Source organism: Gopherus evgoodei, unplaced genomic scaffold (genome assembly GCF_007399415.2).
Source record: "Gopherus evgoodei ecotype Sinaloan lineage unplaced genomic scaffold, rGopEvg1_v1.p scaffold_31_arrow_ctg1, whole genome shotgun sequence".
NCBI lineage: Eukaryota > Metazoa > Chordata > Testudines > Testudinidae > Gopherus > Gopherus evgoodei.
In genome coordinates this window covers 3,145,393-3,198,403 of record NW_022059983.1, presented here as the reverse complement: position 1 = coordinate 3,198,403, position 53,011 = coordinate 3,145,393, and the positions used below count along the sequence as shown (strand labels likewise).

The 53,011-nt window shown below is 62.7% G+C and overlaps 3 protein-coding genes across 4 annotated transcripts; 2 read left to right on the top strand and 1 right to left on the bottom strand.

The window, feature by feature from the left end:
* Positions 1 to 3,079: 3,079 nt before the first annotated feature.
* Positions 3,080 to 12,302, bottom strand: LOC115640460 (leucine-rich glioma-inactivated protein 1-like). Of its 2 annotated transcripts, XM_030543215.1 has the most exons (9): positions 11,973 to 12,302; positions 9,304 to 9,375; positions 8,630 to 8,701; positions 8,436 to 8,507; positions 7,774 to 7,845; positions 7,401 to 7,570; positions 6,719 to 6,883; positions 4,680 to 5,191; positions 3,080 to 4,196 (listed from the first exon to the last, which is right to left on the bottom strand). In XM_030543215.1, the coding sequence occupies exons 1-9, from the start codon at positions 12,158 to 12,160 to the stop codon at positions 3,891 to 3,893; spliced, it is 1,629 nt and encodes a 542-aa protein (XP_030399075.1). In that variant the 5' UTR covers positions 12,161 to 12,302; the 3' UTR covers positions 3,080 to 3,890. The 2 variants fall into 2 exon arrangements, with proteins under 2 accessions (XP_030399075.1, XP_030399076.1); XM_030543216.1 differs by lacking the exon at positions 7,774 to 7,845.
* A 1,738-nt stretch (positions 12,303 to 14,040) lies between these two features.
* Positions 14,041 to 31,301, top strand: LOC115640395. Its single transcript, XM_030543136.1, has 10 exons — positions 14,041 to 14,082; positions 18,523 to 18,789; positions 20,440 to 20,558; positions 24,217 to 24,284; positions 27,059 to 27,091; positions 27,402 to 27,476; positions 27,876 to 27,912; positions 28,064 to 28,113; positions 29,926 to 29,964; positions 30,465 to 31,301. The coding sequence occupies exons 1-9, from the start codon at positions 14,041 to 14,043 to the stop codon at positions 29,946 to 29,948; spliced, it is 714 nt and encodes a 237-aa protein (XP_030398996.1). The 3' UTR covers positions 29,949 to 29,964; positions 30,465 to 31,301.
* Positions 31,302 to 32,225: 924 nt separating this feature from the next.
* Positions 32,226 to 52,215, top strand: FXYD7 (FXYD domain containing ion transport regulator 7). Its single transcript, XM_030543237.1, has 6 exons — positions 32,226 to 33,459; positions 48,815 to 48,847; positions 49,116 to 49,190; positions 50,592 to 50,625; positions 51,220 to 51,254; positions 51,612 to 52,215. Exons 1-6 carry the CDS (start codon positions 33,429 to 33,431, stop codon positions 51,629 to 51,631), a joined length of 228 nt encoding a protein of 75 aa, XP_030399097.1. The 5' UTR covers positions 32,226 to 33,428; the 3' UTR covers positions 51,632 to 52,215.
* Positions 52,216 to 53,011: the final 796 nt, after the last annotated feature.

Here is a 53,011-nt window from a genome sequence, read left to right as displayed (position 1 = left end):
GGTTTGGGGGCTGGGCATGGGATGAACCATGGGCATCCTGCTCCTACTCAGCTGCTCTGTGCTAACCCCTGCCTCAAGCTGGGTCCTTGCCTGCTCCTCACACAGGCAGTGCTGCTCCAGCACGCATTCCCCCAGCTAACCATGTATCCTTGGGAGGTGGGGCACTCTGCAGGCCCAGGGGAGCCTGGGTCCAATCCCCCTGTGCTGCAGGGAAAGACAGAGTTTGGAGAGAGGTTTCATAGAATATCAAGGCTGGAAGGGACCTCAGGAGGTATCTAGTCCAGCCCCCTGCTCAAAGGGTCAATCCCCCGACAGATTTTCACCCTACTTCCCTAATTGGCCCCCTCAAGGATTGAACTCACAGCCCTGGGTTTAGCAGGCCAATGCTCAAACCACTGAGTTATCCTCCCCCCTGAGTTTCCAGCTCTCCTCACTGCCCCCCCAGTGTCCTTTTCTCACAGCCCTGGCGAGCTTGCCTGGGTCCCACTAGATGGGGTGCCATGGGCTGGCCACCAGCGTTCTAGGGAGCCTAGCTCCCCACGCCACGCAGCAGCCTGGCCTAAACGGTGGCGGCCCTGTCTCTGGGGCTTCCGTAACCCGGGCTGCCTGGATTCAACTGCCCTGTCCTGCCGTCACAGCTTCCCTCGCAGCTGAGCGAGGCCTGCCCACGGAGGGGTACCCAGAGGGTAGCTGGGCAGCACCTATGCACAGCCTTTCTCCCTGGCTGCAGGGAACCTGCCCTACCCTGGCCCGGCTGCCTGCTGTAGCCACAGGGCTGAAAGGTGGGGTGGGGGGAGACCGGCCCTGTCCTTACCCATACTGCAGTGCAGCATTAGGCCAGCATGGCTGGGCTTCCAGCCCGAGTCCTGGTGGGGGGACTGCTGGCAGAGCCGCTGGGCCAAGGGGAATGTCCTGGAGCTGCAGGGAGTCTGCGTGCCTCAGTTTCTCTCTCTCTCTCCTTTGCATTGTTACCTCAGGGATGCAAAACGGTTAACCTTGTGCCAGGAGCCAGGAACCCCCCGTCTGTCCCCCAGAGCGTGGGGGTGGGGTCCTGAATGGGACTGGCTGAAACCAGGCCCCTCAAGGCCGACATCAGAAGGCCCATGGGAGCCTGAGGGTGCCATCAAGCACCCCCACCCCCACAGGGGAAGGTGATTTTGCCCCTCACCTCTCAGCAAGGGGAGCAGCGCTGGCGAACAAAGGGGGAGGGACTAAGGGCTGCCCTAGGAAGGGGCACAGGGTACTCAGCCAGCTCTCCCCGGGCACTGCTTTCCCTGCCAGCTGCACCCCTCTCCTCAGCACTTCCTATTGGATACTTCAGGCTCCTCTCCACTCAGCCTGCTGGCTCTTGTGGGGCTCAGCCAGTGCCTGATGTGCCCATGGTCATGGGCACCAAACGTGCGTTTGGGGACACTGTGGGGGGCAGGACTCTGGCAAGGTCAGTGCTGCTGCACTCAGCATCGCAACAGCTAAATCCCTTAGGCCCAGGAGTCCTGGCTCCCCCCTGCTCTAACCACTAGATGCTACTCCCTTGCCAGTGCCAGGGATAGATCCCAGAAGTCCTGGCTTTAACCTCTAGACCCCACCCCCTCCCAGAGCTGGAGGTAGAACCCAGGAGGCCTGGCTGTCTCCCACCTTTCTCGTCTTTACTCTGAACACCCCCCACCCCCCACAGTGGCATAGGGACAATATATGGTGTTATTTACAGAGCTCTTGCTGGGGAAATGGGGCAGGGGGCATGGGATGGATGTTCTGGAGGGGGGCAGCATCCCGTGTGAGCCCCCCCATCCCAACATGGGGACTAGCTCCGCAGGCACCTCTGAGGTCCCTACTGCCCCAGTGTGGGGGGGAATGGGGCGCCTGTCGCTGAGACTGCTGGTTATTGACCAGAGGGAAGCAAGGGTTAAAATTCACCAACCCATTGAGGTTGAGGTCTATCCACTGTCAGGTCCTGTTTACCCCCCACCCCACCTCCAGAGTGGGCCTAGCTAGCCCCCTTCCCCTAGAGCAGCCCCCGCAGCCCGGCATCCTATCCCCTCCCGTCTGCCCCATGGGCCCATCTAGCCTGGCATCCTGTTGCCCTGGTTCAGCCCTGGGGGGGCAGTAGCTAAGAATCCAGCCCATGAGCCACCTGGAGGGGGGGGGCCTTGATCCCAATTTTATTTTAAAAACAAAATTAAAAGCCGAGTCCCAATTAATTTGAAAAAAGTAAATAAAATTCCAACTTACCGGGGGGAAAAAGGCAAACAACCCCTCCCTTCGAATGCCAGGCCACGCCCCCCCCCGTTGAACTGACCCCCTTAGGCGGGAACGAAAACAAAGGGCAGTTGGGGGGGGGGCCTGAATTCTCCATTTACTGGTTTTTAAAAAGGAAGGAAACAATGGAATGAAAAGAGCAAATGTCGGCACAGAGAAAAGTGACAGACTCCAAGTAACAGGGGCATTATCTGGTCTGCGGGGGAGGTCAACAGAGTAAATAAAATTAAGTTGACTTTTAAAAAGGAGACCAAATGACTCAGTGACTGAACCCAAACATTTAATTTATGGGAGATGGAAAAAAAGGTTTAAAGGCTAAAAACAAAATGAAATAAACGTGAAATGAATAAAAAAGGGCAGCAAATGTTTTTCTTTAATGACCCTGTGATGTGATTCATGGTTTAAAAGCGGGACCTGGCTGAGAACTGAATTTGTTTTAGTGAAGGAGGATTGGAAATGAATAAAAATCCGAAAAAGACACAATGGAAATGGAAACTCCAAGGCTGAAAAAGCCACAGGCCGCTGGCTCTTAGCCAGAACCCTCTGTAAAGGGCTGGGGGACAAACAGGTCGATTAAATCCATTTTTTAAAATGTGACAGGGGAAAATGGCTCTTAACTGCTGCCAGAACTGCTTTGAAAAGGGGTGTGTGTGTGTGTGTGTGTGTGTGTGTGTGTGTGTGTGTGTGTGTGTGGGTGGGTGGGTGGTCTGGCATCAAAATAGGATTGAAAAGTTGGTCCCTGCTGCTGTCCCCCCCTGCTGGGCATTGCTGGCACAGTGCCCTTCTGCTCCCTTCCCCCTTGGCTGCATCCCGTTCTGCACCTCCATTGGCTGCATCTCCGGTAGCCGTGGCCGGTGCTGCACCCCCATTGGCTGTGTCTCCGGTGGCCGTGGCCGGTGCTGCACCCCCATTGGCTGCAGCTTTGGTGGCCGTGGCTGATGCTGCACCCTCATGGTCTGTATCTCCTGTGGCCGTGGCCGGTGCTGCACCCACATTGTCTGCGACTCCAGTGGCCATGGCCGGTGCTGCACCCCCCACTGTCTGCAGCTTTGGTGGCCGTGGCCGGTGCTGCACCCTCATTGTCTGCGCCCTTCGTGGCCGTGCCCATGGTGGACCCCCATTATCTGTGTCTCCAGTGGCCATGGCCAGTGCTGCACCCCCATTGTCTGCTTCTCTGGTGGCTGTGCCTGCACCCTCATTGTCTGTGCCCTTTGTGGCCATGCCGGTGCTGCACCCCCTCGTTGTCTGCAGCCCATTCTGCACCCCCCAGTAGCTACAGCCTATGCTGCACCCCCATTGTCCTTGTCCCATTCTGCACCCCTGCTGACCATGGCTGGTGCTGCACCCCCATTGTCTGAAGCCCGTTCTGTGCCTCCTCAGTGGCCATGCCCAGGGCTGCACGCCCCCCCCCCATTATCTGTGTTCCATTCTCTGCCCCCCTGGTGGCCATGTCCGGAGCTGCACCCCCCCATTGTCTGCGTTCCATTCTGTGCACCCCCCCCAAGTGGCCATGCCCGGAGCTGCACCCCCCCATTGTCTGAGTTCCATCCTCTGCCCCCCAGTGGCCATGCCTGGAGCTACACCTCTCATTGTCTGCATCCCATTCTGCGCCCCCCTCTGCCCTGGCGCGGGGCTCAGGCACTCAGGTCGATGGTGATGTGCCGGTAGATCTGCGTGTCTCCCTTGAAGCTGGCGGCAAAGACGAAGTCCCGCTGGTGGACGGCCAGGTGGGCGAAAGAGCGGGGCGCCTGGGTGTTCAGCTCCTGGAAACGGACGAAGAGGCCCGAGCGGGCATCGTAGCGGTACACCTGGCTGAAGGAGTAGTCATTGCCCAGCACAGCATAGCGGTGGCTCCCAATGCCCAGTGGCTGAAAGACCATGGAGCCACGTGATGGCATGTGCTGGACGTCCCGGAACATGGAGCCTTCCCAGCGCATCACCTTCAGGAGGTAGAGAGGATTGTGGGTTATGCCAGACCTGCCACCAGGGCAGAGAGGCTGGAGATTACTGTGGATGAGATGCCTGGCTGGGATGATTTAATTGGGGTTGGTCCTGCTTTGAGCAGGGGGTTGGACTAGATACCTCCTGAGATCTCCTCCAAACCTAACCTTCTGTGATTCTATGGGTAATAATGCTGGACTGGAGCCAGGGGGCATCACGGGGAACAGAGAGCATGCTGAGAGAAGAGCATGATGGGAATGGCTGAGTGGACACAGAGCATGATGGGAGCATATTGGGGGCAGAAGCAAAGGCAAGAGTACGCTGGGAGCAGCTGAGCAGAGAGAGCATGCTGGGAGCAGGGCATCCTGCGAGCACTGTTAGCAGGGTACACTGGGAGCATTTTGGGGGCACAAAGGGAGTATGCTGGGAACAGGGGGTGCATGCTGGGCACAGGGCACGCTGGAGGGACACCGGGCACTGACCTTGGAGTCACCAATGAAGCGGGTCAGGCAGACATAGACGTCCCCGCGCAGGCGGAAGTGCTTAACGGCGTAGACGTCGTCCATGTCGGGGATATCCGTGTGGCGCAGGAAGGCACGGCCGGGCCGGCTCCACTGGTAGACCACGGGGCGCTGGGAGCTGCTGGCCAGGATGAGGCTGGGCCGGCCAGCGAGCTCCAGGAACTCCACGTGGGTGTCGCGGTGCCAGGCGTGCAGGGCCTGGTGAGCGTAGAAGCCGCGCCCGCCCCAGCGGAAGAGCGTGGTGGCGCCCGCCTTGGAGCTGTCGGCCACAGCCAGGAACCAGTCGCCGTCCACCCGGAAGCTGGCCAGGGCGTTGGGCTTGCGGATACGCTGCGGGCCCAGCTCCTGCAGCCGCACGAAACGCCCCGAGGCCTCCTCCCGGCGCCACACATGGGAACCCCCGGCCAGCTGCGCCAGCACAACCAGCAGCCGCCCCTCCACCACCAGCGGCTTGCAGGCCACAGGCGATGAGCCTGTGGGGACAGGGGTGAGGGGGGGCTGCCCAAGGGGGACAGGGATCAGGGGGGCTGCCAAGGGGGACGGATCGGGGGGCTGCCAAGGGGGCAGGGCTTGAGAGGCTGTCCAAGGGGGACAGGAATCGGGGGGCTGTCAGGGGAGCAGGGGTCGAGGGGCTGTCCAAGAGGGCAGGGGTTGGTGGGCTGCCCAAGGGGTGCAGGGAGCAGAGGGCTTCCCAAGGGGGTCAGAGGTTAGAAAGAAAGGGGGAGGCAGGGAGAGGGGTTCAGGGAGGCTGCACGGGGGAGGGTTTTAGGGGGGAGGCTGTTCCTGAGGTGGGGAGATGGGTTAAGGAGTGTCAGGGGATCTGCTCAGTGGGGAGAAAAGGGGCAGCTGGGGGCTGGTCTGAAGGTAGGGGTGCCTGGGGGGGGTGATCTCGGTGGGGTGAGGGGGCTGTCTGGGGACATGGTCTCCAGGGTGTCTGATCTCTGGGCTGTGGGGGGCAGGGTATCTTGCAGTGTGTAGGGGAGGGGGTGGGGACATTCATCAATCACCACTGATGGAGATGTCAGTGTGGTCACTGGGGATATCCCCGTGGGTGGGGTGCAGGAGGCACTGTGGGGGGTCATGGTGGGGGGCAGAGCAGGGGACTGTGTGGGTATCACCGGGGCAGGGCACGGGGGCTGTGAGGGTATCCCCACAGGTGGGTTGCACGGGGCGCTGGGGGGCATGGTGGGGAACAGAGTAGGGGGGCTGTGAGGGTATCCCCGCAGGTGGGTTGCACGGGGCGCTGGGGGGCATGGTGGGAAACAGAGTAGGGGGACTGTGAGGGTATCCCCGCAGGTGGGGTGCAGGGGACGCTGGGGGGGCAGGGCACATGGTGGGGGGGCGGAGAACTGGGGGGCTCTGAGGTATCCCCGGGGGCAGGGCTTAGGGGGGCTGTGAGGGTATCCCTGCGGGTGGTGTGCAGGGGGCGCTGGGGTGCATGGTGGGGAACAGAGTAGGGGGACTGTGAGGGTATCCCCGCAGGTGGGGTGCAGGAGGCGCTGGGGGGGCGGAGCACATGGTGGGGGGGCGGAGCACTGGGGGGCTCTGGGGTATCCCCGGGGGCAGGGCTCAGGGGGGCTGTGAGGGTATTCCTGCAGGTGGGGTGCAGGGGGCGCTGGGGGGGCACAGCACATGGTGGTGGGACAGAGCACAGAGGGGCTCTGGGGTATCCCCGAGGGGAGGGCTCAGGGGGGCTGTGAGGGTATCCCCACAGGTGGGATGCAGGGGGAGCTGGGGGGCATGGCGGGGAGCAGAGTAGAGGGACTGTGAGGGTATCCCTGCGAGTGGTGTGCAGGGGACACTGGGGGGCATGGTGGGGGGGCGAAGCATAGGGGGACTCTGGGGTATCCCTGGGGACAGGGATCAGGGGGGCTGTAAGGGTATCCCACAGGTGGGGTGCAGGGGGCGCTGGGGGGGTGGAGCACATGGTCGGGGGGCAGAGCACAGGGGGCTCTGGGGTATCCCCAGGGGCATGCAGGGGGGCCGGGGCCCTCGCTCACCATTGATGGAGGCGTAGGCCCGGAAGGCCCCGTCCAGGTGGTCCCACTCAAGCAGGCTGCAGCACCCGGCGAAGGGCTGGGTGATGGCCACGTGCTGCTCCCCCTGGTACCAGAACGGCTCCACCGACAGCGCCTGGAAGGGCAGCGACTGGAACAGCGCCAGCGCTGGCGGGGGGCGAAGGTTAGACTGGGGCAGGGGGGCAGCTGGGTGCTTGGGTTCATCCCCAGCTCTGCCCTCACCTCTGCTTCCTGTGCCAGCCTTGAGACAATAGAACCCAGGAGTCCTGGCTCATAGCCTCCCGCCCTTTCTAACCACTAGACCGACCTCCCTCCCCTCTGGGTCTGGGGATAGAACCCAGGAGTCCTGAGGCTTCTCACACAGCCAGCTCCGGGGGCTGCATATGGAGCAGTTTGTGTCTCACCAGGAACTGGGTTGAGATGCAGTGAGGACCATGAGCTAAGAAGCATTTTCCCTTCCAAAGAGTTCACCCAGCACTGAGATGCAGCCACCTCTGGGGTGGGGTAGCTGGGGAACAGCCACACATAATGTCACACACAAACGGCTCATCCGGCGCTGAGATGCAGCCACCTCTGAGGTGGGGCAGCTGGGAAATAGCCACATATAACACTGCACGGGGCTGGCTACCCGGTGCTGGGTGCAGCTGGCTCAGGGGTCCCGTACCGGTGGTAATGCAGTCAAAGTCCTGGAGGTGCAGCTGGCTCAGCTGGGTGCCATTGACCTCGCCTGGGCCCTGGCACTCGCCCAGCTCCGCGCTGGCATTGGTGCTGCTCAGCCACTCCACCAGCCACTTGATCCGGCAGTCGCAGTGGAAGGGGTTCCCCCGCAGGTCCCTGGTGGGAGAATCGCCCCGTGTGGGGCCGTGTGGGGCCGGGGCCAGGCAGCAAGTCCCTTCCCTGCCCCTCCCCTGCTGTTGCCCCCTCCTCACATCTCATTTCTTCCCCCTCCTCTTTTCTGCCCATCTCCACCCTTCACCCCTCCTCCTCATCCCCTGCCCCACTCCTGACTCCCAGTCCCACCTCTGCCCCCCACTCACACATGGGTGAGGGCGTCCAGGCCCCGGAACAGGTGGCGCGGCAGCGTCTCCAGCTGGTTGTGTGCCAGGCTCCTGGGTGGGGGGGGAGATGTCAGGGATGGGGAGGGCGCCTGGGGGGGCGCTCGCTCCCATCCAGCCACAGGGCAGGGGGCAGGGCCCCATGGGGACAGAGGGGTCCCAGTGTGGGGGGCGATGGGCTGGGGGGTTCCATTGGAGGGGGGCTGTCAGTGGGTGGGTGGGGGATGGGTTCCCCTGGGGGTTGTCCCATTGGGAGGACTCATTTTAGGGGTGACAGGAGTGTCAGGGGGAAGGGTCCCCTGGGGGGGGTCACATCAGGCTGATGTTGGGGTCTCTGGGAGGGTGTTAGTGCCAAGGGATTGTGACGTCTGGTGTCAGGGATCACAGGGGATATCAGGGCTGGGTGTCAGGGGGGTCCTGGGGGGGAGTCTGTCAGTGTTGGGGTGGGGGTGTTGGGGGGCCGAGGGGGTCAGAGTCACAGGGGTCCCTGGGGTCTGGTGTTGGGGTGCTGGGGGTCACTGTCATCTGTCGGTGCTGGGGGGCTGGTGAGGTCCCCAGGGTCCATTGGTTTCCAGGGGCTACGGGGGTCACTGGGGCCTGTTGGTGCTGGGAGGCCAGTGGCCTCGGGCTGGGGGGCCACTCACAGACGCACGAGCCCCCTGAGGCCCCGCAGTGCGTTCTTGGAAATGGAGCCGACTTTGTTGTTCTCGATGAACCTGCAGGGGGCGGGAGGGGGGACTCTGTCAGTGGGTCACCACCTGTGTGCCCCCTGCTCCCCTCCCCCCACAAAGTCCCCTGTGCGGACTCCTCCCTGACCCCCCACCCCTCGCACACTCACAGATACTCCAGGTGCAGGAGTCCCACGAAGGCATCGTCCCTGATCAGCCCCAGGGTGCTGGACGTGAACAAGCTGGGAAGAGAGGGGGTGTCAGCGCCCGTCGGGAGCCCGAACTATTGACCCCCCTCAATCCCACCCCACAGCCTCTGCTCCCCACTGACAGCCTTGTCCTGGCTCCACAAGGGGAGTGGGGCCTTATGGTTAGAGCGGGCAGGGACTGGGAGCCAGGACTCCTGGGTTCCCTCGCTCGCTCCACCACAGATCTGCTGGGTAAATCTGGGCAAGTCATTTCACTGCTCTGTGCCTCAGTTTCCCCTTGCCCCCTGTGTCTGTGTAGATGGTGAGCTCTGTGGGGCAGGGCCCGTCTCTTGCTGTGTCTGGGCAGCACCCGGCCAATAGGGCCCCAATCCTAGATGGGGGCTGTGAGCATTCCTGGGATAATGGTGAGTGCCTCCCCACCCCCTGCTGCCCCCTCTGAGCTGCACACATCCATTTGCACACTCACCTCCATGTGCACTGGCCAGAACACACCCTTTTGCACACTCATCTCCCCGTGCACACTGACCAGTACACACCCATTTTCATGTATCTACTCTCCCTGCACCCATGGGCTGCCATGCACAGACGTGACTCCCCCTTGCACACTAGTGAATTGGGAGCGTTGGTCTCCTTACAGCAGCTGCAGGGACGGCGTCTGCAGGAAACTTCCCTCTCGGAGCTCAGTGAATCCAGATCGCACCAGGGACCTGGGGAGGGGAGACGGGGCGTGAGGGGGCTACGGGTCAGAACCAGCACCAGCACCGGTGCTGTACCCATCAGCAGGACTCCCACAGAGAGAGCACAGCACCACAGGCAGCTCCAGAGGCAGGAGAGGAACCAAGTCCAGAACCAGCACCAACATCAGACCAGCACCGGCAGTCTAGAACCAGCTCCATCAGACCAGGACTACCAGTCCAGAACCAGCACCAACATTAGCCCAGCAGTCCAGAACCAGCTCCATCAGACCAGCACCAGCATCACCAGTCCACAACTAGCTCCATCAGACCAGCACCAGCATCACCAGTCCAGAACCAGCTCCATCAGACCAGCACCAGCATCACCAGTCCACAACTAGCTCCATCAGACCGGCACCAGCACCACCAGTCCAGAACCAGCTCCATCAGACCAGCACCAGCATCACCAGTCCACAACTAGCTCCATCAGACCGGCACCAGCACCACCAGTCCAGAACCAGCTCCATCAGACCAGAACCAGCATCACCAGTCCACAACTAGCTCCATCAGACCGGCACCAGCACCACCAGTCCAGAACCAGCTCCATCAGACTAGAACCAGCATCACCAGTCCACAACTAGCTCCATCAGACCGGCACCAGCACCACCAGTCCAGAACCAGCTCCATCAGACCAGCACCAGCACCACCAGTCCAGAACCAGCTCCATCAGACCAGCACCAGCACCAAGATCAGACCAACACCAGCATCACCAGTCCACAACTAGCTCCATCAGACCAGCACCAGCATCACCAGTCCAGAACCAGCTCCATCAGACCAGCACCAGCACCAACTTTTGACCACAACCAGCACCACCATCCGGAACAGAACCAGCACTAACCTGAGACCAGAACCGACTTCAAACCAGTCCCAACAGCAAACCCAAAGCTGAACCAGAGCCAACACAGACCCAGAACTGACCATAGACCAGAACCAGCACCAGCCTCCTGCCAAGGCCCAGGTTCAACAGCACCATTGGGAGGCGCAGCCTGGAGGCCCGAGCTAAAACCAGCTGGGAGGACGACGTGAATCAGAAAAAGGCGGCTGATATTTGGATTCATTTCAGAGCCTCAGATAGAGCCCGAAGCACCGACCTGTCACGGGGTGGAGGAAGGCAAAACCAACCCGCTTTAGAGGGGCCGCGAAGGCAGGTCTATAACCTGTAAAGCCAGTGGAGAGAAGGAAGGGGACTGATGAGTATCTATTGGGGGGTTTTATGTTTCCCTCCATGTTGTTGGTGATAATGCTGAAGAGCATCATTTATCCTTCTCCACGGTCCAAAGGGCTCCTGGGACGCATAAACAGAGGAGTCTCGAGTGGGGCAGAGAGGTTGCTTGGCCCTGGTGTGAACACAGCTGGACTCCTGTATCCAGTCCAAGAAGGAGGTTGATGAATTACAGAGGGGTCAGAGAAGAGCCAGGAGGATGATTAAAAGACCAGAAAAGTCCAGAAGCTCCATCGCTGTAGCTCAGCACACAGCAGGTCCAGGGGTGACGTGACCCCCGGCTAGAACAGAGAGTGAGTAACCGGGAGAAAAGTCTAACACGGCCCAAGGACTGGGAGTGGAAATTGGACAATTTCAGACTGGAAACAAGGTGTAAATGGTGAATAGAGAGCAATTAACCATGGGAGCAATTAGCAGCCAAGGGTCGGGGACTCTCCCCCACTGGCAAGGTTTCAGCCATGATTGGACATTGTCTAACAGCTCTGGTCTAGGGATGACTTGGGGCCGTTGTCCGACCTGGGAGTCCCACGAAATGCTCACAATTGTCCCTCTTGCCTTGGAATCTGGACTCAAGCCAGAAGCAGGAGCCTCCCGGCACTAAGCCAGCACCACTATCAAAGCATGACTGGTACCAGTTGTCCTGGGTACCAGCACCAGAGCCTTCCCAAGGGGACACCATGAGCAAGGCCACCAGCTCCACCCAATCCGCCGCAGCCCAAATGCCCACCCCAGGTGCGGAGTTGAAGTGGAGCTAGTGAATGGCCCAGCACACACCAGAACCAGAACAGCCAGCAACCTCAAACCAGAACCAATACCTAAACCAGCACCAACATCAAATCAGAACTGCTCCCAGAACCAGAACCAATATCAAATGCGAATCAATAACAGAATCAGAACCAGCACCAGTGTCAAACCAGAATCACTATGAGAACCAGAACCAACACCAGACCCAGCACCAGTGTCAAACCAGAATCACTATGAGAACCAGAACCAACACCAGAATCAGGATCAATGTCAAACCAGAACCAGCACAAACATCCAAGTGGCAGAAATACCAGCAGTGACATTGAACCAGTACCAGAATCGGCTTCTCGCCAGGCCCCATACTAGGGCTGATACCAGTGTCCCACTAGACACAGCGCAGTCACCTGCCCCAGCCTCAGCAGCTGCCAAGCAGGTAAACAGACCAGAACCAGCAACAGAACTGGCACCAATGACTGAAAACCCAGCGCCACTGAATCATAACCAGAATCAAATCACATCACAACTCCAGCGTCAAGTACCAAGGGATTGTGGGACAGGGCAGGGCGGTGAGGAGGAGGGTGCAGGGGTGGCAGAGGGATCTTACAGGGAGGTGATGTCGGGGGGCAGTCCTCGGGGGACCCCGTCTGTCCTGTCACATAGTGCGTTGTCCTGGGTGCAGCTGCAGACGATGGGGCATTTCCACCTGGGGGGCCGGTGCCGCTCACCCCCCGCAGCCAGCAGCAGCAGCAGCACAAACAGGGGGACACAGGCCCAAGGTCCCCCACAGCCCATTGTCTGGCCCAGGGGTCGTGGGCTGCTCCCCCCTATACAGCCCTGGGACCCTCTTCACACTGGGGTCCTTCTACCTATCCCTGAATTCCTGCTATGCAGCTTTCTGCCACCCCTCCATCCACTCCTCTATCTACCCCCCTATCCACCCCTCTGTCTATCCATCTACCCCCGTATCTGTCCCTCTATCCACCCCTGTATCTATCCATCTACCCCTGTATCTACCCCTCTATCCACCCTTGTATATATCCAGCTACCCCCGTATCTGTCCCTGTATCTATCCCTCTAGCCACCCCTGTATCTATCCAGCTACCCCCGTATATGTCCCTCTATCCACCCCTGTATCTATCCAGCTACCCCCATATCTGTCCCTGTATCTATCCCTCTATCCACCCCTGTATCTATCCAGCTACCCCCGTATCTGTCCCTGTATCTATCCCTCTAGCCACCCCTGTATCTATCCAGCTACCCCCGTATATGTCCCTCTATCCACCCCTGTATCTATCCAGCTACCCCCGTATCTGTCCCTGTATCTATCCCTCTAGCCACCCCTGTATCTATCCAGCTACCCCCGTATCTGTCCCTGTATCTATCCCTCTAGCCACCCCTGTATCTATCCAGCTACCCCCGTATATGTCCCTCTATCCACCCCTGTATCTATCCAGCTACCCCCGTATCTGTCCCTGTATCTATCCCTCTAGCCACCCCTGTATCTATCCAGCTACCCCCGTATCTGTCCCTGTATCTATCCCTCTAGCCACCCCTGTATCTATCCAGCTACCCCCGTATATGTCCCTCTATCCACCCCTGTATCTATCCAGCTACCCCCGTATCTGTCCCTGTATCTATCCCTCTACCCACTCCTCTATCTATCCAGCTACCCCCGTATGTGTCCCTGTATCTATCCCTCTATCCACCCCTGTATCTATCCAGCTATCCCCGTATGTGTCCCTGTATCTATCCCTCTATCCACCCCTGTATCTATCCAGCTACCCCCGTATCTGTCCCTGTATCTATCCCTCTATCCACCCCTGTATCTATCCAGCTACCCCCGTATCTGTCCCTGTATCTATCCCTCTATCCACCCCTGTATCTATCCAGCTACCCCCGTATGTGTCCCTGTATCTATCCCTCTATCCACCCCTGTATCTATCCAGCTACCCCCGTATGTGTCCCTGTATCTATCGCTCCATCCGCCCCTGGTTCTGTCCCGCTGTCCCCCTTCGATCTGGGTCAGTCCGTGCTCCACCGTCCCGCTGTGCCTGCGGCCCGCCCATCCTCTGTGAGTGGCAGTGCTGCCGGCCAATAGTTGGGAGATGGGGGAACGGTGCGGGGGGGTGGTGGTGTTGACCAGGGGCGGGGCCATAAGTAAAGAAAAGGGGGGGGGGAGCTCAACATAGGGGCTGGGGGGAGGAGGGGCCGGGCACTAGGACTCCTGGGTTCTATCTCACCTCTGGAAGGGCAGTGGGGTCTAGTGGCTGAACGGGGGTGGAGCTGAGACCCAGGACTCCTGGGTTCTATCTCACCTCTGGAAGGGCAGTGGGGTCTAGTGGCTGAACGGGGGTGGAGCTGGGAACCAGGACTCCTGGGTTCTATCTCACCTCTGGAAGGGCAGTGGGGTCTAGTGGCTGAACGGGGATGGAGCTGGGAACCAGGACTCCTGGGTTCTATCTCAGCTCTGGGAGGGCAGTGGGGTCTAGTGGCTGAAAGGGGGGTGGAGCTGGGAGCCAGGACTCCTGGGTTTTATCCCAGCTCTAGGAGTGGGAGAGGGTCCGTGAGTTAGAGCAGGGCTGGGCACTAGGACTCCTGGGTTGTAGCCTGGCCATGGGAGGGCTGAGCAGCTGCCTGGGTCATTCCCTGTTTGTGCCAAAAAGTGAAGCACTATGTGTCATGGAAACAAACCATATGGCTGGAGTGAGGAGGCGGTGGGTCACCCTTGGGTGATGGGGGGGCAGGTTTGTATAATTTTTGGTGGTGCCTAGCACGGGTCAAAGTCCTGCCCCCCTCCCCCACATACACCTGCCTCAGGCTCTAGGAGGGAGTTTGAGTGTGGGAGGGGTGCCGGTGCTGGGAGTGGGCTCTGGGCTGGAGCAGGGGTTTGAGGTGCAGGAGGGGGTGTAGGGGACAGGATCTGGGAGGGAGTTTGGGTGCTGGGTGCAGGCTCTGGGCCAGGGAGGGAGTTGGGGTGCAGGAGGGGGTGTGGGGGATGGGCTCTGGGAGGGAGTTGGGTGCAGGCTCTGTACTGAGGCAGAGGGTTGGGTGTGGGAGAGGGTGAGGGGTGCAGCACATATCTTGGGCGGCTCCCGGAAGCAACCCATACACCCCTCTGGCAGTGGCTCCTAAGTGGGGGGCTGGGGGGTCTACGTGTGTCGCTGCCTGAAGGGACCGCTCCCACTGCTCCCGTTGGCTGCAGTTCCAATGGCAGAGTCGGCGCTCGGGGCGGGGGCAGCACACGGAGATACGCCCCCTCAGGGGCTGCAGGAACATGCCAACCACTTCCAGGAGTGGTGCACTGCATGGAGCAAGGGCAGGCAGGGAGTCATTTTAGCCTCGCTGCGCAGCAGCAGGGGCCCCTGGGCCCTTTAAAATCACTCGGGGTGGCAGGCAGAGCCGGGGGAGAGACTCCTCCCTGAACATTGGGAAGCCAGGCCCCCGGGCCCTGAATATTTCTAGAGCCCGGGCGTCACCAACACATATAACTTGCTGCCCCGGGGGAGGGGATGGAGTTAGCTGATGAGGCAACGTGGCCTGCAATACCCTGCAATGTGAGTCAGTTTCCCCAACCAACTAACCATATATCCCACCCCACTCAGCACCACCAAGCTACACTCACACATGCAGGCTCCACCCACAACCCCAGGTCACTGCCATTACAAAGAGCTAACAAGTGTTGTCAGTAGGGTTCAGAGTGAACATCCATGTGCTTGATGACCAGGCGCCCTGTCAGGGCTGGGACTGCATGGCTCCATCCTACACCCAATAAATAAATAATAATAATAGGAGATACACCAATTACCTAGAACTGGAATGGACCTTGAAACCAGCCCCCTGCCTTCACTAGCAGGACCAAGTACTGATTTTTGCCCCAGATCCCTAATTGGCCTCTTCAAGGATTGAGCTCATAACCCTGGGTTTAGCAGGCCAATGCTCAAACCACTGAGCTATCCCTCCCCCCTGCTGTTAACTTTCTGCTGGCTGCAGAGTAGGATAATGATCTGCCATTGCCGCCAGTTACCAGAGTTACCCTGTACCTCCTGGACCATAGGACCCCCACTCTCCTCCCAGAGCCAGGGAGAGAACCCAGGAATCCTGACTCCCAGCCTCTCCTGCTTTGATCCCTGGAGTTGCACCAGACACAAAGAAAGCCTCATAGATGGTGGGAACTGGGAGGTACAGGATTGTCACAACCCCTAGTGTAGACAGGGCCCATGTCCATCTGCCCAGAGAGGGCAGGGCTCATGGCTGGTTATCCTCCCCCACCCACATCCCATCCTCTGCTCCAGGAAGCAAATAGGACATGGGCCTTTCCCCTCTAGGGGGCAGCAGCTCTGGGAGGGCAGTTGGTGCTTGTTGTTTGAGTGGGGAGGGGCACTGGGACCCAGGACTCCTGGGTTCTATCCCTGGCTCTGGGAGGAGAGTGGGGTCTAGTGTTTGGTGTGGGTCTGGGAGTCAGGACTCCTGGGTTCTTTCCCCAACTCTGCCTTCTCCCTCCCAGGCTGGGTCCTAATCTTCCTGGTATCATAGCTGTGCCTCCTCACCCAGAAATGCCTGCTCAGATCCTCAGCACCAGGGGTGGATGGGGGCAGGGGACAATAGACCCAGCTGTCTGGCTGCCTGCCAGTCCCTGGGAGTGGGATCCCAGCCCGGAGCTGGCATTTCCTCTCACACAGGGGCCTTTGTCCTGTGATGTGTGTGTGTGAGGGGGGAATCTGGGTGGTGGAAACACTCCCTGCAGGGAGATGCCTGGGGCACTGGGGAAGGAGGCTGCAGCTGGGAGGGGGATTGGAGGTGTGAGCGTGGTTGGGTGGGATAGACCCTGACAATGGGACCCACAGCTGGATGGGTGGGGTGGGCTTGAGTGAGGCTGAAACTCTGTGTGTGTGTGTGTGTGTCCCTGCTGGAGGGGACAAGCCCTGCTGGGCAGGGGTGGGGGAGGTGGCACCCTGTGCTTTCTTCCAGAGTGGGGTTGTGATAAGTAACTAAGAGTCCTGACTCCCAGCCCCACTGCTGTAACTACTAGACCCCACTCCCCACCCAGAGTCTGAGTCTGAGCTCACATGTAACTTGGCTGTGCTAAGCTAGTCAGTGACTGTGTGTGTGTGTGAGAATGGCAGGAATCTTGTTAGGTTTAATGACCACCTGACCCCTCTCCTTCCTGATCAGGATCCCAAAGCGCCAGGACATTAACATTTATCGTCCCTCCCCACCACACTCCAAAAATACGACCTCTCCCCTCCTTGGAAACTGCTGGATTTTGTGCTTTGAATGGATTTGTGATTCCACACACGCAGCCACCTCTGGAGCAGGGCACCTGGGGAACAGACACACATAATGCTGCATGGGGTGGCTCGTCCGCCCTGAGATGCAGCCACCGCTGAGTTGGGGCAGCTGGGAAACAGCCATTTAGGACAGGAAGTCCTAACTAACCTGTGTCAGCCAGGAGCTAGAACAGGCAGTGTGAACAGGGCTCTGACCCGGATGCTGGGGTTCACACTGCAGCTTGGCCTATCAAATGCCTTGGGGTCTTTACTGGCCATGAAAGGGCAGGGTCCAGCATCTGTCCCAGCCCTGGAGGGGGGTGCATGGAATAGGAGGGATGATCCTGGCCAATGGTCACCCACAGTTTGATTCCACATGGAGGCAGCAGTGGGACTCAGAGGGAGGGAGCTGCCTCGCGGCAGCATCTTCTCCCTCCAGGGCCTGCCCCAGCCCCCTGCCCCAGTTTAATGACCCTCAGCTCCTCTCTGGCCAGCCTGCAACCAGGAAACAGAATCCACCCGGCCAGGCTATGCACAGGGACACGTCACCACCCCAGTCACACCCTGACACACTGTCACCCAAACCGCCACATCGATACCCTGACAAACAGATGCACTCTCATCCTGACAGCCATACTGATAGCCCAACAGCCATAGCAATACCCTGACACACTAGCATACTGTCACCCTTACAGCTACATCGATACACTGTCACTCTGAAAGCCACACCAATACCCTGATACACTGACACGTTGTCACCCTGACAGCCACACCAATATCCCGACACACTGACATGCTGTCACCCTGACAGCCACACTGATATCCTGACAGCCACACCAATATTCTGACAGCCATCGTGAAACCCCGACATGATGTCATCCTGACAGCCACACCAATATCCCTACACACTAGCACTGACAGCCACACTGATACCCTGACAGCCACACCAATATCCCTACACACTGACATGCTGTCACCCTGACAGCCACACCAATATTCTGACAGCCATCGTGAAACCCCGACATGCTGTCATCCTGACAGCCACACCGATACTCTGTCACAATGACAGTGTCACCTGACAGCCAAACTGACACCCTAACACACTGTGCCTCTGACAGTCACACCAATATCCTGATACACTAACATGCTGTCAGCCTGACAGCCCCCTGATACACTGACATAGTCACCCGACAGCAACACCAATACAGTCACCCCAACACATAGCCACACTGACATGCTGTCACCCTGACAGCCACACTGATATCCCAACACACTAGCACTGACAGCCACACTGATACCCTGACAGCCACACCAATATTCTGACAGCCATCGTGAAACCCCGACATGCTGTCATCCTGACAGCCACACCGATACTCTGTCACAATGACAGTGTCACCTGACAGCCAAACTGACACCCTAACACACTGTGCCTCTGACAGTCACACCAATATCCTGATACACTAACATGCTGTCACCCTGACAGCCCACTGATACCCTGATACACTGACATAGTCACCCGACAGCAACACCAACAGTCACCCCAACACATAGCCACACTGACACTCCAGCAGCCACACCGATACCCCACACACTGACATTGTCACCCTGACAGCCACACGGATACTCCAATACACCAAGCCAAGTCCCACACAGCCCCACCCACACACCATCACACGCCCCACAGCCACATGGACACACTGACACAGGGGCACCAACACACTGACACAGGGGCACCTGGGGGGGCAGAGCATCCCGTTAGACTTCCCCAGGGTTAGACCCACCTCCCTGGGGGGTGAACCCCCAGGCAGTGCCCCCCCGTTAGAACCCCCCTAGTTAAAAGCACCTCCCTGGGGGGCAGTGCCCCCCATTAGATCTCCCTTGGGTTAGACCCCTCCTCCCTGGGAACCACACCCACCCTCCCCGGGGCTGCTTCGTCCCACCCCACCCAGATCCCGCTGTGGGGGGCAGTTACGAAATTCTGAATTGCCACCCTCCGCCCCCTTCCTCCGGACCCACCCCCACTGCCTGGTCCCCTCCCCCATTCCCTCAGTCCCACCCCCGCCCCGCTCCGGGCCGGGCTGCGGGCGGGGCGCTCCCCGCTGTCCGGTCCCGCACTCCGCGTTCGGCCCGGCTGACAGCTGCGAGGGGAGCGGGGTAAGGGGCGGCCAGGGGGTTTGGGGGAGACGCGGCAGGGGGAGGGGGAAAGACCCGTGGGGGGAATGGGGCGGATCGGCTGGGATCTGGGCAACGGGAGAGGGCGCTCTGCCCCCCCAGGGAGGGGGGTCTAACCACGGGGGTCTAGAGTCTAACCATGGGGGAGTCTAACGGGGGGGGGAACTGCCCCCCAGGGAGGAGGGTCTAGGATTTAACCCTGGGGAGGTCTAATGGGGGGGGCACTGCATCCCAGGAGGGGGGTTTAACCAGGGGGGTTCTAACGGGGGAGCAGTGCCTGGGGGGATCTGACCCCAGGGAGGTGGGTCTAACCCCGGAGGGGTCTAACGGGGGGGTCTAACCCCGGGGAGGGGGGGTCTAACCAGGGGGTTATCTGACGGGGGCTCTGCCCCCAGGGTGGAGCCTCTAACCCCTGGGGCTCTGCCCCCCAGGGAGGGGAACCTAACCATGGTGGGGGGATCTAACAGAGGGTCTCTGCCCTCCAGGAGGGGTTTTAACCTCAGGGTGAGGGGGCTTAAAAGGTGGGCTCTTCCCCCCAGGGCAGGGGTCTAATCACAGGGAGGTCTAATGGGGGAGCTCGGCCCCCAGGGAGGAGGGGTCTAACCCAAGGGAGATCTAATGGGGGGCACTGGCCCCCAGGGAGGTGCTTTTAACTAGGGAGGTTCTAACGGGGGGGCACTGCCTGGGGGTTCACCCCCCAGGGAGGTGGGTCTAACCCTGGGGAAGTCTAACGGGATGCTCTGCCCCCCCAGGAAGGGAGGTCTAATCACAAGGGGGCACTGCCCCCCAGGGCGGGGATCTAACCACAGGAGGTTCTAACGGGGGGATGTCTAATCCAGGGGAGTTTTGGGGTTGCACAGGTGGCACCCGACTGTGCCCTGGGGACCCATCTGACAGGTCTGGTCCAGAGGCAGTTGGGAGGCAGCTCTCCCTCCTGAATCTCGGGGTCTCCCCATAGCCAAGTCCAGCCACGACACCAGCTCCTTCCCCACTGGGCCTGTGGTGCCCAGTGGCAGTGAGTTCCACAGGCCAATGATGGGACAAATGGCCCCATGTCCTTGGGCCAAGAGACTGGTGGGGAGACCCCCATGGCCTGTCCTGTCCCACTGACATGGCCCCCTGCAGCCCCTTCCCCAGTGCCTCCCTCGGGGCTTCTTTCCAGGTGGCAACCAGCAACTGGTGACAACTGTGTGGACAAGGAAGCAGCGGCAGGGGGAGAATTCAGGGAGAGGGATGGGATGAAGGGGGTTGTGGGGGCAGTAATGGGGTAGGGATGAGGAGAAGGGGCGGATATGTGGCACAAGGGTCAGGGGTCCCAATGCTGGGTCGGGGAACTCTCCTTCCCTCCTGAGCAATGGGAGGGCCCATCTCCCAGCCTGGCACAGAGCTGCCTATGCAGCAGGTGGGGGAGTTGGAGGTGGGATCCAGCCGCCCTGATGTCCCACCGGCCCCAGAACCCCTGCCCCAGGCCTGCCTCGGGCCAGTCACACATGGCAGGACTCTAGGGCTGGGGTCTCAGCCCAGGCTGGGTGCCCCCCTGGGGCTGGTAGCAACCTAGGCCCTGCTGAGATGTGAGCTGAGCCGTGGGTGCTGCATGCCAGGCCAGCTGAGTCAGGGGTATTTATACGCCAGCACCGTGGGGCCCGGGTATATTTAGACAAGCTGCCGGGGAGCGCAGAGACCCACCAATCCCAGCCGGAGCTAGAGGGGGTGTCTGGCAGCTCTCCTCAGAGACGGGGCACAGACAGAAGGTGAGTAGGGGGCTCTACTTTAACCACTAAACCCTCTCCGCTCCAAGAGCCGGGAGAGAACCCAGGAGTCCTGGATCCCAGCCCTCCCCTGCTAGTCATACCACGCAGGTCCCTTATCGAGAGCTCCCATCCTGTCCGGGGCCTGTCAGGCAGCCAATCCAGCCGAATTTAGCTGCCTTAATCTCTGCCCCTGAGCCAGTCCCCGCGGCCCACGATAACGCCCTGTCCTGCTCAGCCGCCAGCGAGAGGCCCAGGCCCGAGCACAGGGGTAGGTGCAGGGAGCTGCGGGTCGGGACTGAGGGTCACTGGAAGAGCTGGGGGAGCCCAGGGCTGGGATAGCAGGGGGCTGTAGGTCGTGAGTGAGAGGCACTGGAGCAGCTGGGGGTTGGGGGGCAGGGCTAGGATAACAGAGGTGCAGCTCAGGACTGAGGGTCATGGAAGAGTTGGGTGGAGCCCAGGCGGGGGATAGCAGGGGGCTGCGTGTTGGGAGTGAGGGGCACCGGTAGAGCTTGGGGGAGCAGGGCTGGGATAGCAGGGGTGTGGGCTGGGAGTGTGGGGCACCAGTAGAGCTTGGGGGAGCAGGGCTGGGATAGCAGGGGGCTGCGTGTTGGGAGTGAGGGGCACCGGTAGAGCTTGGGGGAGCAGGGCTGGGATACCAGGGGTGCGGGTTGGGAGTGAGGGGCACCGGTAGAGCTTGGGGGAGCAGGGCTGGGATAGCAGGGGTGCGGGCTGGGAGTGTGGGGCACCAGTAGAGCTTGGGGGAGCAGGGCTGGGATAGCAGGGGTGCGGGCTGGGAGTGTGGGGCACCAGTAGAGCTTGGGGGAGCAGGGCTGGGATAGCAGGGGTGTGGGCTGGGAGTGAGGGGCACCGGTAGAGCTTGGGGGAGCAGGGCTGGGATAGCAGGGGTGCGGGCTGGGAGTGAGGGGCACCGGTAGAGCTTGGGGGAGCAGGGCTGGGATAGCAGGGGTGTGGGCTGGGAGTGTGGGGCACCAGTAGAGCTTGGGGGAGCAGGGCTGGGATAGCAGGGATGCGGGCTGGGAGTGAGGGGCACCGGTAGAGCTTGGGGGAGCAGGGCTGGGATAGCAGGGGTGCGGGCTGGGAGTGTGGGGCACCAGTAGAGCTTGGGGGAGCAGGGCTGGGATAGCAGGGGTGCGGGCTGGGAGTGAGGGGCACCGGTAGAGCTTGGGGGAGCAGGGCTGGGATAGCAGGGGTGCGGGTTGGGAGTGAGGGGCACCGGTAGAGCTTGAGGGAGCAGGGCTGGGATAGCAGGGGTGCAGGCTGGGAGTGTGGGGCACCAGTAGATCTTGGGGGAGCAGGGCTGGGATAGCAGGGGTGCGGGCTGGGAGTGAGGGGCACCAGTAGAGCTTGGGGGAGCAGGGTGGGACAGCAGGGATGCGGGCTGGGAGTGAGGGGCACCGGTAGAGCTTGGGGGAGCAGGGTGGGACAGCAGGGGTGCGGGCTGGGAGTGAGGGGCACCAGTAGAGCTTGGGGGAGCAGGGCTGGGATAGCGGGGGTGCGGGCTGGGAGTGAGGGGCACCAGTAGAGCTTGGGGGAGCAGGGCTGGGATAGCGGGGGTGCGGGCTGGGAGTGAGGGGCATGGGTAAGTTCGGGGAGGGGGCAGGGAAAGGATAACAGGGGCTGCGGGTTGGGAGTGAGGGGTGCCAGCAGAACGGGGGTGCTGCGGGGTCCGGCAGAGGCAGGTGCCATTGGTGCTGACATGTACTGGCTGTGGGGCATGCAGGCTGGAATGTTCTTTGCTCTGTGGGGAGTGGCGGGGGGGCATGCAGCGCTGGGGGGGAGGGCCGAGGCGTAACTCGGGGTTACGGGTGCCCAGTGCCAGGGATTAGGCTGGCAAATGCAAATCCCCTGGGTTAACCCTTTATTGGCTGCAGACAAAGCAGGGACAAATGGGGGTGGGTATTCCCCCCCCATATCTCAGAAGGGGGTCCTCCATCTGGGGGGGGTGTAGAGACCACAGAAATCCCCACTCCTCTTCCTACCGTGTGTCACTGCTGGCAGGTTAGAGCAGGGGGCTGGGAGCCAGGGCTCCTGGGTTCTCTCCTGGCTCTGGCAGGGGAGTGGGGTGCAATGGTTGAAGTGGGGGGGGCATGGATGCGTAGCTGCAGGCTGAGCAGCGCTGGGTGGGGAGATGCAGAGGGAGGCTGGTGGGACTCAGTGTCCAAAAGGTGTGAGGCCAGGCCCAGGGTCCTCTCTCCTGCCCCCTCCTCCCACCCTGGGGTCTCCTGGCTTGAAGTGGGGGGCAGGGTTATCATCTGCAAACACTGCTGGCAGGCTGGGGGGGGCACAAGGCCACATCTCTATGGTAACAGACCTTTGGCCCCAGCAGACCCACCAGGCAGGGGCTGGGTGTGAATGACCCTGGCCCTGCCCCCAATCCTGCCATGGATTGTACCCCTGCCATAGCCCCACCCCAAGTACCTTCCATTCCATCCCGCCAGACTCCCCCCACTCCTGCCACAGCTCCACCCCGCCCCCCCACTACCTCCCATCCTGGCCCTGCCACGGCCCCACCCACCAGCCCTGTTTCTTCCCCCCAGGACCTCTTACCCCGGCCCTGTCCCCTGTATCTCCCCACCCCTTCCATGGCCCCCCCAGTGTCCTCCCACCCCAGCCCTGCCCCTTGTACCTCCCCACCCCTTCCATGGCCCCCCCCCAGTGTCCTCCCACCCCGGCCCTGTCCCCTGTATCTCCCCACCCCTTCCATGGCCCCCCCAATGTCCTCCCACCCCGGCCCTGTCCCCTGTACCTCCCCACCCCTTCCATGGCCCCCCCAGTGTCCTCCCACTCCAGCCCTGTCCCCTGTACCTCCCCACCCCTTCCATGGCTCCCCCCAATGTCCTCCCACCCCAGCCCTGTCCCCTGTACCTCCCCACCCCTTCCATGGCCCCCCCAGTGTCCTCCCACTCCAGCCCTGTCCCCTGTACCTCCCCACCCCTTCCATGGCTCCCCCCAATGTCCTCCCACCCCGGCCCTGTCACCTGTACCTCCCCACCCCTTCCATGGCCCCCCCAGTGTCCTCCCACCCCAGCTCTGTCCCCTGTACCTCCCCACCCCTTCCATGGCTCCCCCCAATGTCCTCCCACCCCGGCCCTGTCACCTGTACCTCCCCACCCCTTCCATGGCCCCCCCAGTGTCCTCCCACCCCAGCCCTGCCCCCTGTACCTCTCCACCTCTTCCATGGTCCCCCCAGTGTCCTCCCACCCCAGCCCTGTCCCCTGTACCTCCCCACCCCTTCCATGGCCCCCCCAGTGTCCTCCCACCCCAGCCCTGTCCCCTGTACCTCCCCACCCCTTCCAAGGCCCCCCCAGTGTCCTCCCACCCCAGCCCTGCCCCCTGTACCTCTCCACCTCTTCCATGGTCCCCCCACCGTCCTTCCACCCCAGCCCTGCCCCTTGTACCTCCCCACCCCTTCCAAGGCCCCCCCAGTGTCCTCCCACCCCAGCACTGCCCCCCAGAACCCCACCCCCACTACCTCCCACTCTGGCCTGGCCCTGCCCCTCAATACACCCCCACCCATGCCACAGCCCACCCCTCAGTACCTCCCACCCCAGCCCTGCCAATCTTCTCCCTCCCTGGCTGCTCCTGTTCCCGGGTTCCACTCCCTTCTCCCCTGACCCTCTGTCCCTTGGTGTCTCAGCAGGACAGACATGGGGACGTGGATCCTGCTGCTGCTCTGCTGGGCCCTGCTGGGAGCAGCCAGTGCTGGTGAGTGCCGGGGGCAAGAGAGCGCAGCGGAGCCCCCAGAACCTGGACCCCAGCCCCAGGGTATATGGCGTGTTACTGGGGACATAAGGCTGCCAACCCTCCAGGATTGTCCTGGAGTCTCCAGGAATCGAAGATAATGGCATGTGGTCAAACTTCCAGGAATTTATCCAACCAAAGTTGGCAACCCAATGGGAGAGAACCGAGGCATCCTGGCTTGCAGCCCCCCCTGCTCTAACCATTAGACACCTCTCCCCTTGAGGAGAGCACCCAGGATAGCTCCAGCCCCCCTCCCAGCGGTGGGTCAGGAACTCGGGGTGCTGGGTTGTGGCTGCACCCCGGCTTGCAATGGTTTCCCTCATGCACAGGGTTTGCAGTTTGGTTCAGGGCTCCAGCCCCTCCGTTCCCACCCCATCCAGCGCTGCTGGGCTCCAGCTGCTCCCTGGGCCCTCAGTGCTCGGACATCACCGCTGCCCCCCAGCTGGCTGTGCCAGCCTCGTCCCCTCATCCCAGGCTCTGGGTCACTGGGTGGGGCTGGGGCTTTTGGGCAGCAACCAGCTCGCAGCTTGGCGGGAGCCCAAATTGCAGATTCAAAAAGCTTCATCCACCCACTCAGCTGGGGGGGACATGGGAGACCGCCAGTGTGGGGAGCACAGCCTGGGGGAGCCGGGAGTGGGGTGTGCGTCTGGAATCCCAGCAGTGGGGCGGGGGTGGAAGGAATCCCAGAAGTGGTGGTGGGGGACAGCGGGGCGAGTGGAGAGGGGAGGAGTCCGAGCAGCAAGGAAAGGGGCAGTGGGGCAAGTGGGGAGAGGAGGAATCCCAGCAGTGTGGGAGGGAGGAATCCCAGCAGTGGAGGAGGGGGCAGTGGGGGGGAGGAATCCCCGTAGTGTGGGAGGGGGCAGTGGGAGGGAGGAATCCCAGCAGTGGAAGAGGGGAGGAATCCCCGCAATGTGGGAGGAGGTAGTGGGGGGGAGGAATCCCCGCAGTGGAGGAGGGGGCAGTGGGGGGGAGGAATCCCCACAGTGGAGGAGGGGGCAGTGGGGGGGAGGAATCCCCGCAATGTGGGAGGGGGGTAGTGGGGGGGAGGAATCCCCGCAGTGTGGGAGGGGGCAGTGGGGGGGAGGAATCCCCGTAGTGTGGGAGGGGGCAGTGGGAGGGAGGAATCCCAGCAGTGGAAGAGGGGAGGAATCCCCGCAATGTGGGAGGAGGTAGTGGGGGGGAGGAATCCCCGCAGTGGAGGAGGGGGCAGTGGGGGGGAGGAATCCCCGCAATGTGGGAGGGCGTAGTGGGGGGGGAGGAATCCCCACAGTGGAGGAGGGGGCAGTGGGGGGGAGGAATCCCCGCAATGTGGGAGGGGGTAGTGGGGGGGAGGAATCCCCGCAGTGTGGGAGGGGGCAGTGGGGGGGAGGAATCCCCGCAATGTGGGGGGGGTAGTGGGGGGGAGGAATCCCCGCAATGGAGGAGGGGGCAGTGGGGGGGAGGAATCCCCGCAATGTGGGGAGGGTAGTGGGGGGGGAGGAATCCCCGCAGTGGAGGAGGGGGTAGTGGGGGGGAGGAATCCCCGCAGTGGAGGAGGGGGTAGTGGGGGGGGAGGAATCCCCGCAGTGGGGGAGGGGACAGCAGGTTGAGTGTGGAGAGGGGGAGTCAAAGAGGTGGAGAAGTCCCAGAAGCAGGGAAGGGGCAGAGGGGTGAAGGAGGGGGGGAAGGAATCCCAGCAGCGGGGGAGGGGGGGGGAGGAGATCTAATCCCAGCAGCGGTGATGGGGGGTGGATGTGTGGCTTGGGGAGGTCTAATGGTTACAGCAGTGAACCAGGATTCAGGACCCCTGGGTTCTAATCCCAGCTCTGCCCCAGACACCCTGTAGGACCCTGGCACCCATTCCCTGGGCCAGCCAGTCCCCCACCCTGGGGCTGGATGGGAGCCAGCACCCCCGAAGGGCCCCAGGAGGTGAGGAGAGTAGCGCTCCAGCAGCTCAGCATGTCAGTGCAGATGTTCACTGCGGTGCCGAGGGGCTCCCTGGTCAGCATGGGGGGGACCCCCCCAACAAGCAGCTGCTGGGCAAGGGAAGAGCTGGTCCATCTGCCTAGCCCTGCCTACACCAGGCTGGCGTCAGCTTCCCTGCGGCTTTCAGGGGTGGGGTGCACCCCTCAGAAATGTAGCTACTCCAAGGAAAGTTTTCACTTTAGACCAGGCCTAGGGGCCAGGACTCCTGGGTTCTATCTATGGCTTGGGAGTGGGGTCTAGTGGTTAGAGGAAGGGGAGGGGATTGCTGGGCTGCAGGGCCGCCCAGAGGATTCAGGGGGTCTGGGGCAAAGCAATTTTGGGGGCCCCTTCTATAAAAAAAGTCGCAATATTATAGAATACTATATTCTTGTGGGGGCCCCTGTGGGGCCCAGGGCCTGGGGCAAATTGCCCCACTCCCCCCCCTGGGGCAGCCTTGCTGGGTGCCAGGAATCCTGGGTTCTGTCCCTACCTCAGGGGGGATCAGGACTCCTGGGTTCTGTCTATGGCTTGGGAGTGGGGTCTAGTGGTTGGAGGAAGGGAAGGGGATTGCCGGGCACCAGGAATCCTGGGATCTATCCCTAGCTCTGGGGGTTGCCAGGGGGGATCAGGACTCTTGGGTTCTTTCTTTGGTACTAGGAGGGGCCTAGGGCCTAGAGGTTAGAGTAGGGGGGGCGCAGAGAGGTTAGAGTGCACTCTGTGTCTCTGTAGCATCCCTGAATCCCAGGACAGAGAGATCCTTAATGCCCCTCTCTCTCTTTCTCTCTCTCTCCCAGAGCCTCCCAAGGAGCACGACCCCTTTAACTACGGTGAGTTGGAGGGTCCCAGGACAGGCGGTTGCTGAGCTAGGCCAGAAGCCGGCACCTGCTGGGAGAGGGGTGGAGGGTGTCTGCTTGGGGCACTGAGATTAGGTCTCTCTTCGGTGCCAGCTGCAGCATCTCAGGTCCGAGGGCAGGGAGCAGTGCACGTCCGCAGTGACACACGCCCCGCAGGGCCCAGCCCCTCCAGCAGGGGGCGGCAGGGACACGCACAATGCACATGTACAATGGCTGTGCATCTGTGTGTCTCTTTGGGGGGGGGGCAGGTCCCTTCTCCCCCTGAGTCTGTCTCTCCCCCCAGACTATCAATCCCTGAGAATTGGAGGCCTCATCTTCGCCGTCATCCTCTTTCTGCTGGGAATCCTCATCATCCTCAGTGAGTATCCAGCGCCCCCTGCAGGGGAAAGGCCCCGTGTCCCATCCCCCTGAGCCAGCCAGAGAGGAGGGGGAGTTTGGGGGGGCTGGTACCTCTGTGTGCTGTCTCTGGGGCTGATTCGACACCAGGTCCCTTCAGCCCCTCATCCAGAGCGTTGGCTCCATCTGTATCTGCAGGGTGTGTGTGTGTGGGGGGGGGGGGCTAACCCCCACTGTTTCCCCAGCCTGGTTTCATTAACCGCTTGCTGCCCAGCCTGCTGCTACTCAGCACTCCCCAACCCGCCAGACCCCACTCCCCTCCTAGTGCTGGGATAGAATCCAGGAGGTCTGCCCCCACTGCCCCCTGCCCTGTCCTGCCATCTCGCTGCCAGGGGGGTATTTACTGTTTTATCTGTTCTAGGTCGACGCTGTCGTTGCAAATTTAACCAGCAACAAAGGTAAATATTCCCCCCCCCCCAGCATTGCACCCTAGGGCTGGGACAGGAGTGAGGGGCTCTGGCAGAGCTGTGCAGGAGGGGAGTTCAGTGCTGGGTTGGGAGTGAGAGGCACGGGCTGTGGGGGACCCGTGTAATGCTGCTGTCCCCCCAGGACTGGTGAGCCAGACGAGGAGGAAGGGCCTCTCCGAAGCTCCATTCGCCGTAAGTACCAGGCGCCCCACAGCCTCCCCCTGTGTCGGATTAACACCTGGGCCCACGGGGCCTGTGCCCAGGGGCCCCGGTCAATTTGGAGGCTCCTGCAGGAGCGGCAGAACCTGTGTAGAAGGTGGGGGGGCACCAGTGCCTGAAGTGTGGCCCTGTCCCCTGCTCCTCCTCTTTCCCCTGGGGCCCATGGAGCCTGGGTCAGTTGTGGGGAGTCCTGAACCCTCCACCTGCCCTGGATGAGGGGACCCGAGAGCAGCCCCTGGCCTGCCCCCCGGGGAGTGCCACCCAGGGCGCCATGGCCAGGGGGTGCCGTGCAGAGGTGCGTGCTGCTGGCTGGCAGAGGTGATATGGGAGGGCACCCAGATGTCTCCCTGTTCGGGGGGGGGGGGGGGGGGAAGTGATGATGCACAGATACCGCTGGCTCCCCGCAACGGTCCTCCAGGCCCCCTAGGGGGTTGGGAGGAGCGAGGAACAACACAAGCCCTCCATGTCCAAGTCACTTTCCTCACCTGGGCTGTGCTGCGAGGCATCAGGAGCTGCTGCTCTCTGCCCTTCCCTTACACAGCCCAGGTGGGGAAAGTGACCTGGCTGCGGGGGGCTCCTGGCTCCCCCCTTCACAGCCCTCTACGGGGCCCGGAGGAGCAACGTTGGAGGGGGGAGGGAGCAGTAGTGCCAGGCGCTCCATGCAACCGGCTCAGTTTCCCCATGTAGGTGCAGAAGGGAGTGCGGGGGTTGGGGTGCAGGGGGTACAGGGCTGGAGCTGGGAGGGTGGAGGGGTGGGGGGGGCACAGGGCACGGGTTGGGAAGCAGGAGGGGAGTGAAGGGGTTGGGGTGCAGGGGGTACAGGGCAGGAGCTGGGAGGGTGGAGGGGTGTGGGGGGCACAGGGCAAGGGTTGGGGAGCAGGAGGGGAGTGAAGGGATTGGGGGTGCAGGAGCACAGGGCAGGAGTTAGGGAGCAGGAGGGGAGTGAAGGGGTTGGGGTGCAGGGGGTACAGGGCAGGAGCTGGGGGGGTGGAGGGGTGTGGGGGGCACAGGGCAAGGGTTGGGGAGCAGGAGGGGAGTGAAGGGGTTGGGGTGCAGGAGCACAGGGCAGGAGTTGGGGATGCAGGAGGGCACAGGGCAGGGGTTGGGGGCATGGGGGAGACATAGGGCCGGGGGTGCATGGTGTGGGGGGCACAGGGCAGGAGTTGGGGCGCAGGAGGAGAGTGCAGGGGTTGGGGGTGCAGGAGCACAGTGCAGGGGTTGGGGATGCAGAGGGGCACAGCACACAGGTTGGGGGCATGGGGGAGACACAGGGCCGGGGGTGCATGGTGTGGAGGGCACAGGGCTAGGGCGAGGGTTGGGTGCATGGAGGACACAGGGCAGGGATTGAGGACGCAGAAGGGGAGTGGGGTCAGGGATGATGGGGGGTGGGGAGCCTGTGGGCAATGTGGGGGGTAACATGCCCACAGGGGCCAAGGGCACCATTTTCCCTAAGGTCAGCCCTGGGCTGCTCTTGCCAGGGCTTGGCTCCAGCTTCTGGCCTGGCTTGGCCTGGCCGGGGGGGGGGGGGCCGAGGCGGGGGGAGGAGGAGCAGGGGATGGGGCCCCAGGTTGACTGGGAGGCCCAAAAGTTCTTTGTGCCAAGGGCCCCAATAATCTACCTGCGGCCCTGGGTGGCTCTGTGTGACACACGCTGGGGGAGGGCGTGGCCAGGATGCCAGGGTCCTCTCCCCACCCCCCGCAGGGCTGGGCTGTCTAGGATCTGACCCCAGATCCCCCCAGGCAGAACCTCGCCCCAGGCACCTGACTCCTTGGTTCTTCTCCATAGGTTTGTCCACCCGGATGAGATAGGCGGGCCCAGAGGCTGGTGAGTGGGGCAGGGGGAATGGCTGGGATATGGGGCCCTTTCCCCCAGGGGAGCTCTGGCAGTGCCCAGTTTGTGCCAGGGCTGGGCCCCAGCACCTCCGGGCTGGCTGCATTCGTTATGAGTGTTAAAAAATCCCTTGAGCTCCGGCACCTCTTTCACTCCCAATTGAAGGCTGGGCACTGGCTCTCATCTGGCCCCAGGGTGGGGGACTGGCTGGCTCCGGGAGGTGGGGAATGAGGCCTGGGGTTTTCCTCTCTAGGGGGTGCCGGCTCCTATGAGTTCTGTGGGTCCAAATTCCCACTGCGGCAGTCATCCACATTACATAGAGACCAAGGTTGGGAGCCAGGACTCCTGGGTTCTATCCCCTGCTCTGGGGGGAGAGTGGGATTTAGGGAGTTAGAGCAGGGGGGCTGGGAGCCAGGACTCTTGGGTTCTCCCTTGGGTGGGGCAGTGTTGCTCACTGTCCATACATAATCCCTTCCCATTTGCTCTCTGTGCAGGTCTCCCCAAGGCGCAGACCCCTCCCTGGATATGAAGAGTGACCCCCTCTTCCCCCGCCCCATGCTGCATAGCCGTAGCACTTAGCCTAGACCAGGCCCCCGCGCGCTGATTGCAGCCCGCAGAATCTGAGCCAGCTAACGGGGCAATAGGGACACACACACACACAGAGCAGGTCTCATCCCCTCCAACAGGGGGCAGTAGGGACACAGACACACACACACACACACACGCACAGCAGGTCTCATCCCCTCCAACAGGGGGCAGTAGGGACACAGACACACACACACACACACAGAGCAGGTCTCATCCCCTCCAACAGGGGTTAGTAGGGACACACATGCACACCAGGTCTGAGCCCCTCCAGCAGGGGCAGCCGAGAGACACACACACAAACACAGAGCTCAGGGCTTGTCCCCTCCAGCCGGGGGTGGCAGGGACGGACAGACAGACACACACACCTGGCAGGTCTGATCTCCTCCAGCAGGGGACAACAGAGATGTACAGAGCAGAGCCTGTCCCCAGTAGCAGGGGGACACCCCCCATTCTAGGGGTGCTGCCCTTGTGGGCTCTGGGCAGCGGTGCCAAGAGCCCTGTGTGTGAGGGGTGCAGGGAGGGGTTACTGTGGGGGGCGGTGGCAGTCGGGGTCCCTGTTGAAGTGTCCATCATGGGGCTGTGATGGGAACAGCTGGCTCCCACCCCTGGGTCAGGGCTGATCTCCTCCAGCAGGGGCCAGTAGAACCCCCCCAGCCTCTGCAAGTGTCCCTGTGTCCAGCCGGGGGCGCTGTCTGTAGTTGCTGGCCGGAGATGGCTTCCCAATAAATGCTACCTGCCCCCCACCTGCCTCCTGGCAATTACTGCCCGGGGCAGGGGTCACTGCGTCAAGCACTGAACCCCTCCCCACCTCTGGCCTGCACTCGCCACCCCCACCCCCGCTGCCAAGCTTGCTCCCCAACTCTGTCAGTACCCCTCACAAACAGCCTGTTGCCATCCCAGCCCTGGGCTCCCCCCAGCTCAGCTGGTGCTCCTCACTCCTGAGGTGACCTTCAGCCCCCCTCTCCCCTCCCTGGCTCCAGGTCACCGGTGCATGGTCTGTGATCGTGGACAGGCCATTCCAAGGGTGCCGTGGGGCAGGGGCTGGGCCAGCTGGAGAAGCTGCCCCAAGAATCGTACGCTGGTGGTGAGGGGAATGGGGGACGGGGACCCTGATCTCTTGGAGGTGCATGAGCAGACACAAAGCAGGTTTGATCCCCTCCAGCAGGGGGCAGCAGGAGATGGACACACACACACACACACACACACACACACAGTTTGTTAGGTCTCAGCTCCCATGGTGCTAGTCCTTGACCCAGCAGAGGGGTCCATATGCCCCAGGTCCTGCTGCTGCCCTGTGATCCCCCCCCCCCCGCACGAACGCCCATCCCCCATTGCAAATGGGGACTGTCTCCCTCCTTCTGGCCAGTGGGGGGCAGTATCCGCTTGAGATTTTACCCACAATCCCCCAGAGCTCTTGGCCCAGCCCTGCTCAGGCTAGGTACAGCCAGAGGCCTCTCTGGATTAGGCTGAAATGAATGCAGATATACAAAGGAGCCCAGGTAGTGATTTGCATACATTTATATCCCCACCTCCACCCGCGTAGCCTGTTTGGCCCATCAACTCCTGTGGCTGGTGGATCAGGAAACCACTTGGTGCCTCAGTTTCCCCTCCCCCACTGTGGCTGTTTAAAGTGCGTGCTGTGGGGCAGGGACTGTCTCAGGGTACGTCTTCACTAGCAACGGTAAAGCGCTGTGCGGTTAACGTGGCTGTGTGGTCATGGCCCCAGCGCTCTCGCTGTAAGAGCCACCCCCCCCCCCCGAGGGGAGTAGTGCCCAGCGCTGGTGCACGGTCTACGCTGACACTTCACAGCGCTGGAACTTGCAGTGCTCGGGGTGGGGGGGCTGCGCTGTAAAGTGCCAGTGTAGACAAGGCCTCAGTGTGGGTCTGTGCAGTGTACGTGTGTGTGTGGGGGGGCAGCGATATGCACACAAACGAAGGCAACTTCTCTGATGAACAGGTTCTTCCACGTTTGTCCCTGGGAGGGGGCTGTCTGTGCATCTTTGACTGATCCCAGCACTGTGAGCGGTGGGATACCTAACCCCGAGTGATGGGCACGTGGGGCGGCTCTGAGATGATGGGGCAGGGGAGTATGTGGGGCTGGTGGCTGCATCCCAGTGCTGGACAAACTATCTCGCTGTGGCATTATGTGCGGCTGTTCCCTAGCTACCCTGCCCCAGAAGTGGCTGCATATCAGTGCCGGGTGCACTGTCTCTCTGTGGTGTTGTGTGGCTGTTCCCCAGCTGCCCCGCCCCAGAAGTGGCTGCATATCAGTGCCGGGTGCACTGTCCCTCTGTGGTGTTGTGTGGCTGTTCCCCAGCTGCCCCGCCCCAGAAGTGGCTGCATATCAGTGCCGGGTGCATTGTCCCTCTGTGGTGATATGTGCAGCCGTTTCCCAACTGCCCTGCCCCAGAGGTGGCCGCATCTCAGTGCCAGGTGAGCCGTCCCTCTGTGGTGTGGGTGGCTGTTCCCTGGCTGCCCTGCCCCAGAAGTGGCTGCATATCAGCACCGGGTGCACTGTTCCTTTGTGGTGTTATGTGCGGCTGTTCCCCAGCTGCCCCGCGCCAGAGGTGGCTGCATCTCAGGGCCAGGGGACCCATCCCTGGATATGCTGCTTGGAGAGCCCCGTAGAGAGTAGCGGTAGCTGTGGGGGGGGGGGACACGGCAGGACCGGCTGGAGACGTTGCCCCCTCCCCAGCGAGCCAGCTGCCCCCGCCCCCCAGGAGCTGAGCCTCGTCTGACGCCCATTGGCCGCCTCCCTCCTCCATGCGCAGCAGAAAAAAAAAAAAAAAACCAGCCGCTTCCCGCCCGCTCCCTCCCTCCCGGACTCTGCCGCATTCGCTCCTGCGACGGGAGAGACCCAGGGCTGCAGCATGGCCACCCCCACCGAGGCACCTAGGCACGGTGAGCCCCCCCCCCGCCACCCCACCGGCGGGTCTGAATCCCACAGCGCCCAGATCCTCCCTGCGCCCACGGTGCCCGATTCCCCTCTTCGCATGGTGCCCAATTCCCCTGCGCCCACGGTGCCCGATTCTCCTCTGCCCATGGTGCCCGATTCCCCTGCTCCCACAGTGCCCGATTCCCCTCTGCCCATGGTGCCCGATTCCCCTGCTCCCACAGTGCCCGATTACCCTCTGCCCATGGTGCCCGATTCCCCTGCTCCCACAGTGCCCAATTCCCCTGCGCCCATCTTGCCCGATTGCCCTCTTCCCATGGTGCCCGATTCACCTCTGCCCACGGTGCCCAATTCCCCTGCTCCCACAGTGCCCGATTACCTTCTGCCCATGGTGCCTGATTCCCCTGTGCCCACGGTGCCCAATTCCCCTGCGCCCATGGTGCCCGATTGCCCTCTTCCCATGGTGCCCAATTCCTCTGCGCCCACAGTGCCCGATTCCCCTGCACCCATGGTGCACGATTCCCCTCTGCCCACGGTGCCTAATTCCCCTCTGCCCACAGTGCCTGATTCCCCTGCGCCCACGTTGCCTGATTTCCCTCTGCCCACGGTGCGCAATTCCCCTACTCCCACGGTGCCCGATTACCCTCCACCCACGGTGCCTGATTCCCCTCTGCCCGATTCCCCTGCGCCCACGGTGCCTGATTCCCCTCTGCTCACGGTGCCCGATTCCCCTCTGCTCACGGTGCCCGATTCCCCTCTGCCCACTGTGCCTGGTTTTCCTGCTCCCACTGTGCTTGATTCCCCTGCACCCATGGTGCCTGATTCCCCTAAGCCCACAGTGCTCGATTCCCCTGTCCACAGTGCCCGATTCCCCCTGCTCCCATGGTGTCCAAATCCACTGCATCTACGGGGCCTGAATCCGCTGCATCCACAGAGCCTGAATCCCACCTTCATCCCTGGTGCAGAAGCTGCTCATGAAGCCTGAGTCCCTGGCACTCCAGCCCTCTGCCTGCCCCCCTGCTCCCTCTGCGCCAGCGGTGCCCAACCCCTGGCATCCCACCCTCATCGTCCTCAAGAGCCACCCTCCCGCCACACCATGTCAGACTCAACCCCCAATGTCCAGGATGCCAGGCTGCTGCCCAGGCACCCCCTGCTCCCATCCTCACCATCACAGCTCCCTGCCCAGGTGTGCAGCTCTGCCCCAAGGGGCTGATGGACAGAGGGAAGGTGTGTGCCGGGGAGGGAGGGATAGAGGGATGGAAACAGGGCTGGCTGGAGGGAGGGATGGATTAAGGGCGGGACGGAGGGAGGGATGGATTCAAGGCTGGTGGGATGGAGAGATGGATACAGGGCTGGCTGGCTGGAGGGATGGAGGAATGGATACAGGGCTGGATGGAGGGAGGGATGGATTCAGGACTGGATGGAGAGACGAATAGAGGGATGGATTCAGGGCTGGACAGAGAGAGGGATGGAGGGATGTACACAGGGCTGGCTGGATGGAGGGATGGATTCAGGGCTGGCTGGATGGAGGGATGGATACAAGGCTGGCTGGAGGGAGGGATGGATTCAGGGCTGGACGGAGGCAGGGATGGATACAGGGCTGGATGGAGGGAGGGATGGATTCAGGGCTGGACGGAGGGAGGGATGGGTACAAGGCTGGCTGCAGGGATGGATTCAGGGCTGGATGGATTCAAAGCTGGACGGAGGGATGGATGGATGGATGGATTCAGGGCTGGATGGAGGGAGGGATGGATTCAGGACTGGATGGAGGGATGGATACAGGGCTGGACGGAGGGAGGGATGGATTCAGGGCTGAATGGATGAAGGGATGGATACAGGGCTGGACAGAGGGAGGTATGGATTCAGGGCTGGCTGGAGGGAGGGATGGATTCAGGGCTGGCTGGAGGGAGGGATGGATACAGGGCTGGAGGGATGGATACAGAGCTGACTGGAGGGATGGATTCAAGGATGGATGGAGGGATGGATTCAGGGCTGGACAGAGGGAGGGATGGATTCAGGGCTGGATGTAGGGAGGGAGGGTTGGATACAGGGCTAGATGGATGGATTCAGGGCTGGACGGAGGGAGGGATGGATGGATTTGGGGCTGGACGGAGGGAGGGAGGGATGGATTTGGCTGGCTGGAGGGATGGATTCAGGGCTGGATGGATGGAGGGATGGATACAGGGCTGGACGGAGGGAGGGATGGAGGGTTTTATTCAGGGCTGGACGGAGGAAGGGATGGATGGATTCAGGGCTGGATGGATACAGGGCTGGAGTGAGGGAAGGATGGATGGATGGATTCAGGGCTGGACGGAGGGAGGGATGGATTCAGGGCTGAATGGCTGGAGGGATAGAGGGATGGACACAGGGCTGGATGGAGGAATGGATTCAGGGCTGGATGGATGGAGGGATGGATTCAGGGCTGGATGGAGGGATGGATGGATTCAGGGCTGGCTGGCTGGCTGGATTCAGGGCTGGACAGAGTGATGGATGGATTCAGGGCTGGACAGAGGGAGGGATGGGATTCAGGGCTGGATGTATGGAGGGATAGAGGGCTGGACACAGGGCTGGATGGAGGAATGGATTCAGGGCTGGACGGATTAATGGAGGGAGGGATGGATTCAGGGCTGGAGGGAGGGATGGATACAGGGCTGGAAGGAGGGAGGGATGGATTCAGGGCTGGCTGGCTGGCTGGATGGATTGAGGGCTGAACAGAGGGAGGGATGGATTCAGGGATGGATGGCTGTACGGATGGATACAGAGCTGGACGGAGGGAGGGATGGATGGATGGATTCAGGGATGGATGGAGGGAGGGATGGATTCAGGGCTGGATGGATGGAGGGATAGAGGGATGAACACAGGGCTGGATGGAGGAATGGATTCAGGGCTGGATGGATGGAGGGATGGATTCAGGGCTGGACAGAGAGAGGGATGTATTCAGGGTTGGATGGATGGAGGGATGAATTCAGGGCTGGACAGAGGGAGGGATGGATTCAGGGCTGGATGGATAGAGGGATGGATACAGGGCTGGATGGAGGGAAGGATGGATTCAGAGCTTGACAGAGGGATGGATGGATTTCGGGATGGACGGATGGAGGGAGGGAGGGATGGATTTAGGGCTGGAGGGAGGGTGAGATGGAGGTATGGATTCAGGGCTGGACAGAGGGAGGGATGGATTCAGGGCTGGACGGATGGAGGGATGGATTCAGGGCTGGACAGAGGGAGGGATGGATTCAGGGCTGGACGGATGGAGGGATGGATTCAGGGCTGGACAGAGGGATGGATAGATTCAGGGCTGGCTGGCTGGCTGGAATCAGGGCTGGACAGAGGGAGGGATGGATTCAGGCCTGGACGGATGGAGGGAGGGAGGGATGGATTCAGGGCTGTAGGGATGTAGGGATGGATTCAGGGCTGGACGGATGGAGGGATGGAGGGATGGATTCAGGGCTGGAGGGAGGGTGGGATGGAGGGATGGATTGATGGATTCAGGGCTGGATGGAGGGATGGATGGATTCAGGGCTGGCTGGCTGGCTGGATTCAGGGCTGGACAGAGGGATGGATGGATTCATGGCTGGACAGATGGAGGGATGGATTCAGGGCTGGACGGATGGAGGGAGGGTGGGATGGATTCAGGGCTGGAGGGATGTAGGGATGGATTGATGGATTCAGGGCTGGATGGAGGGATGGATGCTTTCAGGGTTGGCTGGCTGGAGGGATAGGTTCAGTGCTGGACGGATGAAGGGAGGGAGGGATGGATTCAGGGCGGGATGGATGGATTCAGGGCTGGCTGGCTGGAGGGATGGGTTCAGGGCTGGACGGATGGAGGGAAGGAGGGATGGATTCAGGGCTGGAGGGAGGGTGGGATGGAGGGATGGATTGATGGATTCAGGGATGGATGGAGGGATGGATGGATTCAGGGCTGGCTGGCTGGCTGGATTCAGGGCTGGACAGAGGGATGGATGGATTCATGGCTGGACAGAGGGAGGGATGGATTCAGGGCTGGACGGATGGAGGGAGGGTGGGATGGATTCAGGGCTGGAGGGATGTAGGGATGGATTGATGGATTCAGGGCTGGACGGAGGGATGGATGGATTCAGGGCTGGCTGGCTGGAGGGATGGGTTCAGGGCTGGACGGATGGAGGGATGGGTTCAGGGCTGGACGGATGGAGGGCGGGAGGGATGGATTCAGGGCTGGAGGGAGGGCGGGATGGATTGATGGATTCAGGGCTGGATGGAGGGATGGATGGATTCAGGGCTGGCTGGCTGGAGGGATGGGTTCAGGGCTGGATGGATGGAGGGCGGGAGGGATGGATTCAGGGCTGGAGGGAGTGCGGGATGGAGGGATGGATTGATGGATTCAGGGCTGGACGGAGGGATGGATGGATTCAGGGCTGGCTGGCTGGCTGGATTCAGGGATGGACAGAGGGATGGATGGATTCAGGGCTGGAAAGCGGGAGGGATGGGTTCAGGGCTGGACGGATGGAGGGAGGGAGGGATGGATTCAGGGCTGGAGGGAGGGCGGGATGGACGGATGGATTGATGGATTCAGGGCTGGATGGAGGGATGGATGGATTCAGGGCTGGCTGGCTGGATTGATGGGTTCAGGGCTGGACGGATGGAGGGAAGGAGGGATGGATTCAGGGCTGGAGGGAGGGCGGGATGGAGGGATGGATTGATGGATTCAGGGCTGGACGGAGGGATGAATGGATTCAGGGCTGGCTGGCTGGATGGATTCAGGGATGGACAGAGGGATGGATGGATTCAGGGCTGGAAAGCGGGAGGGATGGATTCAGGGCTGGCTGGCTGGCTGGATTCAGGGATGGACGGAGGGATGGATGGATTCAGGGCTGGAAAGCGGGAGGGATGGATTCAGGGCTGGCTGGATGGATTCAGGGCTGGACAGAGGGATGGATGGATTCAGGGCTGGACAGCGGGAGGGATGGATTCAGGGCTGGCTGGATGGATGGATTCAGGGATGGACAGAGGGATGGATGGATTCAGGGCTGGACAGCGGGAGGGATGGATTCAGGGCTGGCTGGCTGGCTGGATTCAGGGCTGGAAAGCGGGAGGGATGGATTCAGGGCTGGACAGCGGGAGGGATGGATTCAGGGCTGGACAGCGGGAGGGATGGATTCAGGGCTGGCTGGATGGATTCAGGGCTGGACAGAGGGATGGATGGATTCAGGGCTGGACAGCGGGAGGGATGGATTCAGGGCTGGCTGGCTCCGGGACTCTCACAGCTCCAGACATAGCTGGGAAGCAGCTGCTACGCACAGAAAGCGAGCGGGGCCCCAGATCAGCTCCGGGGAGGTGGAGGCGGTGAGGATGTCCAGGGGGAGCAGGGAGCTGTGGGTCAGGAAGGGGTCGGGGTGGGCCTCAGGGAGCTGTGGGGCTGGGGTGTGAGTCCCGGCTCCCACTTTGCCGGAGGCTGCGGGACTGATTGGGAGCAGGGATGGGAACTGGGAGCCCTTGTGCCGGTGTGTGTTTGGTACAGTGTGTGTGTGGTGCGTGTGTCACTGCACACTGTGTGTGTCCTCCATGTGCTGCGGTGCAATGTGTTTAGAGGCATAAGGTGTATGTTGTGTTAGTGTATATGGTGTAATTGTGTGTGTGGTTAAGTGTGCTGTGTCTGTCTCCTGTAATCTGTGTTCTCTCTGTGAGCTTGTGTGTCAGTGTATATGGTGTAAGATTGTGTAAGGAAGTACACCCTGTCTGTCTCTTTCCCTGCAGTCCCCATGCAGATAGGGTGGGCTGTGTGTGTGAGTGCAGGTTGTGTGTGTGAGAGAGAGAGAGAGAGAGAGAGAGAGAGAGAGAGAGAGAGAGAGAGAGAATGCAGATTGTGTGTGTGTGTGTGTGTGAGTGCAGGGGTGTGTGTGTAAGAGAGAGAGTGCAGACTGTGTGTGTGAGTGCAAGTGTGTGTGCATGCACATCTTCAGGGTGTGATTATGGGGTGTTCCCATCATACAGCACATTACTCTCACTGCAGCCTTAGTCTGTGTGTGTGTGTGTGTGTGTGTGTGTGTGGCATGAGGGTGTTGTCTCGGGGTGCAGTGGTGTGTGATTGTCAGGCTGTTAAAGAATCTCTCACTACCCCTTGTCCTTCAGCAGGGTGTGTGTGTGCATGCGTGTGCACGCACACACTGTGGGATATTTGTGTGACTCAGTGTTGGGTTGCGAGGGCCTGGCAATTTTTGTGTGTGTGTGAATTTTTGCAAGGGTATGGCAGTGTGTATGCTGGCTCACAGTGAGCGTGGCCAAGTGAGGTTGTGATTGTGTGTATGTTTGGGGGTGTATTGGGTTGTGAGGGGGTGACAGTGTAAATGCTCATGTGTATGTGTGTGTGTGTGTGTGTGTGTGGCTGCCTAGGGGCAGCAGTTTGCCTGACTCCAGGGGAATGGCTTTTAGGTGTTATCTGTCCGTCCCCTGGCCCCTCGGCGGGTGTGTAGTGGGCTGTTGCCTTGAGGTTATGTGTGTGTGTGCACGTTGTTCTGTTGGGACTCTGTGCGTTTGTGTGTGTACATGCAGTGGGTGTTGTGCAAGAGGGATACACATGCTGAAGGAGCTGTGTGGGCTGTGTAGCATAGGGAGTTGTGTAGTGCATTGTCTGGTGTGTGTGTGCACTGTGGTGTGTAGCCACTCTCCCCTGTGGGGGTGGGATCGAGGGCTTCCCCAGGGGGAGGGAGCGAATGGGGGGGCAGTGGAGTGTGTACTGCAAGTGTGCACTGGGTGTCTGTGCTGGGCAGCAGGTGCCTAGGGGGGTTGTGTGTCGAGGGGGAGGAGCACTGGTCTTTGGCGTGGTGTGTTCGTGCTGGCTGGGCCGTGGCTCTGCGGCCGGCTGCACTGCCTAGAAATACCCCGGCAGCCAGCGCCCACCCCGGTCAGCGCAGGGAGTCAGGAACTGTCTGCGTCCGGCCCTGTGTGTGTGTGTGTGTGTGTGAGTGTGCGCTCTAGGCAGCGTGTGTGTGTGTGTGTTCTATGCAGTGTGTGTGCGCGCTCTATGCCATGTGTGTGTGTTCTACGCAGTATGTGTGTGTGCTCTATGCCGTGTGTGTGTTCTATGCAGTGTGTGTTTGTGTGCTCTATGCAGTGTGTGTGTGTGTTCTATGCAGTGTGTGTTTGTGTGCTCTATGCAGTGTATGCGTGTCTGTGTGTGTGCTCTATGCAGCGTTTGTGTGTGTGTGTTCTATGCAGTGTGTGTGTGTGCGTTCTATGCAGTGTGTGCACGCGCTCTATGCCATGTGTGTGTGCGCACACGCTCTATGCCGTGTGTGTGTTCTATGCCGTGTGTGTGTGCGCTCTATGCCATTTGTGTGTATTCTATGCAGTGTGTGTGTGTTCTATGCAGTGTAGGTGTGTGTGTGTTCTATGCAGTGTATGCGTGTCTGTGTGTGTGCTCTATGCAGCGTTTGTGTGTGCGTGTTCTATGCAGTGTGTGTGCGCGCATGCTCTATGCCATGTGTGTGTGCATGCGCTCTATGCAGTGTGCTCTATGCAGCGTTTGTGTGTGTGTGTTCTATGCAGTGTGTGCGTGCGTGCTCTATGCTGTGTGTGTTTGAGCGCTCTATGCAGTGTGTGTGTTCTATGTAGTGTATGTGTGCATGCGCTCTATGCAGTGTGTGTGTGTGCGTGCTCTATGCCGTGTGCGCGCGCTGTATGCAGTGTGTGTGCACGCTCAATGCAGTGTGTGTGCGTGTGAGCGCTCTATGCAGTGTGTGTGTGTTCTATGCAGTGTGTGTGCACGCTCTATGCTGTGTGTGCGCTCTATGCAGTGTGTGTGTATTTGTGTGTGTGTGCGTGCACTCTATGCAGTGTGTGTGTGTGTGCGCTCTATGCAGTGTGTGTGTGCGCTCTATGCAGTGTGTGTGTATTTGTATGTGTGTGCGTGCACTCTATGCAGTGTGTGTGTGTGTGCGCTCTATGTAGTGTGTGTGTTTGTGTGTGTGAGTGTGTGCGCTCTATGCAGTGTGTGTGTGTGTATATGTGTTAGGGCTGTCAATATCATTTAAAAGTTAACCGTTTAAATGACTAAAATTATCGCTGAATCGGTTAACTGATTGAAAGGAGAGGGGCTGGGGTCAGGCAGCTGGCTGGTGCAGGGCTGCTGGAGTCGGTGGGCTGGTCGCTGGGCATGGGGCTGCTGTGTGGGGTGGGGTCTTCTGGGGTCTGCGGGTCAGTCGGCCAGCATGGGGCTGTGTGGGGTGCGGTCTGCTGGGGTCAGCGGGCTGGTTGGCTGGCATGGGGCTGCTGTGTGGGGTGGGGGCTGCTGGGGTCAGCGAGCTGGTCGGCTGGCAGGGGGCTGCTGTGTGGGGTGAGGGTGCTGGGGTCAGCGGGCTGGTCGGCCGGCAGGGGGCTGCTGTGTGGGGTGCGGGCTGCTGGGGTCAGCTGGCTGGTTGGCTGGCATGGGGCTGCTGTGTGGGGTGGGGGCTGCTGGGGTCAGCGGGCTGGTTGGCTGGCAGGGGGCTGCTGTGTGGGGTGGGGGCTGCTGGGGTCAGCGGGCTGGTCAGCTGGCAGGGGGCTGCTGTGTGGGGTGGGGGTGCTGGGGTCAGCAGGCTGGTCGGCCGGCAGGGGGCTGCTGTGTGGGGTGGGGGCTGCTGGGGTCAGCAAGCTGGTTGGCTGGCAGGGGGCTGCTGTGTGGGGTGGGGGTGCTGGGGTCAGTGGGCTGGTCGGCCGGCAGGGGGCTGCTGTGTGGGGTGGGGGTGCTGGGGTCAGCGGGCTGGTCGGCCGGCAGGGGGCTGCTGTGTGGGGTGGGGGTGCTGGGGTCAGTGGGCTGGTCGGCCGGCAGGGGGCTGCTGTGTGGGGTGGGGGTGCTGGGGTCAGCGGGCTGGTCGGCCGGCAGGGGGCTGCTGTGTGGGGTGGGGGTGCTGGGGTCAGCGGGCTGGTCGGCTGGCAGGGGGCTGCTGTGTGGGGTGGGGGCAGCTGGGGTCAGCGAGCTGGTCGGCCGGCAGGGGGCTGCTGTGTGGGGTGGGGGCAGCTGGGGTCAGCGAGCTGGTCGGCCGGCAGGGGGCTGCTGTGTGGGGTGGGGGTGCTGGGGTCAGCGGGCTGGTCAGCTGGCAGGGGGCTGCTGTGTGGGGTGGGGGTGCTGGGGTCAGTGGGCTGGTCGGCTGGCAGGGGGCTGCTGTGTGGGGTGGGGGCTGCTGGGGTCGCTGGGCCAGTCGGCCGGCAGGGGGCTGCTGTGGGTGGGGGTTGTTGGGGTCGGTGGCCAGCCAGCGTGGGGGTTAATGGTTAAGGCGGGTTAACCTGTTAACATTTTACATCCCTAGTGTGTGTGTGCCACTCTGTGCAGTGTGTTTGTGTGTGTGCTCTGTGCAGGGTGTGTGTGTGCACTCTGTTCTGTGCCGTGTGTGTTACGCCCCATGTCGCTGTGCTCTGTCTGTGAGCTCTGTGTGCTTTCAATCTGTTGTGCAGTTCAAATTAAGAGTACAGCTCAATTGCAGCTATAGTTAGTGTTGATTACACACACACACACACACACACACACACACACACACACACACACCCCTATATTCAGACTGCCCCACAACAGCATCAGCCCTACATTCACACACACTACACACCCTCACCGTGACCCCAGCAGCCTCTCCAGCGTCTCACACTCACCCCCTCCAGTTGTGCACTAAGCCAGCACAGCACTGTGAGTGTTGTGTGTGTGTATCTGTGCAAGCTGTGTGTGTGTGTGTGTTGCAGCTGAACAGCACAGGGCTCTGTGGGCATCTACACGGTTGTCACTAGGCTTCAGGATTAACATCCTTTTGAGATTTACGAAGAGTCCATCCCTCTCCCAGCAGTGGGTGTAGGCTCTTGGCAGACTCAGGCAGCATTGCTGGATCAGTCGTCCTGGGGGCAGCTCCCCCCTCTCCCAGCGACGGGCTGACCTGCCATTGGGCGAGAGCGGCTGATTCGCGTGCGGCACCCGGAGCGGGAAGGGGAACCCCAGGGAGGGTTGGCGCTGCCTAGTGATCTGTGCATGGGCACCGTGCAAAAGGGCACTCGGGGCCAGCCCCTCCCGCCCCAGGTTCTGAGCCTGTTGCCTAAACTGGGGCAGCGGTTAGACGGGAGCAAACAGGAAACACCACTGAGACACAATGGGGGGACAGGGTATTACCTCGGCAGGCAGTGCTGATCCCAATGGCCCAGCGCTGTGCTAGGGAGCACCGTGCTGCGGGGAGCTGGGCGGGGGGCTCAGCAGGGGGCGCTGTGCTGCGGGGAGCTGGGCGGAGGGCTCAGCAGGGGGCACCATGCTGCGGGGAGCTGGGCGGGGGGCTCAGCAGGGGGCGCTGTGCTGCAGGGAGCTGGGCGGGGGGCTCAGCAGGGGGCGCTGTGCTGCGGGGCGCTGGGGGGGGGGGCCAGCAGGGAGCACTGTGCTGCAGGGAGCTGGGCGGGGGGCTCAGCAGGGGGCGCTGTGCTGCGGGGAGCAGGGCGGGGGGGCCAGCAGGGAGCACTGTGCTGCGGGGAGCTGGGCGGGGGGCTCAGCAGGGGGCGCTGTGCTGCGGGGAGCTGGGCGGGGGGGCTCAGTAGGGGGCACTGTGCTGCAGGGAGCTGGGCGGGGGGCTCAGCAGGGGACGCTGTGCTGCGGGGAGCTGGGCGGGGGGCTCAGCAGGGGACGCTGTACTGTGGGGAGCTGGGCGGGGGGCTCAGCAGGGGGCGCTGTGCTGCGGGGAGCTGGGCGGGGGGCTCAGCAGGGGGCGCTGTGCTGCGGGGAGCTGGGCGGGGGGCTCAGCAGGGGGCGCTGTGCTGCGGGGAGCTGGGCGGGGGGCTCAGCAGGGGGCGCTGTGCTGCAGGGAGCTGGGCGGGGGGCTCAGTAGGGGGCGCTGTGCTGTGGGGAGCTGGGCGGGGGGCTCAGCAGGGGGCGCTGTGCTGCGGGGAGCTGGGCGGGGGTCTCAGCAGGGAGCACTGTGCTGCAGGGAGCTGGGCGGGGGGCTCAGTAGGGGGCGCTGTGCTGCGGGGAGCTGGGCGGGGGGCTCAGCAGGGGGCGCTGTGCTGCGGGGAGCAGGGCGGGGGGCTCAGCAGGGGACGCTGTGCTGTGGGGAGCTGGGCGGGGGGCTCAGCAGGGGGCACTGTGCTGCGGGGAGCAGGGCGGGGGGCCAGCAGGGAGCACTGTGCTGCAGGGAGCTGGGCGGGGGGCTCAGCAGGGGGCGCTGTGCTGCGGGGAGCTGGGCGGGGGGCTCAGCAGGGGATGCTGTGCTGTGGGGAGCTGGGCGGGGGGCTCAGCAGGGGGCGCTGTGCTGCGGGGAGCTGGGCGGGGGGCTCAGCAGGGGACGCTGTGCTGCAGGGAGCAGGGCGGGGGGCCAGCAGGGGGCGCTGTGCTGCAGGGAGCAGGGCGGGGGCTCAGCAGGGGGTGCTGGGCTGCGGGAAGCTGGGCGGGGGGCTCAGCAGGGGGCGCTGTGCTGCGGGGAGCTGGGCGGGGGGCTCAGTAGGGGGCGCTGTGCTGCAGGGAGCAGGGCGGGGGGGCCAGCAGGGAGCACTGTGCTGCAGGGAGCTGGGCGGGGGGCTCAGCAGGGGGCACCGTGCTGCGGGGAGCTGGGTGGAGGGCTCAGCAGGGGGCGCTGTGCTGCAGGGGGGGGAGCCAAGCAGGGGGCACTGAGCTGCCGGGAATGGGGTGGGAGCTCAGCAAGGGGTGCTGTGCTGCAGGGAGCAGGGGGGCCCAGCAGGGGGTGCTGTGCTGCAGGGAGCAGGGGTGGGGGGCTCAGCAGGGGGTGTTGGGCTGCAGGGAGCAGGGGGCTCAACAAGGGGCACTAGGCTTCAGGAAGCAGGGGGCTCAGCAGGGGGCACTGGGCTGTGGGGAGCAGGGGGCTCAGCAGGGGGTGCTGGGCTGCGGGGAGGAGGGGGCTCAGCAGGGGGGCCCAGCAGGGGGCACTGGGCTGCAGGGAGCAGGGGTGGGGGTGCTCAGTAGGGGGCGCTGGGCTGCGGGGAGCAGGGGGCTCAGCAGGGGGTGCTGGGCTGCGGGGAGCAGGGGGCTCAGCAGGGGGGCCCAGCAGGGGGCACTGGGCTGCAGGGAGCAGGAGTGGGGGCACTCAGCAGGGGTGCTGGGCTGTGGGGAGCAGGGGGCTCAGCAGGGGGTGCTGGGCTGCAGGGAGCCGGGGGCTCAGCAGGGGTGCTGGGCTGCAGGGAGCAGGGGTGGGGGTGCTCAGAAGGGGGCACTGGGCTGCGGGGAGCAGGGGCTCAGCAGGGGGCGCTGGGCTGCGGGGAGCAGGGGGCTCAGCAGGGGTGCTGGGCTGCGGGGAGCCGGGGGCCCAGCAGGGGGGCACTGGGCTGCGGGGAGCAGGGGGCTCAGCAGGGGGTGCTGGGCTGCGGGGAGCGGGGGGCTCAGCAGGGGTGCTGGGCTGCGGGGAGCAGGGGGCCCAGCAGGGGGCACTGGGCTGCGGGGAGCAGGGGGCTCAGCAGGGGGCACTGGGCTGCAGGGAGCAGGGGGCCCAGCGGGGGTGCTGGGCTGCGGGGAGCAGGGGGCCCAGCAGGGGTGCTGGGCTGCAGGGGGCTCAGCAGGGGGTGCTGGGCTGCGGGGAGCAGGGGGCTCAGCAGGGGGTGCTGTGCTGCGGGGAGCGGGGGGCTCAGCAGGGGTGCTGGGCTGCGGGGAGCGGGGGGCTCAGCAGGGGTGCTGGGCTGCGGGGAGCGGGGGGCTCAGCAGGGGGTGCTGGGCTGCGGGGAGCAGGGGGCTCAGCAGGGGGCACTGGGCTGCAGGGAGCAGGGGGCTCAGCAGGGGGCGCTGGGCTGCGGGGAGCGGGGGGCTCAGCAGGGGTGCTGGGCTGCGGGGAGCGGGGGGCTCAGCAGGGGGAGCAGGGGGGCTCAGCAGGGGGCGCTGGGCTGCGGGGAGCAGGGGGCACTGGGCTGCGGGGAGCAGGGGGCTCAGCAGGGGGCACTGGGCTGCAGGGAGCCGGGGGCCCAGCAGGGGGCACTGGGCTGCGGGGAGCGGGGGGCTCAGCAGGGGGAGCAGGGGGGCCCAGCAGGGGGCACTGGGCTGCGGGGAGCCGGGGGCTCAGCAGGGGGTGCTGGGCTGCAGGGGGCCCAGCGGGGGGTGCTGTGCTGCAGAGCTGCTCTCCCCTCACAGTCAGTGCTGACCTCATGGATCCGGGGGGGGGACGTGGAGAGAATCAACCCATGGCTAGGCGATGGGAAGGGCTGGGGGTGGGAGTAGAGACCCAGCTGTGGGATGGGGAGTGTGGAACAGCAAAGGGAGCCTGGGGGGGGTCAGTGGGGGGCAGAGCCATGGCCAGTCTCTATCTTACCCCCCTCCTGAGGTTGGACCTACTGTTGGGGGGATGGACGTGCTCTCTGCCCCCCCATCCAGGGTTGCCAGGACACATCCCACGCAGGGGTGGGGGCACCAGAAGGGCAGAGCCATGGCACCCAGGAACTCCCCTCCCCACCCAGTGCCAGGCACCCGCTCGGACTCATCACCCCGCTCCGAGGCGCGGCCCGGACTCCGGGGTTCCCTGCAGCCACGGTCCTGGCACTGGAGTGCGTGTGTGTCGGGAAGCACTGCCTGTCTGGCTCCATCTGTCTGTCTATGCCCAGCCCTCGCGCCGTCTGCCACTGATTGCCTGGCCAGGTGCCAGAGCCGGGAACCCCCACAGATCCCCCCACGCGGATCCCTCTGTGGGGATACCCGGGGCTGGGAGAGCAGGGGGCTGCGGGTCGGGAGTGAGGTGCACCAGCAGAGCCGTGCCAGGGCTGGTTTCCGCATGTGGTGGCTGGTTGCCAGGTCCCTGATTCCCTCCCTGCTCCCCCTCCCGCCCCCTCCCTGGCAGCCAGCTGAGGATGCAGAGACTCCTGATGTGCTTGTTTCCATGGCAACCCCCATGCCTTCATGGGGGTTTGCATTATTCATCCCTGCAGGGCCACCCCATTAGATAGGGCTGCGGGGAGTCAGGTGAGGGGATCTCTGGGAGTGCTGGGCTGCAGGACGCAGGGCAGGGCTCCGTAGGGGCGCTGTGCTGAGCGGAACCAGGTGGTGGAGGTCTCAGCGGGGGGCGCTATGCTGTGGGGAGCAGGGCGGGGAGCTCACGGGGGGCGCTGGGCTGTGGGGAGCAGGGCGGGGAGCTCACGGGGGATGCTGTGCTGTGGGGAGCAGGGCGGGGAGCTCACGGGGGGCGCTGGGCTGTGGGGAGCAGGGCGGGGAGCTCACGGGGGATGCTGTGCTGTGGGGAGCAGGGCGGGGAGCTCACGGGGGGCGCTGAGCTGTGGGGAGCAGGGTGGGGGCTCAGCAGGAGGTGCTGTGCTGTGGGGAGCAGGGCGGGTAGCTCACGGGGGGTGCTGGGCTATAGGGAGTGGGATGGGGGTTCAGCAGGGGGTGCTGTGCTGTGGGGAGCAGGGCAGGGAGCTCACGGGGGGTGCTGTGCTGTGGGGAGTGGGGTGGGGGTTCAGCAGAGGGTGCTGTGCTGCAGGTAGCAGGGCGGGGGCTCAGCAGGAGGTGCCCTGCTGCGGTGAGCAGGGCAGGGAGCTCATGAGGGGTGCTGTGCAGTGGGGAGCAGGGCAGGGACCTCACGGGGGGTGCTGCGCTGTCGGGAGCAGGGCAGGGAGCTCACGGAAGCTCACGGGGGTGCTGTGCTATGGGGAGCAGGGCAGGGAGCTCATGGGGGGTGCTGTGCTGTGGGGAGCAGGGCAGGGAGCTCACGGGGGGTGCTGCGCTGTCGGGAGCAGGGCAGGGAGCTCACGGAAGCTCACGGGGGTGCTGTGCTGTGGGGAGCAGGGCAGGGAGCTCACGGGGGGTGCTGTGCTGTGGGGAGCAGGGCAGGGAGCTCACGGGGGGTGCTGTGCTGTGGGGAGCAGGGCAGGGACCTCACGGGGGGTGCTGTGCTGTGGGGAGTGGGGTGGGGGTTCAGCAGAGGGTGCTGTGCTGCAGGTAGCAGGGCGGGGGCTCAGCAGGAGGTGCCCTGCTGCGGTGAGCAGGGCAGGGAGCTCACGGGGGGTGCTGCGCTGTCGGGAGCAGGGCAGGGAGCTCACGGAAGCTCACGGGGGTGCTGTGCTGTGGGGAGCAGGGCAGGGAGCTCACAGGGGGGGTGCTGGGCTGTGGGGAGCAGGGTGGGGCTCACAGGGGGGTGCTGGGCTGCTGACCTGTCCTGGATCCTTGATGACTTAACTCAGTGCAGGACATTTTCGCCAAGGCTGGTGGAGGCGGGTGCAAACCAGGGTTGAACCCTGGCTCAGGTTAATGGCTTCACTATGGGCTTCCCTCTTCCCGGCAGCAATGATCCTGCTGCTGTGAATGACGTGGGAGTCTCTGTCCCTCCCTATCCCAAACTCCTGCTCGGTGTTATGTGTGGCTGTTCCCCAGCTGCCCCACCCCAGAGGTGGCTGCATCTCAGGGCCGGCTGAGCTCTCTGGGGCTGGAGTAGCTCAGGGATTCGTCTCTCTCTCTTCTCTCTCCAGATGGCCATGGACCCCGGGATCCCTTCTCCTACGGTGAGTGGGGCCACTCGTGTGGCTGCCCTGTGGGCTGATGTCTCTGCGCTGCTGGGAGGGGGCTCCACGGTTGGGCATCCCCTGTTGGGGGGGGGGGCACTGCCCAGCAGGGATCCCCCCGGTTCCCCCAGGCCCAGCTCCTAGCTGGGGTGTCTGCTGGAACATGGGGCTTCACTAGAGCTTGAGGGAGCTGGGGGGCAGGGGGTAGTGGGCTGTGGGGGGAGGGAGCTGGGGGGCTGTCTGTCTCTGACCCCCCCTCTCCTCTCAGACTACGACACCTTGCGCGTGGTTGGCCTCGTCCTGGCCATTGTCATGTTCGTGGTGGGCATCCTGACAGCGCTGAGTGAGTGACCTTCCGGCGGGTGCCTCAACCCCCCAGACTCCCCCAGCCAGCCCCATATCCCCCCAAACTGCCCAGGTGGCCCCCTCAAAGTCCCCCAGCTGGCCCCTGAACCTGCCAAACCCCACAGCAGGCCACCACCACCCCTAAACCTCCCAGCAGGCTCACCAACCTCCCTGGCCTCCCCCATAACTCCCCCCAAACTCCCACAGCTGGCCCCTGAACCCACCAGCAGGCCCCCAATCCCACAACTCCCCTGGCCAGCCCGATAACCCTCAAGCTCCCCTGGCTGGCCACCAAACCTCCCAACAGACCCCCAACTCCCCAAGCCCTCTGACTGATCCCTAAACCCCCTGCCAGCCTGACCCCCCGAATCCTGCCAGCCAGTCCCACAAACCCCTGAATCCCAACCCCCCTGCTGGCCCCTCAACCCCCCTGATTCTCCCCGGCTGACCCCCTATCTCTCAGCCAGACCCCAAGCCTCCTCCCCTCCCCCTGGTTGGCCCTCCAACCACCCAAGCTCCTGGCTGGCTCCTAACCCCCACCCCCAAGCCAACCCTCCACTGCCAAACTTCCCTGGCCAGCCCCCCAATCCTCCCAAGCGCTCTGGCTGGCCCCTAAAACCCTCAGCCAGACCCAAATCCCAAACCCCGCCAGCTGCCCCCCAGCCCCACAGCCAGCCGTCTGCCCCCAAACTCCTCCGGCTGGACCCCTAGCCCCCCTAACCTCTGGCCACCCCCTCAAATCCTCAAACACCAAAACTCCCCGGCTGGCCACTCAAACCCCATAAACATGGAACTCCACCAGCCAGCCCACCAGCCCCATCCCCAAGCTTCCTGACTAGTCCCTAAAACACCCAGCCAGCCCCCCACCCCAAATCTCAGTGGCCTGCTCCCTGCCCCTGCCCCCTGCCCCTTGAACTCCCTGGCCAGTTTCCCACTGCTACATTTCCCTGGCTGGTCCCCCAACCCCCCTCCAACCCCCTGGCCAGCTCCTAAACCCCCCTGTCCCAAACTCCACCAGCTGCCCCCCAAACCCTCCTGAATCCCCTCGGCCAGCACCCAAATCCCCCGTGAACCCGGAACCCTCTCAGCTGGCCCTAAACCCCCGGGCCAGTCCCCTGCCCTCTGAACCTCTCTGAGTAGCCTCCCAGAACCCCCCTGGCCAGGCCCTTGCATCCCAAACTCCCTGGCTGGTCCCTCTGCCCAGCCCCCTGCCCCCAAAACCTCCCTGGTTGGGCCCCCTGTGCCCCAGAGCCACCCCCCAGCCAGCCCCTTCCCTCACCCCCTGACCATCACCCTCTCTCACACAATCGCTCCCTCCACCCCTTCCCTTTTGGCCTCCCACCCTATCTGCCCCCAAATCCCCCCGCCGCCCCTCACTCTTTCTCTCTCTTCCCTGCAGGTAAAAAATTCAAATGTAAAAAGTCCAACTCCAGGTAGGTGCTGCCCCCCCTGCTATAACTGCCCCACTTTGCCCTGACCCCCTGGGCAGCCCCCCCACCTCCTACTCTAACTACGCCCCAGGGCAGCCCCCCCACGGTAACTGCCCCACTTTGCCCTGACCCCCTGGGCAGCCCCCCCACTGCCTCCTGCTCTAACCGCCCCCCGGGGCAGCTCCCCCCCACTGTAACCACCCACCTTTACCCCCAGGGAAGCCCCTCCCACTGTAACTGCCCCCTTTGCCCTGACCCCCTGGGCAGCCCCCTCACTGCCTCCTGCTCTAACCACCCCCCGGGGCAGCTCCCCCCCACTGTAACTGCCCCCTTTGCCCTGACCCCCTGGGCAGCCCCCCCACTGCCTCCTGCTCTAACCACCCCCCGGGGCAGCTCCCCCCCACTGTAACTGCCCCCTTTGCACCTGGCCCCCTGGGAAAGAACCCCACTGTCCCCCAGGGGCAGCTCCCCCACTCTGCCTCCCAACCCCCTGGGGGACAGTGGGGTTCCCCCCACTCTAGCTGCCCCCCACAGTCGCACCAGCCCTCCTCGACCCCTCCCTGACTTACCTGTCTCCCCCTTTGTGTCCCCCCTCAGCCTATCGGAGGCCAGGCAACCGGGAAAGACCCCAAGTGAGTGACCCAGACGGTTGGGGGGCTGTATGGGGGTGGGGGGCGTCCCTGCTGCCCCCCGCTGGCTGGCATCAGACTGCCCTGTGGAGGGAGGGGTTGTTCCTCTGTTGGGGGAGGCCGGGGGGGGGGGGCAGGTGAGGATCCCCCTCCCAGTTGCTCCTTTGTCTCCACTGAAGACAGATGTTGCCAGGGCTGCAGAGGTACCATGGCAACGCCCTAGCAACGCCCTCCTGCAGCTGCTGAAGCATCTTCCCCGCTGGGGGTGGAGGTGGGGAGGAGGCTCCCGGACACCGGGGTCCCCTCAGGCCCTGATCTTTCCTGTCCCTCTCTTACTGCCCCCCCCCATCTCTCTTGCAGCTCCAGCAGGCAGTGCGTAGGCCTGGTGCCTGGGATGTAGCGCCCCCCTCTGGCTGGGGGGTGCAGACCCTGCTGCCCCCCCCTCGCCCAGGACGGTCCAAGACCTCAGCTCCAGCGCCCGGCGACACCCGTGGGGGCAGGGAAGGGGAAGCCCTGTTATCTGAGCCCCCGTCTTTTAGAACCTCTGCCTCCAATTGGCTAGCGAGCCCATTGCATGCTGGGAGCAGGCACCATATGCAGGGAGGGGGGTGTCCCTTAGCCTCACTTGGCCCCCCCATCTTGATCCACTGGGTCCCCTTCACTTCCTGTCCCCCCCAGCGCATGTGACCCCCCCATGCCATGACTGCTTTGCTTACGGCACCCCCCTCCCCGCTGCATTGGGGGGGTGCTCCTTGTGGGGGGAACGGACACACATCACCAACACATACCCCCAGGCCCAGACGTGGGCCCCACCTGGGCAGGGGGCCCTGGATGCTGACAGGGTGCTGCTTTCATGACGTGTTTTCAGCCGCCCGCAGGGGGCGCCACCCCGTGGCTGCCCCCTCCACCCCCATGCACGGGGCAGAGCAGATCCAGTGCTCAATAAACATAGGGTTGTTTCTTACTGGGCTCCGACTCTGTTATTCGCCCCTATCCCCAGTGCCAATACCCCTCACTCCCAACCTGCAGCCCCCTGCTAGCCCAGCCTTGGGCTCCCCCACCCCCAAATCTGCTGGTGCCCCTCACTCATGACCTCCACCCAGTGTAGTACTACAGCCCAGTGCCGAGGTGAGAGGGAATCCCCAGCAGCCATCAGTGGTACAGGGTTTATAACACAAAAAACAGGACTGATCCCCTCCAGCAGAGAAAAACACACACACACACACACACACACACGATGGTGCAGTTCTCTTTCTCATCTTTTCCATGGTGCAGGGTGCTCTTGCCCTGGGGCAGCCTGTCTTCCACTTGATGCCCACTCCCTGTACTAGGTGCTGTATTTTCATCCTCCACATCTCGGTTCTGTATGTTCAGGACCACGCAGAGAAAGCTGAGAAAGAACAGTGCAGCCACCTCCAGGGCATGGCAGAGTGGGAACAGTCACACATAACATGGCTTGCCCAGCACTGAAGTGCAGCCACTCAAGGGCGGTGGGTTAATCCTCCACTGGGGAGGCTAGTCCCCTGCCCCTACCCCGCCCCTTCCAGCCCCCCTCACCCACTGGAGCCAGAGGAACCACAAGCCCCCCACTGCAGCAGGAGGATCCCCGGTCTGCCCGCCAAAACCCCTGCCAGCTTCTGGGGAGAGGCAGAGCGAGGGCGGCAAGAGGAGCAGTGTGGAGAAGGCTATGGGGGAAGAGTGGGATGTGGGAGTGGGGCTTGGAGCCGAATGTGGGTGGGGCCACAGCCTGGTTGCCCTTT

Excerpts from the sequence above, each read along its gene's own strand:
- LOC115640395 (XM_030543136.1), top strand. The coding sequence starts at position 14,041 with ATGTGTCATGGAAACAAACCATATGGCTGGAGTGAGGAGGCG. Across the intron at positions 27,092-27,401 it reads GCACGACCCCTTTAACTACG|ACTATCAATCCCTGAGAATT; the intron begins GTGAGTTGGAGG and ends CTCTCCCCCCAG. Across the intron at positions 27,913-28,063 it reads AAATTTAACCAGCAACAAAG|GACTGGTGAGCCAGACGAGG; the intron begins GTAAATATTCCC and ends CTGTCCCCCCAG.
- LOC115640460 (XM_030543215.1), bottom strand. The coding sequence starts at position 12,160 with ATGGGCTGTGGGGGACCTTGGGCCTGTGTCCCCCTGTTTGTGCTGCTG. Across the intron at positions 8,508-8,629 it reads CTCCTGCACCTGGAGTATCT|GTTCATCGAGAACAACAAAG; the intron begins GTGAGTGTGCGA and ends CGCCCCCTGCAG. Across the intron at positions 7,846-8,435 it reads CTCAGGGGGCTCGTGCGTCT|GAGCCTGGCACACAACCAGC; the intron begins GTGAGTGGCCCC and ends CCCCCCACCCAG.
- FXYD7 (XM_030543237.1), top strand. The coding sequence starts at position 33,429 with ATGGCCACCCCCACCGAGGCACCTAGGCACG. Across the intron at positions 48,848-49,115 it reads CCGGGATCCCTTCTCCTACG|ACTACGACACCTTGCGCGTG; the intron begins GTGAGTGGGGCC and ends CTCTCCTCTCAG. Across the intron at positions 50,626-51,219 it reads TGTAAAAAGTCCAACTCCAG|CCTATCGGAGGCCAGGCAAC; the intron begins GTAGGTGCTGCC and ends GTCCCCCCTCAG.